Source organism: Anomaloglossus baeobatrachus, chromosome 9 (genome assembly GCF_048569485.1).
Source record: "Anomaloglossus baeobatrachus isolate aAnoBae1 chromosome 9, aAnoBae1.hap1, whole genome shotgun sequence".
NCBI classification, from domain to species: Eukaryota; Metazoa; Chordata; class Amphibia; order Anura; family Aromobatidae; genus Anomaloglossus; species Anomaloglossus baeobatrachus.
The window spans coordinates 19,130,763-19,202,851 of record NC_134361.1 but is presented as its reverse complement, the minus strand read 5'-3'; the positions used below and the strand labels follow the sequence as shown (position 1 = coordinate 19,202,851).

Genomic DNA, 72,089 nt, shown 5'->3' with positions numbered 1-72,089 from the left:
TACAAACTGCAGCTCCCGGCCACGATGAGGATACCCAACTCCTTCCACGTCTCTCTGCTCAAGCCGGTTGTCCTTGGTCCCTTCTCCGCTGCTGCCAGTCCGGCTCCTCCTCCTATTGCTGATGACGACATCTATGCGGTGAGGGATATCGTGGCCATGAAGACCGTACGGGGTCGACAGTTTTTTCTGGTGGACTGGGCAGGGTATGGTCCTGAGGATAGGTCCTGGGAGCCCAGAGAGAATGTGGGTACTCCTCTGATCCGTGCCTTCCTGTCCCGCTTGCGGGGAGGGGGGTGTGGGGGGGGGGGTACTGTCACGCTCCCCGGGTCCTCTGCTCCGCTTCCCGGCTCACCTGCCACGCTCCCCGCTCTCCAGCCTCCATCGCCCGCGCTTCCCAGGCCTCCTGGTCCCCGCTCCCGGCGCCCGTCGGCTTCCCAGCCCCAGCCCGGCTCTGCTGCGTCCTCCTCTCAGCTTCCTGCCCTGGCTTCTGGCACCCGGGCCGCGCGCATGCGCATTAGGGCGCGCGCGCGGTCACTGACCCTTTCTTAAAGGGCCAGTGACCACTGACAGGAAATGAAGCACACAGGTACGGGGTATAAAGGGGTGCAATGTCCAAGGGGGCGGGGCCTGATCTTCGTGTTTCCCAAGCTAGGAGTCAGGTCTCCTTGTGTTCCTGTGAGATACTTACCTCTCTCTCTTCTAGAGCCGATCCTGCATTGCCATCCGGTCCTGCCGTATCCCGAACCTCGAACGCTGCCTATCTGCCATCCTGACAGTCCGCACCATCTCTGTTCCCTGCGGTGACCCGTCATCTCGCTCCAACGGTTCTGGACCCCGCCTGACATCATCCCGGCTTCCGAACCTGAGCTCCGTCACCCGGACCACCATCAGTGACCCCGTGGTTCCAGGGACTTCTCCATTGTGCTCTTGTGCGCGGACTGTTCTGCTACCTATAGTGCTCCGGCTACCGGACTCCTTTCCCTCATCGGGGAGTTCGGCCCAGTGGATCCACCTCCCGGGTCTGCCCATCCACCTGGCCCTAACAGATATCTATGCAACATAGTTGAAAAACCTTTTTAGGTTCACCTTCCAAACAACAGTGAACCCTAAAGTCCCAAATGATTCCCTAATTTATTTTAGGTCTTAACTAAATGCCCTGTAGTCTAATTTCTCTAAGTTGAAGCGATTTCATCAGTGCACAAATGTCGCGCATTGAGACTGTTTTTAAGTAAATTTTATATATGAAAAAACCCCAAAAAACACAACACAATCCTCCCATTTCATGATATAAGCCAGCTGTACCGCCAATTTTATGAATGGCAAATGCCCATATCTCAATGGAGAAGATAAACAAAAAATGTCCTCTTAATCCTTATTCATCCCGCGAACATTCGGTAAAAACTATCATTGGACTAAAGCGGGCTTTACACGCTACGATATTTCTAGCAATTGCTAGCGATATCGTACGCAAAAGCACCCGCCCCCGTCGTGCATGCGATATTGTGTGATCGCTGCCGAAGCGAACATTATCGCTATGGCAGCGTCACACGCACTTACCTGGTCGGCATCGGCGCTCTGACTGTCGAACAATCCCTCCCTCAAGCGGGAGGTGCGTTCGGCGTCACGGCGACATCACTAAGCAGCCAGCCAATCAAAGCGGAGGCACGGAGATGAGCGGGACGAACATCCCGCCCACCTCCTTCCTTCTCCATTGCGGGCAGGACGCAGGTAAGGTGAGGTTCCTTGTTCCTGCCGCAGGAACGAGGAACAACATCTATAAACAACCATTAACAATTTTTGGTTTTAGGACGACCTCTCCATGGTGAACAATTTTCACCACTTTGGAGGACGTTTAAGGTCGCTGGTAAGTGTTACACGCTGCGATACCGTTAATGACGCCGGATGTGCGTCACTAACGACGTGACCGTGACGATAAAACATTAACGATATCGTAGCGTGTAAAGCCCCCTTAAGACTTCAGATTTCATCTTCAACCGTTATATGTAAATTTTCTATAGCCCAACTATAAAGCTAATTTTCCAGTACTATCATAATATTAATTGAGGATCCTGAAAACTGTTCTGTATACTCCAGATATTAAAAATTATCCTGAGTGTTGAACATTGTTAAAAATATTTTCCCCCTCTTTTGGAGTAAATAGTATGTTGGAGGGGGAAGTCAGCCTTGTTAATCTGTACCTTCGTAAGAAATTAAATAAGAAAGAAGCAACCAACAGTCAAACCCCAGGAGATGACAGAGAAGGTGAACTCTCTGCTGGATATGACTTCACACGATAGCTTCAGAAGAGGAGAATAGTCGCAAAAGTAATGGTCGATGTCATTAGCGAAGCAAAATGTGAGTGTGGAGATCTGCAGTTCAGGGCGGGAAGCAGTTATGAAGGCCACAACCCATGGTCCACAGTCCTGCCCTGTAGTCATCCTTCTAGGAATCAACGTAGATGACCATATACCGGTCATAGCCCATAACTACAGGAAAGTAGCTCTCAGCCGCCCCAAAGGCAAAGAAAAAATTAAACTGGACAAGACAAGCTGATGCAGAAATCGATTTGTTTCCGGACAAAAGGACATCGAGCATTTTTGGTACAGTAACCGTGGTATACAGGACTTCCACCAAGGAGAAATTGGCCAAGAGGAGATACATTGGATTGTGAAGATGTTCTTCCAGAAAGACAAGAGAGACAATAAGAAAATGAGACGCCAGCGATAACATGTACATGCTGAAGAAAACGGACAAGATAAAAAGCTCCATACTGCGCATGGTCAGGAAGCCTGCAATAGTAAAGATGGTGGTTATAGTCTGATTTACGTTGTCTGTCGATATCATAATTTCCTAAAACAAAGGAACAACAAGCGGATCACTCTAAAATCATCCAAAATATAAGTTTCACCTGTTCCTTATATGAGAACTTTCCATATTTACACTTAAACTGTACATTTAAATTAAAAAAAAACGGAAATCTTTTTAGATGGAAAAAGAAAAATAAAGAACTAAAATAATGTGTTTGAATAAATCTGCACACCCTTACACTAATATGTTGAAATCCCCTTTGAAACTATGACCACATTTAGTCTTATAGGGTCGGGGTCTATCACATCTAGAATTGGCGATCTCTGCCCCCTCTTCCTTGCAGTAGCTCCGCGTCTGTCAGATTGCGGGGGCATCTCCTGTATAGCGCACCCTCTTCAGGTTACCATAGATTCTCTTTTAGCTTGAAGTCTGGGTTCTGGCTGGCCCTTTGTGAATCATTCAACCTCTTTTGGAGAACTCATTCTTTTGCTAATTTGGAGGTCTTAGGACCGTTGTGAAAAAAAAGTAAAAGTCCGCTTAATCTTTAGCTTTTTAGCGCTAAACAGACCTTTCAATTATGGTAAAAAGGTTCCACTGTGGTCTCATCAGACCAGAACACATTCCCGTCACGCTTTTGGCAGATTGAATGAAAGTTTTGGCCAAACGTAGCCAGGATTTCTAAGAAAAAGCGTCTGCCTTGCCATCTTACCCCACAGGCCGGACATATGAAGACTACAAGAGATTGTTGTCACATGCAGTTCACATCCAGTACTGGCCAGAAACTCCTGCAGCTTTTATAATGGTGTTGTCTGCCTGTTGCCCGCTCTCCAGACCAATTTTCTTCTTGTGTTTATCAATTAATAAGGCACATCCAGTTTTTCGAAATTTATTTATACCCTTCACCTGATTGAAAACGTGCCACAATGAGATCCCTTTTCTGTGTTGTCAGCTGTTTATGGATAATAAATTGTGCTATAAAATGCAACAATGAAAATGTCATTATGGGCGACATTAAAGAAGGAAAAGTTCTGAATCGTTTTCTCTTGGTGTATATATATATATATATCTATATATATCAGGTCGTCACAAGGGTGCCGTGCACTCTGCCCTTCTGCATGGTACCTGATTCTCCTTGGTTACCGGTCCTGTCAATTTGGTGTTGCTACCAACAGGTGTACATAAATCCTGAGGAACACTCTGCACCACACCCACCAACCACCCATTGGGCAGCCTGAGGGGAATAGGGCCACCCAGATGGAGGGATGGAAGAGGGAGGGCAGAGATGTTAGAGTTGAGTAGAGTTGAGCAGTAAGACAGCGGTGACAGGACAGGTCACGCTGTGGAGCTGGGCTCCTGTACCCATCCCAGGTGCCAGACGTTGGCCTGGGCAGAAGGAGCTGGAACCCCGGTCGCAGGGGGTAGTGACAGAGGGTACGGTGCTGCTACAGAGAACAGGCCGGCTGCCTTGTGCTACAACCGGGCAGGGGCCAGGGCACGACAGGGTACGTGGACCCTAGGCTAGAAAGAAGCTTCACGCAGCCCAATAATTCACCTGATGGGAACGGAGTCTTCAGGAACCGTTCCCCAACCGCTCCAGAATCAGGGTACTAGCGCAACGAGGGGGATAGGACTTCCTACAACCGTCCAGAAAATCCCAAGCGTGAACCCTGAGAGCAGGCTCACCTTGCTAGCCACGCAGGTGAGCGGGACCCGAGTAGTCTTAGGCAAAAGGGATCCACCAAGTTACACACAGTGCCAAGGAACAAGGCTTCAGACCAACCAGTAACACCAAAGGGGCACGGACCCAGCATGCTCAGCCAAGAGAAACAGAGCATTCAAGAGTTTGGTTTACCTGGTGTCAGCATCAGTGACTTTGGACTGTATGAGTACCCGATATCCCTTCACCTCCGATGGGTTCCCCACTCCATACATCACCGGGCCCCGGGACACCAATCTCCCTACCCACAGAGGGGTTAAACATCTTGCTGCTTCAACACCGTCACCAGGCTCCCCAACAGCAGCGGTGGTCTCTCACATTACCACGCACCGTGGGTGGCGTCACGAACATTATCCCATTCACCACCCAAAACAATTTCCCCCTTTTTATTTCCGAGGTGGCCGCGCAATCCTGCCTCGGATCCGGAGACCCCTCAAGCCACTGTGGATCGGGTCTGAGCAGCTCGTCGGCTGTGGCACATATTATATTATATATACAGTTAGGTCCAGAAATATTTGGCCAGTGACACAATTTTGGCGAGTTGGGCTCTGCATGCCACCACATTGGATTTGAAATGAAACCTCTACAACAGAATTCAAAGTGCAGATTGTAACGTTTCATTTGAAGGTTTGAACAAAAATATCTGATAGAAATTGTAGGAATTGTACACATTTCTTTACAAACACTCCACATTTTAGGAGGTCAAAAGTAATTGGACAAATAAACCAAACCCAAACAAAATATTTTTATTTTCAATATTTTGTTGCGAATCCTTTGGAGGCAATCACTGCCTTAAGTCTGGAACCCATGGACATCACCAAACGCTGGGTTTCCTCCTCCTTAATGCTTTGCCAGGCCTTTACAGCCGCAGCCTTCAGGTCTTGCTTGTTTGTGTGTCTTTCCGTCTTAAGTCTGGATTTGAGCAAGTGAAATGCATGCTCAATTGGGTTAAGATCTGGTGATTGACTTGGCCATTGCAGAATGTTCCACTTTTTTGCACTCATGAACTCCTGGGTAGCTTTGGCTGTATGTTTGGGGTCATTGTCCATCTGTACTATGAAGCGCCGTCCGATCAACTTTGCGGCATTTGGCTGAATCTGGGCTGAAAGTATATCCCGGTACACTTCAGAATTCATCCGGCTACTCTTGTCTGCTGTTATGTCATCAATAAACACAAGTGACCCAGTGCCATTGAAAGCCATGCATGCCCATGCCATCACGTTGCCTCCACCATGTTTTACAGAGGATGTGGTGTGCCTTGGATCATGTGCCGTTCCCTTTCTTCTCCAAACTTTTTTCTTCCCATCATTCTGGTACAGGTTGATCTTTGTCTCATCTGTCCATAGAATACTTTTCCAGAACTGAGCTGGCTTCATGAGGTGTTTTTCAGCAAATTTAACTCTGGCCTGTCTATTTTTGAAATTGATGAATGGTTTGCATCTAGATGTGAACCCTTTGTATTTACTTTCATGGAGTCTTCTCTTTACTGTTGACTTAGAGACAGATACACCTACTTCACTGAGAGTATTCTGGACTTCAGTTGATGTTGTGAACGGGTTCTTCTTCACCAAAGAAAGTATGCGGCGATCATCCACCACTGTTGTCATCCGTGGACGCCCAGGCCTTTTTGAGTTCCCAAGCTCACCAGTCAATTCCTTTTTTCTCAGAATGTACCCGACTGTTGATTTTGCTACTCCAAGCATGTCTGCTATCTCTCTGATGGATTTTTTCTTTTTTTTCAGCCTCAGGATGTTCTGCTTCACCTCAATTGAGAGTTCCTTAGACCGCATGTTGTCTGGTCACAGCAACAGCTTCCAAATGCAAAACCACACACCTGTAACCAACCCCAGACCTTTTAACTACTTCATTGATTACAGGTTAACGAGGGAGACGCCTTCAGAGTTAATTGCAGCCCTTAGAGTCCCTTGTCCAATTACTGTTGGTCCCTTGAAAAAGAGGAGGCTATGCATTACAGAGCTATGATTCCTAAACCCTTTCTCCGATTTGGATGTGAAAACTCATATTGCAGCTGGGAGTGTGCACTTTCAGCCCATATTATATATATAATTGTATTTCTGAACATGTTTTTGTAAACAGCTAAAATAACAAAACTTGTGTCACTGTCCAAATATTTCTGGACCCAACTGTATATTATATATATATATATATATATATATATATATATATATATATAAAAATAACATATATATAAATAACATATAGCCAGCTCACCATAAAGGAGTTCCTCTTGATGCAGTGGTCGGTGTTCACCTTATATTCTGCAGGGATCCAGGAAGGGAGTGTGCCCAAACAAATAGAAGTGTAGGAGAATTAGGATCCAGCAAAAGGATGAAATTTCACCGAGATTTTAAAAACTTCTTCTTTATTATTCCTCAGTCATATAAAAGTATGAGGAACTCCAATCAATTAATAGCACTCCAGCAAGGGACTACATGTTTCAGCACTATGTGCCTTCTTCACGGTCCTACTTGAACTGAGCTCCAACACTGACAATATATCCTCCTTTGTGGAACATATTCAAATAACCCTTAATTAAAAGCAGTGGAACAGGACAATTAAAAACATCTGAGTAGATGGTTGAGACTCAGTTCAAGAATATTGCTAGAAAAATACATAAATGTAGTATATATATATATATATATATATATATATATATATATATATATATATATATATATATATACACACACACACTGCAGAGTCCACGCTGGAGCGGTGCTGGACGCTGGTGAAGCTGCGGGAGGGAGCCTTTGATCTCCTGCTCCCGCTCATATAATATGCACTGCCACTGTCCATCACCGTGGTGCTGAAACCGCACCGCGGCGATGGGCTGGGGGAGCGGCGCATATTATATCTGCCTGCGCCCTCCTTTGATGACACATGCACCCCTGTGTTAGCTATGGCCCCCCATGCTGCTGCACATAGTAAAATAAAACACTCTTTACTCACCTCCTTCAGCGCTGATCTCCCGGTGTCTCTGCTGCTGCTGTCTGTGATCAGGCACGCAGAGATGATATCACTCTGCTGTGCTGATCACATGACTGGCGCCGAGAACCAGGAAGTGGAGGAAGCCAGAGCTCACAAGCACGGAGGGAGACACGATGAGGGACAGCGCTGAGAAGGTAAGGAAAGAGTGTTTTATTTTACTAAAAGCAGCAGCCTGGGGGCGATATCTAACACAGGGTGATGTGTGCCAGCCACAGGGGGCCGTGTGCAGCAATAGTGGGCCGTGTGCCAGCCACAGGGGGCCGTGTGCAGCAATAGTGGGCCGTGTGCAGCAATAGTGGGCCGTGTGCCAGCCACAGGGGGCCGTGTGTAGCAATAGTGGGCCGTGTGCCAGCCACAGGGGGCCGTGTGCCAGCCACAGGGGGCCGTGTGCAGCAATAGTGGGCCATGTGCCAGCCACAGGGGGCCGTGTGCCAGCCACAGGGGGCCGTGTGCCAGCCACAGGGGGCCGTGTGCCAGCCATAGGGGACATGTGGCATCACTGGGGGACGTGTGCCAGCACAAGGGGGCTATATTCAATATAAGGTGGCCATATCCAGATTAAGGGGGGTAATTTTAGGACGGGGGTGCTATGATGGACATATACCCTATATGATTTGTTAGGCGGACACTGGCATTATAAGACGGACCCCATTTATTAAAAAATTCTCTATTCCTTCACCAAATTTGGGGGTGCGTCTTATAATCAGGTGCGTCTTATAAAGCAAAAAATACGGTATATATATATATATATATATATATATATATATATATATATATATACATACACACACACAAACACACACACATATATAAAAACACATATATACATGTACAGTATACACAAAAGTGGATACACCGCTCATATTTTTGTAACCATTTTATTCTATCTTTTCATGGGACAACACTGCGGACAACACTGCAGATCTGACCCTGTGATAAAATGTACAGTGTCAGTGCGCAGCTTGTATAACTGTGTAAATGTGATGTCCTCTAAATAACTCAATACACAACCATTAAAGTCTAAACCGCTGGTAACAAAAGTCAGCACTGATCACCATATCAGTAATGTCAATTCGATGACCAGGAATTATATAAAATGCAGTAAAATAATAAAACACAAGAGTTAAACAAAATTGGGATCCAAACGTCTGGTATCTGATAAAGAGTCAATGCATTAAATTTTCATCTCTCTCGGGGGCGTTAATCACTATAGAGTAACCTGTCTGTCCCCTGCCGAAACAATTACTACAATAACATCTATTCCCCGGAGATACTAAAGAGACCGAAGACATGAATTTATAGTCAGATGTTTAACCTATGAGCGTTGGCTTATTTCTATAATCTTGTCAGACATTTTTCAAGCCAGTATTGGGAAGTGTCCGACCTGACCAAAAACAAGTGAAGTAGACAAAGTCTCAAGGATTTCTCACCAGTTATAAATGTATAGACGTGGTGACTGATGCTTTAGATCCATGTTTGTTGGCCTTGATACAAAAATGTCAGACTTTTCTATATGCCACCCAGATCAAGTGTAACTTTAGGCCAAATCTACTCATACCTACAACATATTAAAGGGGTTATCAAGGAATTAGATAAAATGGCGTCCTTGATAGTCGTGTCCCCGACCGACATGCTTCATTAAACAGGGGTTGTGTGTACGTTAGAGATGGTGGGGTGCATGTGTACCGCCCCGCGGGCTCGGCTGGGACCGCCGAGCCGCTCGGATCCGTGCTCGTACTGCGGGTGGTGGCTCGAGCCTCTCACGGACCCGGGGGTCACGTCGCTCTGCAAGGGAGTTGGCGCTACACGCGGGGACTTGGGTGAGGAGTTCCACGGCCAGGGCTGCAGTGGTTTGGGTTTGGATTGTAAGTTCGTGACGCCACCCATGGGTTGTGGTGATTGTAGACACCACCGCTGCGGTGAAGGTATGGGGGCTCCCGGGAGTGGTGTAATGGCGCAGCCAGGTGTTGACCCCTCCGTGAGTAGGGGATGTTGGTCCCGGGGCCCGGTTGGCAAGGGCCGGGGTGCAGGGTGAAGTGTTGCGGTGCGGTGCCTGATGGCACTGGTGTACTCACTCTGACACAAGACACTGGAGTCTCTGGTAAACCAAACGGAGTGATGAACGAGGCCCGCAGCCGGCTGCAGCTTCTCCCAGAATAGGTTGGTGGTTTCCGCCTTTCTCCTGCACCTCTGTGTGTAAATGTTTGACTCCTATGCCTAGACACCGGTAGTCCGCTCCCCAACTTGTATATGCCGTAGGAGCCCATTTGCCCGCAGACGCTGGCCCTTTGGGTCTCTGTGCCTTGGCGGTGGCTTTATCCTGTATGGTTGGGCAGTTGTCTGCTAACGGGGCTTGTGTGGGATAGGTCCTTAAGTCCAGTCCGCAATCAGCTGATTTGACTCGGCCCTGTCGGTTCGGGGCTTCGTACAGGGTCTGAGTACCCCTCCTGGTGCTCCGGTTTCCAATTGGTTCCCCGGTTCGGTACCGGTGGGCCACCGCCCGACCCCGGTCCCTACGGTTCCACCGGCTGTAATCCCAGCTCCTGCAGGCGGCCACCACCGTCTGCCTCCTTGCCAATGGTGACTGGGCTCCAATCCAGCCACCCGGTCTCTTGGCAGACCTGGACACAGGACTGCCCGTGAACTAGACTGCTCTCCTCCAGAACCTGAACTTGACTCCCTGTGTTTTCCCGGCTTTAGGCCTGTGAACTCCTCGGTGGGCGGAGCCAACCGTCTGGCTCCGCCCCCTGGTGTGGACATCAAACCTGGAGGGTATTGACAAGGCTTTTAGTTTGACTGATGTCACCTAATCAGGAGGGTGTGTGGTGTTGTGTGTGACTACCTGGGACGACCTGACTAGTCCAGGGCGTCACACATGCTCTTAGGGGCTTTGGCTCCTTTACCTTTGTGGTAGGCACTCGTCCCAATAAATCAGAGTCAGACGCTGGGTTCTCATCCAACATGTCAACTTTACTATATATATATATATATATATAATCATTTCATATGAACCTTTTTCTCCATAGGAGAGGCACCACTTCTTCACAGGACAGGACACACATTTCCATATCACTTCTCCCAACACTGCTGTCACAGAGTCCCACCGGCTTCCTGGAGCAGCGGCATTTCCAGCTACGGGTTTGGACATTCTGGCTTTACCGAGACCCACACTTCAGAAGTTCCAGCAACTGCAGTCACAGTGGCTGTCCCTAAGACTAGGCCCCACGCTTGTCATGCCGGCCCACTTGACCACAGGGACACACTATTCTTGTCCCTCTGTTTTTCCGCCTCCTTCTTCCACTTCTCTCTCCCTACTCCTCCTTTTTCCTATATCCCTCCTTTTTCTCCAACTGTTGTCTGGGCTATCTGACTTGCCATAGCAGCCCTTCAACTATACCTTTCTATATCAAACCCCTGGCCAAACTTGGGGATCTCAGCACCATCTAGAGGTAGCTGGTGGGACTGTGACATAACCCACACTATTCATTAGGGTACGGTTCCACTTGCGTATAACTCGTGCAGATCTCGCATCGGTATCACCTGGCACGGCCGCACACTCTCCGACAGGAGCGGGTCGGCTGCATGTATTTCTATGCAACGGAGATGCTCCTATCCGAAGAGTGTGCGGCTATGCCGGGTGATACCGATGCGAGAGTCGCACGAGTCATACGCAAATGGAACCGTACCATTAAATTGCTCTACAACCGGCAACATGATACATATTCAATTATACAGCCACAATACAAGAACACAGATCTTCTGGGAGGTTTGTAGGGCTCAGGTCACCCCCCTACAACGTAACATATTTAATACAAGATACCTTCTTCATCCAGATTAATTCCCCGAACATAGCTTGAAACTTAGAGAAATTTCATAGGGAGCCAAACCAGAAAAACAGCGAGAGGTCTTCTGCATATAAAACAATTATTTTTTCCACTGTTCTATAGATAAAAACTTTTATTTCTCTTCTGGTTCTGAGTTTAATGACTAGTGGTGCTGTGGCTAAAGCAAATAAGGTAGACAGAAGGCACCCCTCTCTTGTCCCCCAACAGGCAGGTGGTTGCTAACTGCCTGACTTTTCTACCTGGCGCCAGCTCAGAGCAGTCACTAACCGCTCCTGCCGGCGATTCTGCTGCTTGACTTCACCAGAGCAGCTCTTAAGGGTACTTTATACGTTGTGAAATCGGTACAGATATTGCTAGCAAGCGTAACCGCCTCCATGGTTGTGCAACACGGGCAAATCGCTGCCCATGGCGCACAACATCGCTAACACCCGTCACACGGACTTACCTTCCCTGCGACGTCGCTCTGGCCGGCGAACCAACTCCTTTCTAAGAGGGCGGTTCATGCGGCGTCACAGCGACGTCACACGTCAGCCGTCCAATAGCAGAGGAGGGGCGGAGATGAGCGGCCGGAACATGCCGCCCACCTCCTTCCTTCCTCGTTGCCGGTGGACGCAGGTAAGGAGATGTTCGTTGTTCCTGCAGTGTCACACAGCGATGTGTGCTGCCACAGAAACGATGAACAACATCGTACCTGCAGCAGCAACGATATTTGGAAAAGGAGCGACGTGTCAACGAGCAACGATTTTTCCCGTTTTTACGCTCTTTGATCGTCACTCATTGGTGTCACACGCTGCGATGTCGCTAACGGCGCTGGATGTGCGTCACTAACGACGTGACCCTGACGATATATTGTTAGCGATGTCGCAGCATGTAAAGCACCCTTTACTCTTCCACTCTGCCAATGGGGCGTGAATGCTGACATCATACTGACAGGCTGCCGGCTTCCCAGTTTGACACTTGATTCCCCGCTGCCTATCAGCGTGATGTCAGTAGTCAAATCACGTCAACAAAGCAGAGTGGAAGAGAAGCAGCGGCTCTGTCGAGGTGACATCAATGGAAGGTATTGAGTCACCGTCTGTGACCGCTCTGAGCTGTCAGAGACTGATGCCGGGCAGAATAGGCAGGTAGTTTGAAACGACCTGCTTGGAAGTTCTTCCACCCAAAGTAAAAATATAAAACTGACATGAACAAACCCTTTAAATGGAACATATACTAAATAAAAAGCTTATATATGGTCCATTGAGTGGCCCTATTTGCTGGAGGTACTGCGAGCATTTGGTTTCGGTAATAATTTCATTCGATGGGTTGAAATTATATACAAAGCGCCGACGGCCAACATTCAGGTGGGTGGCGGTGTGTTTGAGACCTTTTCCCTGAGGAGGGGAACCAGGCAGGGGTGCCCCCTGTCTCCCCTCTTATTTGCCTTAGCCATGGAGCCATTGGCGGTGCGAATTAGGGCGGACCCAGTGTACAAAGGTGCGAGGTATAGAAGGGGAGAGGAACGTCTGTCACTGTATGCGGGCGATCTGCTGCTTTTTGCTCCCAATCCGGACTCCTCCATTCCAAGAGCTGTGGAACTCATTGATCAATTCGGGAAATTCTCGGGCCTAGTGATAAATTGGTCAAAATCATATCTTCTTTTCTTATCTCTAAGTAGAGATGACTCGGTGGACACATACTTATGTGGAATACCGGTAGTCGACCAGTTTAAGTACCTGGGGATTATATTAATGAAAAGTCCAGCAGAGATGATTGCTAAAAATGTTGCTCCTCTCCTAACATACTTCGGGGAAAAATTTAATAGGTGGAGTCAGCTTTCTCTCTCAGTAGCGGCAAGGATTAACCTCCTCAAAATGATAGTTCAACCGAAGTGTCCTTATATTACCCAGCATATCTTTGTACAGATTTCCCGGTCCTTTTTTCGTTCCATGGACTCCTTAATGCTTTCTTTTGTCCGGGGTTCTTCTAGATCTAAAATCCAACTAGCTAAACTGCAAAGACCTAAGGATCTTGGGGGTATGGCCCTCCCTGACCTATACATATATTTAGCTGGACAGTTGAAATATCTGGGGTACTGTACATTGCCTGGCGTGGGTAGCTCCCCGGAGGGATTCTTAGTAGATTTCATGGGGGTGGAACTTCTATGGCCCCTATTATCAGATCACAAGCGAGCCCCTGAGGGCCGTATCCTACCAATTCACAAATTGGGGGCCAAGATTTGGAAGGAAGCAAAGTCCACCTTTGGATTTCATGATGTTCCCAGTGAGACCCCTTTATGGGGCAATTTGGACATCCCGCATTTCTGTGGATTGCCGCGCTTTGCGGAATGGAGGAGTCGCGGAATAGTCTCCCAGAATTCAATAGTCCATGATAATGAGCTCCGTCCCTTTGCGCAGCTGCAGGCTGAGTATGATTTGCTGGATTCTCATGGGTTCAAGTACCTCCAGGTCAGACATGCTTTCCGGGCTCAATTCTCGGATCGGGGGGTTAGATTTTCCTCATTCCCGATAATCGGAATCATTAGATCACAGGGCCCTGGGGGTCTAATTTCCAAATTATACTCATCCCTTATCCGGGCCAAGGCCATGAACAATCCTCTCTCCTCTCTCCGTTTTGGGGAAGTGGAAGGCCAAAATTCCTGAGTTAGACGATATAGCTTGGGACGACATTGTCGAATCCCACACCTTGGTTTCTCCTGCAATCAACAATAGACTCATTCAGCTATATATTATCCATCAGAGCTACATCACTCCAGTAAGACTAAATAAAATGAATAGCACGGTTGCGGACATGTGCCCGAGGGTGTGGGAGAGGCGGGGCAGATTTTTGGCATATGATATGGGAATGTCGTTTTGTCTACTCCTATTGGAGAGAAGTTACATTAGCGCTCTTCTCGGTGTTGGAGAAAGTGGTCCCTATGAACCCGATCCTGTGTTTGTTTGGAGTACTGAACACTAACTCCTGGTCCCAATCTGAGAGTCTGCTACTAAAGAAGGTCCTTTTCCTGACCCGAAAGAGCATAATACTAAACTGGATGAATCCTAGACCCCCATCTAGAGCTTCTTGGATTGCCTTTGTGAATGCCATAATTCCTCTACAGTAATTTGTGTTCAAGAACAGGGGCACTTTAAATAAATTTGAAAACATTTGGGGCGGGTGGTTGAGATCGCCCTTGACGGGGGGTTCGCCCAGTTCCCTGGCTAGAAATTTACAAGACCTTCTGGTTTAAAACCTTATTTCTGGTATAATATTCACTTGGACGGTGGATCCCTATAGAATGTATTGGCTTCCATACTGACGGTGTGACACTGTTCCCAGCACTCGATAATATTACTCTGTGTCTATATGGTATTACATTTCTTCGACATAAACTTTAGATTATATAAAGGTATACAATTATTATTATTATTATTATTTATTATTATAGCGCCATTTATTCCATGGCGCTTTACAAGTGAAAGAGGGTATACGTACAACAATCATTAACAGTACAAGACAGACTGGTATAGGAGGAGAGAGGACCCTGCCCGCGAGGGCTCACAGTCTACAGGGAATGGGTGATGGTACAATAGGTGAGGACAGAGCTGGTTGCGCAGTGGTGTACTGGACTGAGGGTTATTGTAGGTTGTAGGCTTGTTGGAAGAGGTGGGTCTTGAGGTTCCTCTTGAAGCTTTCCACGGTAGTGGAGAGTCTGATGTGCTGAGGTAGAGCGTTCCAGAGTATGGGGGATGCACGGGAGAAATCTTGTACACGATTGTGGGAAGAGGAGATAAGAGAGGAGCAGAGAAGGAGATCTTGTGAGGATCTAAGGTTGCGTGCAGGTAGGTACCGGGAGACTAGGTCACAGATGTAGGGAGGAGACAGGTTGTGCATGGCTTTGTATGTCATGGTTAATGTTTTGAACTGGAGTCGTTGGGCGATGGGAAGCCAGTGAAGGGATTGGCAGAGTGGCGAGGCTGGGGAGTAGCGAGGGGAGAGGTGGATTAAGCGGGCCGCAGAGTTTAGGATAGATTGGAGGGGTGCAAGAGTGTTGGAAGGGAGGCCAGAGAGCAGGAGGTTGCAGTAGTCGAGGCGGGAGATGATGAGGGCATGCACTAATGTTTCAATCACAGGTTAACTCTTATCCTCCATGTACAAATTACTGTATTGATTTCTGATGCTATGTAATACTTAACCGTCAATAAAACGAGTTTAAAAAAAAAAAGCTTAGATATGGAGTTCACGAGCAACTGCAAGAATGTAGCATTTGTGGATAGACGTTTTGAGAACCCAACACAAATTTTGATTTTCACGTAGTTTGCTGCTTTAGTGTTTTTGGCTCTTGTAGTCGGCTGTTTCTATGGTTACTAAAGTACTGTACAATTATAAAAATTTCATCAGTCTTTACACTTTTGACAAATACAGGAGTTTCTGTAAAGATTCAATATTTACAGGGCTGCCCCTTAAGGCGGCGTCACACGGGACGATATATCGTGCGATCGCACCCGCCCCCGTCGTTTGTGCGTCACGGCCAATTTGTTGCCCATGGCGCACAAAGTCGTTTACCCCCGTCACACGTACTTACCTCCCGATCAACCTCGCTGTGGGCGGCGAACATCCTCTTCCTGAAGGTGGAGGGACGTGCGGCGTCACAGCGGCGTCACACAGCGGCCGCCCAACAGAAGCAGAGGGTTGGAGATGAGTGGGATGTAACATCCCGCCCACCTCCTTCCTTCCGCATTGCCGGTGGGACGCAGGTAAGCTGTGTACGTCGTTCCCGGGGTGTCACACGGAGCAATGTGTGCTGCGTCTGGAACGACAAACAACCGTCGCACAGAAGGAGGAACAACATTATGGAAATTAACGACGTCTCAACAAGCAACGATAAGGTGAGTATTTTTGCTCGTTCACAGTCGCTCGTAGCGGTCACACGCTACGATATCTCTAACGATGCCGGATGTGCGTCACAGAATCCGTGACGCCGACGACATATTGCCCGATATATCGTAGCTTGTGACGCCGCCCTTAGTTTTGCACACTTCTGCCCTTCTCCCCGGCAGCTGGTTATCGACTTCTGGGCCAGATCCTGACTGATTATTCATTCCCGTTTCATCAGTGCTCGGGGTTTAATTTCTGGGTTTTGTTTGTCGCTTTTTGATGACTGACCAGTGACCATGTTTTCAATGGGATTCAGAGTCAGGGATTTTCTGGCCGTGGACCCAAAATGTCATGTTTTGTTTATCGAGCCACTTAGTTATGACTTTTACCTTGACACTGTCTCCATCATAATGGAAAATGCATAATCCACACATTAACCTAGATGATGAGAGAAGTTGCTCTTGGAGGAGGTTTCGATCTCATTCTTTATTCATGGTCATGTTGTTACTTAAAATTGTGAGTGAGGCCCCTCCATGCATGAGAAGCCCTAGTTGTCTCAGGAGGCAGATACAGGACTCATGGTTGCGCTCATCTTCTCTTCTCTGAATAATCATTCTTCCAGATATTCCAAACAGTGTGAAGTCAGATGAAGTAACTGTACCTCCATCCTCTGCAGTCAAATTCCTGTACTTTCTGCAGAACCTCAGCCTGTCCTTGATGTTTTTCTTGCCTTCTTCTTTGCGCAGACACCTGCCTGCTGCCATCCCGGAGCCAGCTCTGCACTGGTGTTGAGTCGTACCCGTAGCTTCACATAATAAGACATACAATAAGGGTTTGGAGCAGGGGGATTTTGTCTTCCTGTAAGTAAAATCTACTTTCTCACTTGTCTTTCCTCCTATTACTACCTATTAATTTCTCATTGTTCACCCCTTTATTGTAAAGAGACACAATACCCTCCTGGACACCCTTCTGCAAACAACCAAGTCCTTTAGGCTTTGTTTCCCCCTGGATGAAGTCTTATTTGTACCAGGGTGGCTACATCGACCACCTTGTATTGTCTATCAGTCATACTAGCCCGCTCAATTTGCCTAAGCTTTATAGTCATACGAAAAAACTGTAAAGCTAGCTGCAGATCTTCCAAATGGAGTTTCTAAAAAACTACAGCAGTGTAATACAGTACTAGAACAAAGATGGGATTTTACCAAAGCTCCTCTACACGTGGAAGTTGATACCCAGTGCAGATTATAAGATCTACATCAGTCTTATAATGGATTCAATTGGGCAAGAATAAATGTATTCACAAATAATGGCTGAAGTAAATCATGTCGGTTAATAAAATGATCAAAGTAACTGCATACAAGACAATAAACATACAACATGGAAAACTGTCCAACAATTTTTTTAATTAAACCAAATTGCAAAAATAGATTTTTACCCCAAATACACGAATTTAAATTAAATAAAAAATGTTCCCTGAAAATGATCTTTCTTTCAAATGCACCTTCATGCCAATTCTTTTTAAATTGCAGATGTCACCTAAATCATTTCACAGCATAAAGTAATGTATAAGGTGTGGATTTTGCACATGATTCACATACTGTATTTTTTTTATTTATAACACGCACCCCAAATTAAAAAAAAAGTGAAAAATAAGGGGTCCGTTTTATAATCCAGTGGTGTCTTATCAGAGGGGGTGGCAGTGGTGTTACAGTAGGCAGGGGCGGTGGTGGAGCAAGGCGATTCTGCCAGCAGTGCAGCGGGTGTCCCAGATGCTGTCCCAGAAACGGTCGGTAGTGCGTGCTTCATAGAAATGGCGCCCGAAGTCAGTGCGTGCACATATTGAGCTATCGGCTCAATGACAAGCAGAGATCTCATCTGCGCACGCACCAGCTCTGGGCACCATTTTCCTTAAGCCCGCTGCTGGGAAATCAATGGGCCGGAGGCGGCGCATGCGCAGATGAAAGCATGAGCCGAGATCTCCATCTGTGCATGCGCCAACTGCAAGTGCCATTATTTTAAGCCCTCACCGCATGCAACACAGCAGCCCACAGCCCCAGCAGCACAGTGACCGCAACCCCAGCAGCACAGTACCTGCAGCCCCAGCAGCACAGTGACCGCAGCCCCAGCAGCACAGTGACCGCAGCCCCAGCAGCACAGTGACCGCAGCCCCAGCAGCACAGTGACCGCAGCCCCAGCAGCACAATGACCGCAGCCCCAGCAGCACAGTACCTGCAGCCCCAGCAGCACAATGACCACAGCCCCAGCAGCACAATGACCACAGCCCCAGCAGCACAGTACCTGCAGCAGCACAGTGCCCACAGCATTGCCCCCTGCCTCCTGATACTCCTCTCCACCACACCCGGGTAAACTACATTCGGATTATAAAACGCTCCCCTCATCTTCCTCCCAAATTTTTGGGAAGAAAAGTGTGTCTTATAAGCCGAAAAATACGGTAAATATCTAGTGCGGAACTTGAGGTGGAAAGTCTGTCCGGCGTGCACCCAGCCTAAATGGAAAAAAAATAGGAAAAAAACCAACTAAGCAGAACTGATTATTACCACGATATTTCACAACTTGAATAAGAAGGAAAAATTGTATTTGAGAAAATGAAGGAATTGTTATGACCATGACAAGATCACCTCTAGGATGTAATCTGCGGCCAAAGAGAAGTGACCATGGAGGCCTGGACTGAGGAATACTCAGTGGGCAGCGTCATGTCGAAGCCTCGCTCTATACTTTCCTCGGTTTAGGTGCGGAGATTGTTCTTCATTTCTTTGCAGTGGGTTATTATAGATATTAGTATTACCAGTACATTGCTGATCTATCAGTATAAGCTCCATGTGCTGAGCTCAGAGACCCAAGGACAACCCGATGAAAGTGAAAACATATGTAAGATGCATCAATGATCATATGGGGCAAATATAGTTTATTGCATGAGAAATTATATGGAATAATGTCTCATGTTGTGTCTATTAACCCCTTTATCCCGGGAAATGTTCTTCTTTTTTTGCCGCTTCTTCCAAGAGCCATCACTTTTCTATTTTCCGTCATCATAGCCGTATAAGACAAAAAAAAATAAACAACTGACGGCACTTCCAACATGCAGTCTGAACAGGTGCAAAACTGACCATGACATATAATAACAAGAAAAAATAAGACAGTTGCACTATGAAATGTTAAACACGCAAACCACGAATGTAAGAATATAGACATGCATTACTACTAAAGGAAATTTTGGAAAAATTGAGATACTTAGTATACAAAAATGGCAATTTCTATATTTGCCTAGTGGCCGCGTCAAGGCATATCTCATATACTGGGTATCTACTCTAACGCCTCTCTCTGGGTTAAAAACCTCCATGTGTATGGGCAAGTAGGAACCTGCTACTAGAGAATAAAATCACCTGTGACTAATGGGGGAGGGGTGCACAGTCAGAGGGCATTATGCAATAATCTAGACAAAAAAAAAAAAAAGACAGCACTCCCAACATGCAGTCTGAACAGGTGCAAAACTGAACATGACATACACATGGAGGTTTTTCACCCAGAGAGGGGCGTTAAATTAAATCAGCCATCATGTGTGAGGAAAGAGGCGTGCAGGCCTGCATCAAAGGCAGGGACACGACTTTTGACATACAAATACATAAAAAAATCGTAAAGGGGTTAAGGAGCGGAGAAAACACATTCCTTCAACTCTAGTAGATCTTCAGTCATTCACTAGAATGAAAATATTTTTGCTACAAAATAAAAATAAGTTCTGCCAGAATACTCTTTTCATTGTTAATTTGCTTTCTAAATGCAATAATAAGCCACTTTTTAAACAGTTTAGATGAAAAACATTCTACCATTTTGCTGCTGCAGATAGTCAGTAATTACTTTTTCTAGCTGAGTGCTTTGTATAAATGTTACACGTGTCAGAGCTCCTGAGGTCTCGCTCTGCTCTCACACCCCCTTCTCTCAGTGTTAGAGATCGTAAAGCAGGAGGGAGAGCCAGCCTACAGACCGCTCGCCCGGCCTACACGCCGCTCGCCCGGCCTACACGCCGCTCGCCCGGCCTACACGCCGCTCGCCCGGCCTACACACCGCTCGCCCGGCCTACACACCGCTCGCCCGGCCTACACACCGCTCGCCCAGTCTATACAATTCTGTACAAGAAAATCTGAAGCGTATCAGGCTCTAAACTACATAGGGTGTGAAAGTGAATGAAGGAATTAAAAATGCAGATTGGAAAGAGCAATTCTATGAATCAATGGTAACCTCTGACACGTACAAATTTGTTCCCCATAGCAAAAGTATCTGTAGCTTTTAAAATAATAATAAGCCATTTAAACAAAAAAAAAAATGATGTGATGAAAACTGTTCGTGTCTAATAGAACTCGGTGACTTTAAGACAAATCCTAGTGATTACCGTAATAATTAATAATACTGTATACTGAATATCCATACCATGCAGGGAAGATGTACTTACTATATGTTACACACATACCGGCTTAGGGGCAATGATACGCATGACCGATATAAATATAAACATCCTTGCATCACTGACAGAGACTGAAAATTAATTAGATTTCATAGCCATGTTATGTTGGCCATACTAAGCTCCACAGCCCTGTGATACCTTGTATACAGCTTTTTTAACGTCATTATTCCTCAGACAGTATATGACTGGATTCATGAGTGGAGTCACCACACTGTAGAAGATGGACACCACCTTGTCAAGAGTAAACCGGATGGTGGAGGTGGGACGTATGTACATGAAGATAGCGGTCCCATTAAATATGAACACTACTGTGAGGTGGGAAGCACAAGTATTGAAGGCCTTCTTCTGTCCTTCAACTGAAGGTATTTTTAGGACAGAATATATAATGAAGGCATAAGACACTAAAGTTAGAGAAAAACAACCCCAAATAATAGTCCACGATATGATCATAAATGCAAATTCACCTTTGGAGGTGTCCTCACAGGAGAGCTTTAGGAGAGGAGCATAGTCACAGAAGAAGTGGTCGATTTGATTGGGATAACAGAAATTTAAGGAAGCAACCCAGAGAGTAGGAGTCATGGCTGCCATTAACCCACTCGTCCAAACACCAATTGTCAAGATCAAAGTTGTCCTTTTAGCCATCAGGATAGTATAGCGTAGCGGCTGGCAGATGGCTACGTAGCGGTCATATCCCATCACAACAAGGAAACAGTTTTCAGTGGATCCGAATGCAAAGAAGCAATAAAACTGAACAATGCAAGCAGAATATGAAATCTCTTTGTCCCCTGTCAGTAGACCATCAAGCATCTTCGGCACAGTCGCTGTGACGTAACCAATCTCTACCACTGAGAAGTTGGCCAAAAACAAGTACATTGGCTTTTGAAGACACTTATCTATAGATACAAGTCCTATAATGAGTAAATGAGCTACGACAGTGATAAGATACATAACGAGGAATAAGGAGAACAGAAAGAGCTCGATCTCTCGAAATGTCTCAAACCCCACAATGATGAAGGTGGAGGCTAAACTCCGGTTTCCAATGTAAAACATAATTCCTAAAACAGGAAAAACTTTACAACCCAACAGCCAAAAATATTAGACCGCTACTTTCCTCTCCCCAACGTCTTGATAAACACAGGTGCACAACAGATGGATAAAAAAAATAAAAAAAATAATAGGCTGTTTTGGTTGAGACTTATCCTTCACAGAAGAAAAAAATCTGGCAAATGGAGTCCAACTCTGCCAATCTCTTTCTCAAGCATTGGCCGGCAGGAACATTTGGGAGGCTGATCCCACGGAAATTATCAAGTTAGGACAAGTTTTACTTAATGCTGACCAACCTTCATTTTAGTTATTGATGAAACCCAGATTTACAAATATTTTCCTAAGAGTTCAAAAGTTAAAAGGTGCAGTTTCGTTTTGGTAAGCCTTTACGATGGTAAGTTTTACAAACCAAAGAGGTTATATAGAAGAATATTTACGGGTTCTACACACAGAAAAGGCGTAATGAAGGGTGTTAAGCTCCCAAACAAATTAGATAAAAGTCCTCCAAACCAAAATCAGCCGATCATCTAATGTGAATAGGGGCCTCCCAAGTCGCCCTGAATAGATGATGTCAAGGGAAGTTTGAATTAAAATTGCCTGTTCCATAAAGAACACATGGACGCTAAAGCACGTGTGCAAATCTATGGGGTAGTTGGAACAGAAACCTATTGGACAAACTAGTGTTCTGCCAAAAGTTATCTAAGGTGTATGGGCAGCTTTATTCACAGGCCCGGAAGTCAGAACTGAACACTAGAAGAAAGCAACCGGAGATAGCAAAAAAAAAAAAAGGCATAAAAATATGACATAATAGAAAATATAATGAAACCTTGGAAAAGAAAACGAGAGCTGTAGAGAGATTTAGCCAAAACATTGAGCTTCAAGGTCAAACATTTAAAATCACCATGTTGACTAAAGCACGGGGAGGAGATAAGACTCAGGTCCAGTCCATCATTATTTTTAAATTTTGTTGTGGTAATTTACACTTTTCTTGGAAACAGAAAAACCTGAGTCGTGCGTGAGGATCCAGCCGGTATGGGCACACAGCAACAAGACTGAGGTTTTATAAGCAAACTACACTCTAGAGGGTCAAACTCTGGAGATCTAAAAATGGCACTGAACTGGCATAACAAATACTAATAACATTATTGTAATAACGTAATTAAAATTGTATGTCCTAAATAAAAGATGTGATGGTGGAATATGGGGGGTTGTGTATAATTTTGTGTAGGTTCGTATTTTAGGCGTGGTGCTCCTTCCATTCTGTGCACATTATCTTGTAAGTTAGGGAAAAAAAGCTGGCAGGGGGTGATTAACCTAAGTCTGGGGGAAGGGGCCTGGGATCCACCTAAACTCTCTGCTTACCTGGGGGATTATTCCGTCTGTCCGAGAACTTCAAGAGACAAGGAAGAAGATTGATCCTCTGAGGGAGAAACTGCAGCTACAGGCAGCACCCCAGAGAGCCGTTCAGAAACCCCGATTTCCCTGGAAAAGGACTGCTGGAGGATTGTGACTCATTCCAGGACATTTATCCCATTACTGGACTATTTTACCTTCTGTGTGGTGGATTATTTGATGGACATTCTGGGGCTGAATGGAATAATAGTCTTTGGATTGTTCAATCATCTCTCTTTCTGTTGATTGTGTGATATCGGAGAAGGACCCCGTGACAAAAGAGTTCATTTTGACCCAAGTATTGCAAAACTGCTGAATTTGGGAGAATATTTCATACACTATATGCAGCTGAGCACAAGTCTTGCAGATGGACAGCGCTCAATGACCACAATTATTTGGTAATTTTTGAAAAAGTGACTAAGTAGTTTCATCAGAATCTCAGTCATTGGATCTTGTTAGGTTGGGTTATTTTATGAGAAACTGGCACAAAACCAAAATAAGTTCCTCTTAAGTCCAGCATGATAAAAAAAATACCCCACTAATTCATTTAGAGTATGGGACCCTAGAGCAGCTTCATGTTTTGACTCACAGTGGGGAGATCCGAACCAGGGAACCCCTCTGACGTCAATCTGCCACGGGGTGGAGATTTTGAAAGTGCGCCCCAATAGTAGGTCCTTCAAGATCGTTCATCACACATACGAGTTAAACCTTTTAGCTTCTGATGGACTAAGTCAGACTACTTACACATAAATTGAGAAGCTGTCCCATCTACTATTTGCAAACAACAAACATCATTTACTAATTTCCAGGATCTTCCCAGCTGTCTGCTTTTTTTTGGCATTCCCTCTGTCAGTCTCAGATTTGATCCAGATATCTGTGTAGCAAAGTAATGTTTGGAAATTTTGCTAATAAGTCGCAATGAGCGAGTACCACCATGCTCGGGTGCTCGGTACTCGCAACTAGTGATGAGCGGGCACTTCCATGCTCGGGTGCTCTGTACTCGTAACTAGTGATGAGCGGGCACTACCATGCTCGGGTGCTCGGTACTCGTAACTTGTGTTGAGCGGGCACTACCATGCTCGGGTGCTCAGTACTGGTAACTAGTGATGAGTGGGCACTACCATGCTCGGGTGCTCAGTACTGGTAACTAGTGATGAGCAGGCAGTACCAAGCTCAGGTTCTCGGTACTGGTAACTAGTGATGAGCGGGCACTACCATTCTCGGGTGCTCTGTACTCGTAACTAGTGATGAGCGGGCACTACCATGCTCGGGTGCTCGGTACTCGTAACTAGTGTTGAGCAGGCACTACCATGCTCAGATGCTCAGTACTCGTAACTAGTGATGAGCGGGCACTACCATGATCGGATGCTCAGTACTCGTAACTAGTGATGAGCGGGCACTACCATGCTCAGGTGCTCTGTACTCGTAGCTAGTGATGAGCGGGCACTACCATGCTCGGGTGCTCAGTACTCGTAACTAGTGATGAGCGGGCACTACCATGCTCAGGTGCTCTGTACTCGTAGCTAGTGATGAGCGGGCACTACCATGCTCAGGTGCTCTGTACTCGTAACTAGTGATGAATGAGCACTTCCATGCTCGGATGCTCGGTACTCGCAACGAGCGGTTGGACGCTCAGACGGGATCAACTAGTGTACCAAGTGTAATGGAAGTCAATGGAGAACTTGAGTATTTTTCTGGAAGAGCTTCTGGAAAAATGTTCTACTTGGTACACGACTCAAATTCAAAGTGGTAGTGCTCACTCATCACTACTAATTATCCAAATTTGAAATAAGGGTGAATAGGTGAATAGAAGGAACCTATCATTTCAATCAAGATTATTCACCCCTACCCTACTGCAAATTTGGTTTATTAGCAACATTTCATAACTTTTCCCATTAGCAATAAACCAAATAAAACAAGAAGAATGTAATCATGTCAACACAACGAAGAAAACAAGTACGGTAATTTCTCAAAATTAAGCACGAAACGACAGTTTTCCAGATTACGTCAGTCTTAGAATTATTCACTTCTTCATGACAAGCATCTATAGTACATAATATTACTGACTTTTATAACCTGCAACTATATAGTCAGATAGGAGCTTCTGGCAGCGCTCCTGACTTACAGGTGCATCTCAATAAATTAGAATATCATCAAAAAGTTATTTTATTTCAGTAATTCAACACAAAAAGGGAAATACATATATTATATAGAGTCATTATACACAGAGTGATACATTTCAAGTGTTTATTTCTGTGAACAGCCAGCTTCTTTAGCAATGACCTTTTGTATCTTACCCTCCCTGTGGAGTGCATCGATGACTGCCTTCTGGACATCCATCAAGTCAGCAATCTTCCCCATGATTGTGTAGCCTACTGAACCAGACTAAGGAACCATTTTAAACAGTTAGGTAGCCTTTTTGCAGGTGTTTTGTGGTAATTATTCTAGTTTTTGAGATAATGACTTTTAGGTGTAAGCCATAATCATCATCATTAACAGAAATAAACACTTGGAATAGATCCCTCTGTGTGTAATCACTCTATATAATATATAGGAATAGATCCCTCTGTGTGTAATGACTCTATATAATATATACATTTCCCTTTTTGTGTTGAATTACTGAAAAAAAAATAATTTTTTGATGATATTCTAATTTATTGAGATGCACTTGCATCTACTCTGTCTACAGTGTAGCATGGCGGGGCCTCAGAGTTGTCCAAAGTGAAGAGTGGCAGGAACTCAGTGATGTCTACAAGGAAGCATGGTGGGGCACAGTCATGTTTACAGTGAAGCACAGCGGGGGCTTGGTGATGTCTACAGTTACGCAAGACTGGAGGGTACTTTGCACGTTGCGACATCGCACCTGTGATATCGTCGGGGTCAAATCGAAAGTGACGCACATCCGGCGCCAGTAACTATGTCGCAACGTGTAAAGCCTAGATAAGCTGATTTACGATCGCAAAAGCGTCATAAATCGGCAATCGGTGTAGCGTCGGTCATTTCCATAATTTTGGGACGACCGATGTTATGATGTTGTTCCTCGTTCTTGCGGCAGCACACATTGCTGTGTGTGAAGCCGCAGGAGCGAGGAACATCTCCTACCTGCGTCCCGCTGGCTATGCGTAAGGAAGGAGGTGGGCGGGATGTTTACGTCCCACTCATCTCCGCCCCTCCACTTCTATTGGCCGCCTGCTGTGTGACGTCGCTATGATGCCGCACGACCCGCCCCCTTAGGAAGGAGGCGGGTCGCCGGCCAGAGCGACGTCGCAGGGCAGGTGAGTGCATGTGAAGCTTCCGTAGCGATAATGTTCGCTACGGTAGCTATCACCAGATATCGGATGTGCGATGGGGGCGGGTGCTATCATGCTCGACATCGCTAGCATCGGCTAGCGATGTCGCTGCGTGCAAAGTACCCTTGGGGCTCGGGGATGTTTACAGTGGAGCATGGCATGGGCTTGATGATACCTACTGCATAGCATGGCGTGGGCTTGGTGAAGCCTACAGTGAAGCACAGCAGGGGCTTGGTACTGCCTACAATAATATATGATGGGAATCAGTGATGACTACAGTTAAGCATGGTGGTGGGTTGGCAATGCTCTGTGGCTGCTTTGCTTCTTCTGGTGCTGGAGATTTACAACAAGGTACAGTGGAACCTTGGTTAACGAGAACAATCTGTTCTGGGACTGTCCTTGTTAACCAAGTTACTTGTCTAGCAAAGCAAGATTTCCCATAAGAAATCATTGCAATGCAGACAATTCGTTCCACAACTTGTTAAATATGTCCGATCCTGGTCCCCTATTGTGCCATTCCACACACGTACAAACACGCACAAATTATGCTCACCTAACCTTCTGTTCCATCGCCAGTTTCCTGGATCTTGTAGTCCGCAGGTACAGGATGTGTATCGGGTAACCATCGCGACGAGGTAGGAACTTCCGCTGCCAGAGCGCTGACGTCAAAGGCAGGAGCCGCTTGCCTCTGATTGGTCAGCGCACTGCCTGTGAGTAGCGGCTGACAGCGGAAGTTCCTGCATTGTCGCGATGGTTGCTGATAAACATCCTGTACCGGCGAACTACAAGAACCATGAGGCCGGCGATGGAACGGAAGGTAAGGTGAGCATAATATGTGTATGTGCGTGCGTGTTTGTGCGTACGTGTTTGTGTGGACTGCAAGAGCGGGTTAGAGCGCGGTGGATGTACAGAACCGGAAGTATGTGCGGTGAGTATTTTGCTCCAACGGCAAAGCTTTCTCGTAAACTGAGTTACAAATGTATAGAAAGCTTTGCTCGTTAAGCAGAATACTCACTAACTGGGTAACTCGGTAAGCGAGGTTCCACTGTAGATTCAATCAAGTACCAGGAAATTACTGAACTAAGTACTGAAGACGCTGGTCATGAAGCGGTGAATAATGCGGAGACGACAGTAGACTCTGTATTTCTGTTGAATTGGAAGAAACCTTGTTATATTAGTTGTGTTGAGCGGATTACATTCTTGTTTGGTTAATTGCAAACTCCAGAACGTTTGTGACTTGGCTAATAAAAATAATTTGCACTGAGGGTGAATAATTTTGAATGCCAATGTAGATGACGGCAATCTAACCTTCATGTGACACAGTTTGTCACCGAATGATTTGTATATGAAATATTCAGGATTTGTCTTGTATGGATCTAGGATACTATGCCGATAGCGAGGAAATGGTCCATGCTGTGCCATATGGTACTTCGCGTTTCGGGGGTATCCTCACCTACGTTATACCCGAAAGGCGCTTTACAGAGCGCTGATGGGTCACTAATATCCATAGAGACTACTCGTATCGATGTAACTCCACCATACACAAAACTATCAAGACAATTAATATTTTCAGTATCTGTCAGGGTGATAATGATTTCCCCCAGGAAAACCTCCTTCTGGCCTCAGAATCCCCACATAATTAACTTCCACTTCCAATTTCATTTAGGATTGTGATTTCACAGCAATAATCGCTTCTCAATTAACAAGTCCCACAGAGGGGCAATTAACGAAATGTTTACAGATCGTGATGTTGATTTTTCTTATTTCACCTATTTAGTGAAAAGTTGGTAATTATCACAACAAGGAACAATCTCAGAGGCTCCTGGATCGTGATCGCCCCGGGCCCAACGCGTTTCTGTCTTTTTGTCTAGTTTTTATATTGTCTCCAAATTTTCACAATTTGTGCCTTTTTTAAGTTATTTTTCATGCTTGTTTATATATACATACACATACATATGTGTCAGAGTGATTCTTCTTTTTCAGATATTTGTGGCCCAATCAATAATTGCAATTTAAAGAGAAAAAAAAAATCACTGAAACAAAATTATTTATGTATTTTTTCACTAATTTTCTGACAACATTTTAGCAGAACATTTACCTTTTTCGCATTTATTTAGAACAAAAAGTTACAAGACAAAACTAAACAGCTTTTTTTATTTTGTGCAGAATTCTTAAACTACTGTATAAGGTGTGGATTTTGCACATGATTCATATACCGTATTTTTGGTTTATGTGACGCTCCGAAGCCGCACCGTGTGGGGGTGGGGGTGGAACGGGTGTCCCAGATGCTGTCCCAAAGACTGTCAGTGGCGGTTCAATGAAATGGCGCCAGAAGTCGTGCATAGATTGAACTATTGGCTCAATGATAAGCAGAGATCTCATCTGCGCACGCGTCACCTCGGGGCGCCGTTTTCCTTAAGCTCGTTACTGGGAGATCAATGGGCCAGCGTGTGCGCAGATGAGATCTTGAGCTGAGACAACCATCTGCGCATGCGCAGACTTTGGGTGCCATTATTTTCAGCCCTTACTGCAGGCAGCACAGCAGCCCGCAGCCTCAACACAGCCCCAGCAGCACAACGCCCACAGCCCCAACACAGCCCCAGCAACACAACGCCCACAGCCCCAACACAGCCCCAGCAACACAACGCCCACAGCCCCAACACAGCCCCAGCAACACAACGCCCACAGCCCCAACACAGCCCCAGCAGCACAACGCCCAGAGCCCCAACACAGCCCCAGCAGCACAACGCCCAGAGCCCCAACACAGCCCCAGCAGCACAGCATCCACAGCCCCAACACAGCCCCAGCAGCACAGCGCCCACAGCCCCAACACAGCCCCAGCAGCACAGCGCCCACAGCCCCAACACAGCCCCAGCAGCACAGCGCCCACAGCCCCAACACAGCCCCAGCAGCACAGCGCCCACAGCCCCAACACAGCCCCAGCAGCACAACGCCCACAGCCCCAACACAGCCCCAGCAGCACAACGCCCACAGCCCCAACACAGCCCCAGCAGCACAACGCCCACAGCCCCAACACAGCCCCAGCAGCACAACGCCCACAGCCCCAACACAGCCCCAGCAGCACAACGCCCACAGCCCCAACACAGCCCCAGCAGCACAACGCCCACCGCCCCAACTCAGCCCCAGCACAGCCCCAGCCGCACAGCCCCAACACAGCCCCAGCAGCACAGCGCCCACAGCCCCAACACAGCCCCAACACAGCCCCAACACAGCCCCAACACAGCCCCAACACAGCCCCAACACAGCCCCAACACAGCCCCAACACAGCCCCAACACAGCCCCAACACAGCCCCAACACAGCCCCAGCAGCACAGTGCCCACAGCCCCAACACAGCCCCAGCAGCACAATGCCCACAGCCCCAACAGCACAGCGCCCACAGCCCCAACACAGCCCCAACACAGCCCCAGCAGCACAGTGCCCACAGCCCCAACACAGCCCCAGCAGCACAGTGCCCACAGCCCCAACACAGCCCCAGCAGCACAACGCCCACAGCCCCAACACAGCCCCAGCAGCACAACGCCCACAGCCCCAACACAGCCCCAGCAGCACAACGCCCACAGCCCCAACACAGCCCCAGCAGCACAACGCCCACAGCCCCAACACAGCCCCAGCAGCACAACGCCCACAGCCCCAACACAGCCCCAGCAGCACAGCGCCCACAGCCCCAACACAGCCCCAGCAGCACAACGCCCACAGCCCCAACACAGCCCCAGCAGCACAACGCCCAGAGCCCCAACACAGCCCCAGCAGCACAGTGTCCACAGCCCCAACACAGCCCCAGCAGCACAACGCCCACAGCCCCAACACAGCCCCAGCAGCACAGCGCCCACAGCCCCAACACAGCCCCAGCAGCACAGCGCCCACAGCCCCAACACAGCCCCAGCAGCACAGCGCCCACAGCCCCAACACAGCCCCAGCAGCACAGTGCCCACAGCCCCAACACAGCCCCAGCAGCACAGTGCCCACTGCCCCAACACAGCCCCAGCATCACAGCGCCCGCAGCCCCAGCATCACAGCGCCCGCAGCATTACTCCCTGCCTCCTGCTACCCCGCTCCGCCATCTCCCGGTAAGCTACTTTCGGATTATAAGACACACCCCTCATTTTCCTCCCACATTTTTGGGAAGAAAAGTGTCTTTTATAATCTGAAAAATACGGGAAATATCTACTGCGGAACTTAAGGTGGAAAGTCTGTCCGGTGTGCACGCAGCCTAAGAGGGAAAAAAATAGTAAAAAAACAAAGCAGGGCAGATTATTACAAAGATATTTGTCAACTTGAAAACAAAGGAAAAATTGTATGTGAAAAAGTGAATGAATTGTTATGAACTCTAGGACGTAATCTGCGGTCAAGGAGAAGTCACCATGGAGGCCTGGACTGAGGAATACTCAGTAGTGGGGAGCGCCATGTCTATACTTCCTTCAGTTCAGGTGCAGGGATTGTTCTTCATCAGTTCTTTGCAGCCCCAACACATGCAGTCTGAACAGGTGCAAAGCTGAATATAACATATATAATAACAAAAAATAAGACAGTTGGGCTATGTGTCCACGCTGCGGATTTTGCCGCGGATTTACCGCGGATTTTCCGAAAATCTGCAGCAGCGGCACTTCCAAGCCATTTCAATGGCATTTTGGAAATGCTGTGTCCATGCTGCGGATTTTTCCGCGGCGGATTTGCCGCGGATTTTGATCCGGAAAAATCTGCAGCATGTCAATTATTGTTGCGGATTTTGGTGCGGATTTTGGGTATAGAATGGGGAAAAAAAAAAAAAATCCGCATCAAAATCCGCGGCAATTTCGCGGTAATCCACGGTAAATCCGCGGCAAAAATAAGGTGCGGATTTGCCGCGAAAGTCGCGGATTTTCATGCAGAAAAATCCGCAGGTACATTCTACCGTGGACACATAGCCTTGCACATGAAATGTTAAACAAGCAAACCACAAATGTAAGAATATAGACATGCATTACTGCTTATGGAAATTTCGGAAAAATTGAGATACTTAGGCTGCTTTCACACATCCAGCTTGAGCTCTGCGGCTCAATCCGGCTGTGCAAGCTATGCAATGGATGTGGTGAAAACACCACATCCTTTGCATAAGTTTTTCCCATGTGGCCCGTCTGGTTTTTGCCGCTTGCGGCACGCTACTCAGCATGCGCAGTGGCAAAAACCGCATGCGGCGGCCGGATGCGTTTTTTGCCGCATCGCACCGCATCCAGCTGCCATAGGCATGCATTGAAAAATGCGCCGCATCGGCCGAATGCGGCGCGATGCGTTTTTTTTTGCCGCACGAACAAATATGCCAGGCAACGTTCCATCCGTCCGCCACATCGGCTAAATCGGCCGCATGCGGCAAAAACCAGATGGAACGCAAGGCCATGCGGCACAATGCGGCACTAATTAAAGTCTATGCAGAAAAAATGCAACCGGCAGCAAAAAAAAATGATTGCGATTTTCCTGCAAAGTGCCGGATTGTGCCGCATTGCAGAAACCGGAGGTGTGAAAGCAGCCTTAGTATACAAAAATGGCCATTTCTATATCTGCCCAGTACCGCATCAAGGCATTTCTCATACACTGGGTACCTACTCTAACGCCTCTCTCTGGGTTAAAAACCTCCATGTGTATGGGCGAGTAGGAACCTGCTACTAGAGAATAAAATCACCTGTGGCTAATGGGGGCGGGGTGCTCAGTCAGAGGGCATGACTCCATAATCTAGACAAAAAAAAACGATCACACTCCCAACATGCAGTCTGAACAGGTGCAAAACTGAACATGACATACACATGGAGGTTTTTAACCCAGAGAGGGGCGTTAAATTAAAATCAGCCATCATGTGTGAGGAAAGATGCATGCGGCCTTACATCAAAGACAGGGACACGACTTTTGACATACAAGTACATGAAAAATTGTAAAGGGGTTAAGGAGCGGAGAAAACACATTCCTTCAACTCTAGGAGCAGAAGATCTTCAGTCATTCACTAGGAAATTGAAAACAAGTTCTGACAGAATCATCTTTTTATTGTTAATTTGCTTTCTAAATAGTTTAGATGAAAAACATTCTACCATTTTGCTGCTGCAGATAGTCAGTAATCACTTTCTCTAGCTGAGTGCTTTGTATAAATGTTACACGTGTCAGAGCTCCTGAGGTCTCGCTCTGCTCTCACACCCCTTCTCTCAGTGTTAGAGATCGCAAAGCAGGAGGGAGAGCCAGCCTACAGACTGCTCACCCAGACTACAGACTGCTCGCTCGCCCAGCCTACACACCGCTCGCCCAGCCTACACACCGCTCGCCCAGCCTACACACCGCTCGCCCAGCCTACACACCGCTCGCCCAGCCTACACACCGCTCGCCCAGCCTACACACCGCTCGCCCAGCCTACAGACTGCTCGCTCGCCCAGCCTACAGACCGCTCACCCAGACTACAGACTGCTCGCTCGCCCAGCCTACACACCGCTCGCCCAGCCTACAGACTGCTTGCTCGCCCAGCCTACAGACCGCTCGCCCAGCCTACAGACTGCTTGCTCGCCCAGCCTACAGACTGCTTGCTCGCCCAGCCTACACGCCGCTCGCCCAGCCTACACGCCGCTCGCCCAGCCTACAGACTGCTCGCTCGCCCAGCCTACAGACCGCTCGCCCAGCCTACAGACTGCTCGCTCGCCCAGCCTACAGACTGCTCACCCAGACTACAGACTGCTCGCTCGCCCAGCCTACACACCGCTCGCCCAGCCTACACACCGCTCGCCCAGCCTACACACCGCTCGCCCAGCCTACAGACTGCTTGCTCGCCCAGCCTACAGACCGCTCGCCCAGCCTACAGACTGCTTGCTCGCCCAGCCTACAGACTGCTTGCTCGCCCAGCCTACACGCCGCTCGCCCAGCCTACACGCCGCTCGCCCAGCCTACACGCCGCTCGCCCAGCCTACACGCCGCTCGCCCAGCCTACACGCCGCTCGCCCAGCCTACAGACTGCTCGCTCGCCCAGCCTACAGACCGCTCGCCCAGCCTACACACCGTTCGCCCAGCCTACAGACCGCTCGCCCAGACTACAGACTGCTCGCTCGCCCAGCCTACAGACCGCTCGCCCAGCCTACAGACCGCTCGCCCAGCCTACACACCGCTCGCCCAGCCTACACACCGCTCGCCCAGCCTACACACCGCTCGCCCAGCCTACACACCGCTCGCCCAGCCTACAGACCGCTCACCCAGACTACAGACTGCTCGCTCGCCCAGCCTACAGACCGCTCGCCCAGCCTACACACCGCTCGCCCAGCCTACACACCGCTCGCCCAGCCTACACACCGCTCGCCCAGCCTACACACCGCTCGCCCAGCCTACACACCACTCGCCCAGCCTACACACCGCTCACCCAGCCTACAGACCGCTCGCCCAGCCTACAGACCGCTCGCTCGCCCAGCCTACACACCGCTCGCCCAGCCTACACACCGCTCGCCCAGCCTACACACCGCTCGCCCAGCCTACACACCGCTCGCCCAGCCTACACACCGCTCGCCCAGCCTACACACCGCTCGCCCAGCCTACACACCGCTCGCCCAGCCTACACACCGCTCGCCCAGCCTACACACCGTTTGCCCAGCCTACACACCGCTCGCCCAGCCTACAGACCGCTCGCCCAGCCTACAGACCGCTCGCCCAGCCTACAGACCGCTCGCCCAGCCTACAGACCGCTCGCCCAGCCTACAGACCGCTCGCCCAGTCTATACACTTCCATAAGAGAAAATCTAACAGTTATCAGGCTGTGCACTGCATATCAGGGGGTTTGAAAATGAATGAAGGAATTAAAATTGCAGATTGGAAAGAGAAATTCTATGAATCAATGGTAACCATTGACACGTAGAAAGTCATTTAAAAAAATAAAATTGATGTGGTGATGACTGTTGGCGTCTAATAAACATCAGTGAATATGAGACAAATCCTAGTGATTACTGTAATAAATAGTAAAACCCACAATGGTCAGAGAAATAACTTGAATCAGACAAACGTAATAAATAAAAAAATCTATGAAAATAAACAAATGAAAGTCAGACATTGCTGCTTTTCACAGAATTTAAAAAAAAATAAAACTATGAAATAGACCTAGACAAAAATGATGGCACCCCTGAAGATAAGGTGACAAAAGAGACATGTTAAAGCAAGGCGTGTCCACTAATTAGCATCACAGGTGTCTACAATCTTGCAATCAGTCAGTGGGCCTGTATATAGGGCTACAGATACTCACTGTGCTGTTTGGTGACATGGTGTGTACCACACTAAACATGGACCAGAGGAAGCGAAAAAAAGAGTTGTCTCAGGAGATTAGAAAGAAAATTATAAACAAGCATGTTAAAGGTAAAAGTTATAAGACCATCTTTAAGCAGCTTGATATTCCTGTGACTACAGTTGCACATATTATTCAGAAATTTAAGATCCATGGGACTGTAGCCACCTCCCTGAACGTGACCGCAGGAGTAAAATTGATGACAAATCAAAGAGAAGGATAATACGAATGGTAACTTCTAAAGAGAATAAAGATGAACTTCAACCTCAAGGAACATCAGTGTCAGATCGCACCATTTTTTCGTTGTTTGAGCTAAAGTGGACTTCATGGGAGACGATCAAGGAGGACACCAGTGTTGACAACCCCCCCACCCCCCCAAAAAAAAAGCCATACTGGAATTTGCCAAACTACATGTTGACGAGCCACAAAGCTTCTGGGAAAATGTCCTATGGACAGATGAGACAAAAATGGAGCTTTTTGGCAATACACATCAGCTCTATGTTCACAGATGGAAAAATTAAGCATATCATGAAAAGAACACTGTCCCTACTGTGAAACATGGAGGAGGCTCAGTAATGTTCTGGGGCTCTGGGGCTACTTTGCTGCATCTGGCACAGGGTGTCATGAATCTGTGCAGGGTACAATGAAATCTCAAGACAATCAAGGGATTCTAGAGAGAAATGTGCTGCCCAGTGTCCAAAAGATTGGTCTCAGTTGCAGGTCATAGGTCTTGCAACAGGATAATGACCCAAAACACAGCTAAAAACACCCAAGAATGGCTGAGAGGAAAACATTGGACTATTCTGAAGTGGCTTCTATGAGTCCTGACCTAAATCCTATTGAGCATCTTTGGAAAGCGCTGAAACATCTGGAAAAGGCAACCTTCAAACACCAGACACAAGGAGCAGTTTGCTCTTGAGGAGTCACCAAAATACCTGTCGAGAGGTGCAGAAGTTTCATTAACAGTTATAGGAATCGTGTGATTGCCTCAAAAGGTTGTGCAACCAAATATTAGTTAAGGAGGAAACCATCATTTCTGTCGAGGCCGATTTCATGAGTTTTTGGTTTTTTTTTAATTCTGTGGAAGCAGAAAAGAAGCAATGTCTGACTTTTATTTGTTCATTTTCATAGATTTTTAATTTATTATTACATTTGTCAGATTCAGGTTAATTCTGTGACCACTGTGGGTTTTTCTTTCATTAAAAGAGGGGCGCCAACAATTTTGACCACGTGTGTATATACATCCCCCATCCGTGACAGAGACTGAAAATTAGATTTCATAGCCATGTTTGTTGGCCATACTAAGCTCCACAGCCCTGTGATACCTTGTATACGGCTTTTTTAACATCCTTATTCCTCAGACAGTATATGACTGGATTCATGAGTGGAGTCACCACACTGTAGAAGATGGACACCACCTTGTCAAGAGTAAACCGGATGGTGGAGTTGGGACGTATGTATATGAAGATTCCGGTCCCATTAAATATGGAAACTACTGTGAGGTGGGAAGCACAAGTATTGAAGGCCTTCTTCTGTCCTTCAACTGAAGGTATTTTTAGAACAGAATATATAATGAAGGCATAAGACACTAAAGTTAGAGAAAAACAACCCCAAATCATAGACCACGATATGACCATAAATGTAAATTCACCTTTGGAGGTGTCCTCACAGGAGAGCTTTAGGAGAGGAGCATAGTCACAGAAGAAGTGGTCGATTTGATTGGGATAACAGAAAGATAAGGAAGCAACCCAGAGAGTAGGAGTCATGGCAGCCATTAACCCACTTGTCCAAGCACCAATTGTCAAGATCAAAGTTGTCCTTTTAGCCATCAGGATAGTATAGCGTAGCGGCTGACAGATGGCTACGTAGCGGTCATATCCCATCACAACAAGGAAACAGTTTTCAGTGGCTGCAAATGCAAAGAAGCAATAAAACTGAAGAAGACAAGCAGAACATGAAATCTCTTTGTCCCCTGTCAGTAGACCATCAAGCATCTTCGGCACAGTTGCTGTGACGTAACCAATCTCTACCACTGAGAAGTTGGCCAAAAACAAGTACATTGGCTTGTGAAGACACTTATCTATAGATACAAGTCCTATAATGAGTAAATGAGCTATGATAGTGATGAGATACATAACGAGGAATAAGGAGAACAGAAAGAGCTCGATCTCTCGAAAGGTCTCAAAACCCACAATGATGAAGGAGGAGGCTAAACTCCGGTTTCCAATGTAAAACATAATTCCTAAAACAGGAAAAAACTTTAAAACAGCCAGCTAAAAATCTTAGACCGCTACTTTCCTTTCCCCAACGTCTTGATAAACACAGGTGCACAACAGATGGATAGAAAAAATATAAGCTGCTTTGGTTGAGACTTATCCCTCAGAGAAGAAAAAAATCTGGCAAGCGGAGTCCAACTTTGCCAATCTCTTTCCCCCCGCATTGGCCGACAGGAACATTTAGGAAACTGATCCCATGGAAATCATCAAGTTAGGACAAATTTTATTTAAGATTCATGGCCAACTTATACGCTGACCACCCTTCATTATAGGTTTTTGATGGGACCCAGTTGAGGGTTTACAAATTTTATTTCCTTCAAAATAAATCATTTTGGTAAGCATTACAAAGCAAGTAGAGGTTGCATTTGAAGAAAAGGTCTATTTGGGGCATTATGGACCCTACAGAAAGAAAAGGAATAGTGAAGTGAAGGTTGTTAAGCTCTCATACAAATTAAATAAAGTCATCCAAACCAAAATCAGCCGATCATCTAGTGTGAATGGGGGCCTCCCAAGTTGCCCCGCATTAATTATGTCGAGAGGTTTGAATTAAAATTGCCTGGTCCATAAAGAACACATGGACGCTCAGCTAAAGCAAGTGTTCATCTCTATGAGGAAGTTAGGACAGAAACGTATCAGCCAAACTAATGTTCTGCTTACAGCTATCTAAGGTATATGGGCAGCTTTACTCACAGGACCGGCAATAGAACAATATATGAAAGCAACCGGAGATAGCAAAAAGCATATAAATATGACAGTGAGGGCAGTCAGAGTGGAACAGGCTACCACGGGAGGCACTGAGGGCAGTCAAGGAGTGGAACAGGTGACCAAGGGAGGCAGTAAGGGCAGTCAGAGAGGGGAACAGATGGCCACAGGAGGTAGTGAGGGCAGTCTGAGAGGGGAACAGGCTACCACGAGAAGTAGTGAGCTGTCCATCAATGGAAATCCTCAAGCGAAAGCTAGATAAACCTATAGCTGGGATGATTTAGGAAAACCTGCACTCGCAGGGGGTTGAACCCGATGGACCTTAAGGACCCTTCTAACTTTATCATTTTATGATTCTATCACAAACAGAAATGTATTAAATCAACGGAAAAGGAGCGATGTAGAGAGATTTACCCGAAACGTTGAGCTTGAAGGTCAAACCTTTAAAATCACCAGGTTGATTAAAGCACATTGAGGAGATAAAACTCAGGTCAAATCCATCATTATTTTTAATTTTGTTTCGGTAAATACCCTTTACTTGGAAACAGAACAACCTTAGTCATGTGTGAGGATCCAGCCGGTATGGGCACACAACAAGATCAGGTTTTTATAAGCAAACTGGACTCTTGAGAGTCAATCCCTGGAGATCTAAAAATGGCACTGAATTGGCATAACGAATACTAATATCATTATTGTAATAGCGTAATTAAAATTTTATGTCCTAAATAAAGGAGTTCTAAAAATTAGTTTAAATTTAATTTATTTTAAGTACATGCAGATGGACAGCGCTCAATTACTACAATCATTTGGTAAATTTTGAAAAACTGACCAAGTCGTTTCATCAGCATCTCAGTCATTGGAACCAGGGTTATTGGTCATCGGAGATTGAAATTGAGTTATTTTATGACAATCTGGCACAAAATAAAAATATGTTCCACTTGGGTCCAGCATTATATAATCAGTTGATTGCTTTGGGTCTAGTTTTACAAAACCCACTGTAATTCATTTAAGGTCTGGGACCCAAGAGCAGCTTCATGTTTTGGCGGACAGTGCGGAGATAAGAACTAGGGAACTCCTCAGACATCAATCTGCCATGGGCTGAAGATTTTGAGCGCGCCCCACAATAGATCCTTCAAGATTGTTCATCACACATGAGATAAACCTTTCATATTCTGATGAACAAAGTTAAACTGTTGCTACATACGTGTTGAGCTATCCCATCTACTATTTGCAAACAACAAACATCAAATACTAATTTACAGGATCTTCTCTGCTGTTTGATTTTTTGGGGATTTCCTCTATCAGTCTCATTTGATCCAGATAGCAAAGTGTGAGGAAAGAGTTAACTAAACTTGAGTAGATAGTCAAGCACGCAATTTCCAAGAAGTACAAACCGACCCTTCTACGCTCTTGATGCTGGACAAGAGCCAAGGGCAAATGAATTATTGAAACCATGAACTATGCTTCGCCGAGAAACGAAACTTATGCTTTGCTGAAAATTTAAACTTACGCTTATGCACACGACACAGCTACGCCCCTATTAGCTTGATAAGCACCTGTATGTGTAATAAACTTCAGTTCAGAGCGCATACTCTTGCCTTATGTGCAGATACCAGTCTGTCTGTATCTCATTAAGGTTGAGAGAAGCGGAGGGGGTGACCGGGACCCTCTGCACATTCTGTCATCGCTGGCAACAGTTGTGACCTATTCAGGGGTCAACCTAACATTTCTGGCACCAGAACAGGGACCCGCGCATACTCCAGGATCCAGTGGACCGTCTTGCCATCCTGAGGACGGGGGAACCAGAAATACCTGGCCAGGTAAGAGTTGAAATCTTTTCTGCTCTTTTGCTCCCCATCTCTGTCCTCCTCTTTCCTCACCACTGCAAGAGGGACACTGAGTAAAAACTGGGTAATTGGCGGGTCACTACTGAACTCTGAAAGAAAGAACTCTTGCCAGTAGATGCTTTTCTGTGCTTTTCTCCTTGTTGGCTGTCATAGATCAGAGAAGTCGTAACAACTGGTTCCTCCAGGCTAAAACTGTATCCCAGGGCCAAGCCGGACACCTTTAGGTTCCGGAGCGAGCGCAGTGCCAGTGCTAAAACCACCTCGGGACAAACCAGATAACCAACTTCATAGGCCCTCACGTGAGAGTTGCTAAGAGAATAGTGTGTCTATTCTGTCTTTTGGAGTGATGTTCACCATCCTGGTGTTAGGTGGGATAGCCTTGTTTGCCATTTTTAATCGGATATAGAATATATCTCCACCATAAGAAGGGTACCCCAGGAACATTCTCCATACTCAGCCCCCTCTAAACAAAGTTAAGACCCCACCTTACGTAGGAATACAGAAAAAGGAGTCAGCCTCCGGGTACTTCCAAGATAGGTGATTTTAGTCCAAGGGACGTTTAAGGGTCTAAAAGCTGAAGAAAATAGACGGATAATGGGTCAAGGAACATCAAAGGACAGAGTTGGATGCACCCTGCCGCATCTCATTACGTGCTACCATGGGAAAAGCATAGCTAGTCAGTCCAGGGAGGTTTTTAAAACATTTGTATTGAAAGGGAAGGACCAACTGGACCCCAACAAGTGGGACAAGATAAGAATTACCAGAGCAGGAGTAATAGCAGATAAATCATGGACCGAAGTGGTCAGAATTCTTTCGGACATGGCAAAAACAGCCCACAATCAAAGTTGGATATACCATGAAGAATCAAAAACATGGGAAGAAACTGAAAAGAAAAAAAAAAGCTAATAAGGATCTTGAGCCTCCCCCGTGCCCGTCGACTACTCATATAACGACCACACAAACAGCAGAACCCCAGGGATGGACCTGCACCAATTATGGCCAACAAAAGCCAAATGCTCCCAGAGATCCAATTCCCCGTGCGTATGATGTATATGTACGCTGGAATCCTGCCGAACAGATGGCTTTCCTGCAAAATACCCCTGACCCGACTCGAAACCCCGTCAGTTTTTCACGTTACTTGGACCAAATACAGGTCTCTTACCGGAGCACTTGGTTGGACATGGAGGGTTTATGTAGAGTCAAACTGTCCCCTGAAATGTATGCCAAACTTACTGCCCATCTGGCAGGGAATGTTCCGGACGATACCCGGACTGTGGCATCCGGCCAAGATTTCATGACAAGACTCAATCTTTTCTGCGCCCTGGAGCAAAGGAATAAGGGCACAATGGGACCAGTGCACCAAGGTCCTGTGGAAAATGTCAGTTCATTTTACTATAGATTGATGCAGTCATTCACAGATGAAGGACTGGACTTACAAGCGGGTGCAATACGTCGCCTTATGGTAAGATCCTTCATGGATGGAATACATGCACCTCTGGCAGATAGGTTGAAAGCATGCTGTCCCGAATGGAGAAACATGGAGGACATAGATCTTCTAGTCAATAAAGCAAGTGGTTTAGAAACTGACGCAAAGGATAAAAGGACCAAGAAAGTTGTCGTAGCGGCAGTAGACGGTCAGCCAGAAGTCACAAGAAGAAAGGGACCAACCTGCTACTATTGTGGGATAAAAGGACACGTGATCAGAGACTGTAGAAAGAAAAAGAGGGATATTCAAAACCAACCCGAGAGTCAGGAAGAAAAGACTGCCTGACTTGGGGCAGCACGGGATAGGGATGCCAGAGGTCCGTTTATACACGTCCCCCTTCAAATTGGTAACAAGGAAATAAGGGCTCTGGTGGACTCGGGAGCCTCACGCTCTGTACTCCCCAGGGACCCGATATCTGAAGACTACATCTCGCCCGAGACTACTATAGTCTCCGGTTTTGATGGACAAGCCCAGTTAATCTCAATAACACATCCATTAAGGTGAAACTGGGACCACACATAGTAGTGTCTACATTTTTAGTGTCCCCACGACAGACTACAGCCCTAATGGGAGCAGATGTACTATCAAGATTACAAGCTCAGATTGTCTATAATGAAGATGGTCCCGCTGTCCTGCGAATTCCGGAAGATATTCCAGAAGAAGTCCTGTGCACCATTCAGACGATCGAAGATCAACTAGAAATTGATGCCACACAGGAAGCAAACACGGACCCAGTACTTCTCCAAGTTCCCGCAAAGCTCTGGTCCACATCAAAAACTGACCTCGGCACACTACCCATGCCCCCCGTAAAAGTATCAGTCAAACCTGGAATTACACCACCACAGTTAAGACAATATCCTCTTAACGCTCAACAGGAAGCCGCCCTGCATCACCAAATAAAAGAACTAGTGAAGTTAGGAGCTCTCAGAACTACTAAGTCTCTATACAATACTCCGCTATTTCCTGTCAAGAAGAAACAGGTGAAGAAAGGTGATTCAGTTACGTACCGCATGGTACACGATTTAAGGGCAGTAAACTCAATACTGGAGCCCCTCACTCCAGTTGTTCCCAACCCACATACTCTACTCATACAGGTACCAGGTACTTCTACCCATTACATGGTCATAGATCTTGCCAACGCTTTTTTTCTCGGTACCATTGGATACAGCATGTCAAGACCTCTTTGCATTCACGCATAAACAAAACCAATACACGTGGACAAGGCTGCCACAAGGGATGCAGCATTCCCCTACTCTATATACTCAGGCTATGAGTAGTGTCCTTCAAGGCTGGCAGCCCCCTGACCACTGTGTCCTTCTCCAGTACGTGGATGACCTACTACTTTGCTGTCCAAGCGAAGAAGAATGTAAAAAGGCTTCAATAAGTCTTCTAATCTTCCTAGCAGAATCAGGATGCAAAGCAAGTAAGGACAAGTTACAATTCTGCAAGACAAAGGTCACTTTTCTGGGTCATTGTCTCTCTGCAGGACAAAAACATCTCAGCCCGGACAGACAAGAAGTAATCAGGAAAGCAAGCGTCCCTGGCAACCTCAAACAACTCAGAGGATTTTTAGGACTAATATCATTCGGCACACAATGGATTCCCAATGCGTCATTACTCATGCAACCATTATACGATTGCACCAAGAATGTTCCATTCTTCCTTACAGAAGAAGCTCAACAAAGCTTCCAACAGCTCAAGGAACTAGTGATTGATGCTCCTGCTTTGGCACTACCAAATTACGATCTCAACTTTTACCTGTTCGTAGCAGAGCTTCAAGGATTTGCCGTAGGAGTACTCACCCAGAAGACAGAAAAACATCATACAATCGGGAACTACTCCTCTCAACTCGACACCGTCACCAGAGCAGCACCAACCTGTGTCCGTGCAATCACAGCAGTTTCAAACATAATACAGAAAGCATCCGAAATCTCACTCGATTTCCCGACCACCATCCTTACCAGCCATGATATCTATGCTGTCCTCAACCAAGTGCAGCTGAAACACCTCTCCATGGCAAGAGAAGTCAGACTTCAATGTGCACTGTTACTACCCCCAAACATCTCATTTGCTCGAGTTACCAGTCTAAACCTTGCTGATCTTCTGATCTTTACCAGTTTAGAAGGGGGGACTGAGGAAGAGAGTGACAAACGTAACAACGCACCATTTGACCATGATTGTCAAGAACTCATCCAACATGAGGCGAAGCCCCTGCACAATATTCAAACACCCCCACTTGCAAATCCAGACTTCAAACTTTTTGTCGATGGTATGCCGACGAAACAGGCAAATTTCACACCGGATTTGCTTTAGTAACTCTACATGAAGTCATAACCAGGCAACCACTATCTCCGCACATATCTGCCCAAGAAGCAGAACTTCTCGCTCTTATCTGGGCAATTGAGTTTCTGAAAGAACGAACAGCGAACATCTACTTGGACTCAGCCTATGCACACGGCATTGTGCACGTTTTTGGCACTATCTGGCAAACTAGAGGATTCCTCACAGCGGCAGGAAATCCCATCAGGCATGGAGCCTCAGTAAAAAAAACTAATGGAAGTAGCCTTGAAACCAAAGCAGTTCGCAATCATAAAGGTTGCTGCCCACACCAAGGCCCAAACACCCGAGGCTAGGGGAAATCACTTGGCCGACCAAACAGCAAAACAAGCAGCCTTACTTCCTTTGAAGGAGACGGAAACAATGTCAACGACGGAGGAAAAAACGCAGAACCTCTCTGAGACAAAGGAAAACGCCTCTGAGGAAGAAAAGGCCAGATGGCGGGCCAAGGGGGCACAAAAAGTGGAAGGGATTTGGCGCATAAACGGACTTTCTGTCCTGCCACGCAGTTGGTTCCCTGCCATTTTCCAAATACTCCACTACCCTACGCACGGTAGCACAAATTCAATCATGAACCAGATGCAACCTCATTGGGTAGCCCCCGAGTTCAGACAATACGCCTCCCAGAGAAAATGAAAGCTTGTCACATCTGTCAACAGCATAATCCAGGCCAACTAACAAAAACCCCGCAAAGACACATGCCAAAGACGTTTGCCCCATTCCAAAGAGTACAAATAGACTATATCCAGCTGCCAAAACATGCCATCTACGAATTTGTACTTGTCTGTGTAGACCTCTTCTCAGGATGGCCAGAGGCCTACCCTGTCAGCTCAGCCACGGCCAAAATCACAGCAAAGAAATTGGCCTGTGAGATGGTACCCTGGTTTGGACTCCCCAAAGTCATAGAGTCAGACAGAGGTACCCATTTTACTGGACAAATTTTCCAGAATACCTGTTCCCTGTTAGGCAGTCAGCCTTACACACACCTTATCACCCACAGTCATCAGGGAAAGTGGAAAGGTTAAATGGAACTCTAAAGCTCAAACTAGCCAAGGCAGTGGAGGAGACTGGTAGACCTTGGACAGAATGTCTCCCCATAGCTCTTTACTCTATATTGGACCACCCCGCAGGGAAAGCAAAGGCTCTCACCATTCAAAATACTTTTTGTAGGTGCACCCAGATTAGGATGCTACTTCCCGCAGGAATTACAACTGCGATGTGATCACCTAACATCTTATGTTATCTCCCTGCAGCAAAAACTAACTGAAACCCACCAAAGGGTCTATTCTTCTCTACCCGATCCTGATACCGTTCCAGGAACCCACTCTCTAAAACCTGGTGACCAGGTCTACCTGAAGAAGCACGTGAGAAAGACCCTCGAGCCACGATTCAAAGGACTTTTGACTGTCCAGCTGACCCCACCGACCTCCGTTAAATTAGAGGGAAGATCGACATGGGTCCACGCCAGTCACTGCAAGAAGGCCTAATACTGCTGATAAGTATTTCTATTTGTACCTCCTTTCTAGGGCCTAATGTTCAACCCCGCAAACTGGTTTAAGGGAATAGGAGGTGTTCCAATGGGGATACTGCAATCAGTATTCCAAGTGCTACTCTGTCTATTAGTGGCCTATGTAGTGTTTAAATTGTTAATGGCTCTGTTCTCCTGCTGCGTGAACAATGCAAAGATAGTAATTATTCAGCGCCAATATGAAATTTCTAACATATACTTTTTTCTACTCTTTCCCATAGAATCACCTTGGCGTATTATGATGTGACTCTTATCGGAAGGTATGCAGGCTCAGTACCCGGAGGACGGATGTGGATTTGAAGACTTCACACCCCCAGGCAACCTGCGGCTTGGACAGCATCCGGTGACCAGCCTGCTATTCCAGCTTCTCGATAGGATCCAGTTCCATCACGCACGCCAAACGGGGGATTGTGAGGAAAGAGTTAACTAAACTTGAGTAGATCGTCAAGCATGCAATTTCCAAGAAGTACAAACCGACCCTTCTACGCTCTCGATGCTGGACAAGAGCCATGAACAAATTAATTATTGAAACCATGAACTATGCTTCACCGAGAAACGAAACTTACGCTTTGCTGAGAATTGAAACTTACGCTTATGCACACGACACTGCTACGCCTCTATTAGCTTGATAAAAACCTGTATGTGTAATAAACTTCAGTTCAGAGCGCACACTCTTGCCTTATGTGCAGATACCAGTCTGTCTGTATCTCATTAAGGTTGAGAGGAGCGGAGGGGGTGACCGGGACCCTCTCCACATTCGGTCATTGCTGGCAACAGTTGTGACCTATTCAGGGTTCAACCTAACAAAAGTCATGTTTGGAAATTTTGCTAATAAATTGCAATAAGCAAGCACTACCATGCTCGAGTGCTCGGTACTCGTAACTAGTGTAGAGTGGGCACTACCATGCTTAGTATTCGTAACAAGGGAGAAGCGAGCACTACCATACTCGGTACTCGTAACTAGTGATGAGCGTGCACTGCCATGCCTGGGTGCTCAGTACTTGTAACTACACTGTGTGCAGAATTATTAGGCAAGTTGTATTTTAGAGGATTTTTTTTATTATTGATCAACAACTGTTCTCAATCAACCCAAAAGACTCAAATATCAAAGCTTAATATTTTTGGAAGTTGGAGTGTTGTTTTTTTTTTAGATTTGGCTATCTTAGGAGGATATCTGTTTGTGCAGGTATCTATTACTGTGCAGAATTATTAGGCAACTTAATGAAAACCAAATATATTCCCATCTCACTTGTTTATTTTCACCAGGGAAACCAATATAACTGCACAAAATTTAGAAACAAACATTTCTGACATGCAAAAACAAAACCCAAAAAAAATAGTTACCAATATAGCCACCTTTCTTTATGATGACACTCAGCAGCCGACCATCCATAGATTCTGTCAGTTTCTTGATCTGTGTACGATCAACATTGCGTGCAGCAGCCACCACAGCCTCCAGACACTGCTCCCAGAGGTGCACTGTTTTCCCTCCCTGTAGATCTCACATTTTATGAGGGACCACAGGTTCTCTATGGGGTTCAGATCAGGTGAACAAGGGGGCCATGTCATTATTTTTCATCTTTTAGACCTTTACTGGCCAGCCACGCTGTGGAGTAGTTGGATGCATGTGATGGAGCATTGTCCTGCATGAAAATCATGTTTTTCTTGAACGATACCGACTTCTTCCTGCACCACTGCTTGAAGAACTTGTCTTCCAGAAACTGGCACTAGGTCTGGGAGTTGAGCTTCACTCCATCCTCAACCAAAAAGGTCCCACAAGTTAATATTTGATGATCCCAGCTAATACCAGTACCCACATTCACCTTGCTGGTGTCTGAGTCGGAGTGGAGCTCTCTGCCCTTTACTGATCCAGCCTCTGGCCCATCCATCTGGCCCATCAAGAGTCACGCTCATTTCATCAGTCCATAAAACCTTTGAAAAATCAGTCTTAAGATATTTCTTGGCCCAGTCTTGACGTTTTATGTTATGTTTCTCGTTCAAAGATGATCGTTTTTCAGCCTTCCTTACCTTGGCCATGTCCCCGAGTATGGCACACCTTGTGCTTTTTGATACTCCAGTAATGTTGCAGCTCTGAAATATGGCTAAACTGGTGTCAAATGGCATCTTGGCACCCTCACGCTTGATTTCACTCACTTCTTGGGCAGTTATTTTGCGCCTTTTTTGCCCAACTCGCTTCTTATGACCCTGTTGGCTATTTGCCATGAAACGCTTGATTGTTTGGTGATCACGCTTCAAAAGTTTGGCAATTTCAAGACTGCTGCGTCCGTCTGCAAGGGACAATTTTGGACTTTTCAGAGCCCGTCAAATCTCTCTTCTGACCCATTTTGCCAAAGGAAAGGAAGTAGTTGCCTAATAATTAAGCACCCTTTATATAGGGTGTTCATGTCATTACACCGCACCCCTCCTCATTACAGAGATGCACATCACCGGATTTACTTAATTGGTAGTTGGCTCTCAGCCTATACAGCCTGGAGTAGGAAAACATGTATAAAAAGTATCATGTGATCAAAATACTCATTTGCCTAATAATTCTGTACACAGTGTAGTGATGAGCGGGCACTACCATGCTTGTTACTCATAACTAGTGATGAGCGAGCACTACCATGCTCAGTACTCTAAACTAGTGATGGGCGGGCTCATTTCTTCGTAATTAATGATGAGCGGGCACTGCCATGCTTGGGTGCTCGGTATTTCTAACTAGTGATGAGCTGAGTGTATCAATGACTCCCTTCTGGACATCTGTCAAGTCAGCAGTCTTCCCCATGATTGTGTAGCCTACTGAACCAGACTAAGGAACCATTTTAAACACTTAAGAAGCCTTTGCAGCTGTTTTGTGGCAATTATTCCAATTTTCTGAGATAATGTCTTTTTAGTTTTCATTGGCTGTAAGCCAAAATCATCAACATTAACTAAAATAAACACGTCAAATAGATCCCTCTGTGAGTTTGACTCAAAATAATATATAATAAACACGTGAAATAGATCATTCTGTGTGTAATGACGCTATATAATATATACGTTTCACTTTTTGCATTGAATTCCTGAAATATTTAACTTTTTCCTGATATTCTAATTTATTAAGATGCACTTGCATCTACCCTGTCTATAGTGAAGTATGGCGGGGCTCAGAGCTGTCTACAGTGAAGCATGGCGGGGGCTCAGAGCTGTCTACTGTGAAGCATGGCGGGGGCTCAGAGCTGTCTACAGTGAAGCATGGTGGGGGCTCAGAGATGTCTACAGTGATACATGGCAGGGGCGCAGAGATGTCTACAGTGAAGCATGGCGGGGGCTCAGAGCTGTCTACAGTGAAGCATGGCGGGGGCTCAGAGCTGTCTACAGTGAAGCATGGCGGGGGCTCAGAGATGTCTACAATGAAGCATGGCAGGGCACAGTCATGTTTACAGTGAAGCACGGTAGGGCTTGGTGATGTCTACAGTGAAGCAAGACTGGGGCTAAGTGATATCTACAGTGAAGCATGACAGGGGCTTGGTGTTTACAGTGGAGCACAGTGATGTCTTCAGTGGAACAAAGTGGGGGCTCAGTGATATTTACTGTGGAGCATGGCATGGGCTTGATGATACCTACTGCAAAGCACAGCATGGGCTCAGTGATGCCTACAGTTAAGCACGACAGGGGCTTGGTACTACCTACAGTGAAGCATGGCGGAAGCTTAGTACTGCCTACAGTGAAACATGACAGGGGTCGGTGAGGTCTACACTGAAGCATGGTGGTGGGTTGGCAATGCTCTGTAGCTGTTTTGCTTTTTCAGGTTCTGGAGATTTACAGCAAGATAGATTGAATTAAGTACCAGGAAATTCTAGGAGTACTCGACTAAGAACTGAAGACGCTGCTCATGAAGCGGTGAATAATTCGGAGACGACAGTAGACTCTGAATTTCTGTTGAATTTGAAGAAACCTTGTTATATTAGTTGTGTTGAGCGGATTACATTCTTGTCTGGTTAATTGCAAACGTCAGAAGGTTTGTGACTTGGCTAATAAAAATAATTTGCACTGAGGGTGAATAATTTTGAATGCCAATGTAGATGACGGCAATCTAACCTTTATATGACACAGTTTGTATATGAAATATTCAGGATTTGTCTTGTAGGGATCTGTGATACTATGCTCCTGGCTTGGAATAGGGGTATCCTCACCTATGTTACACCCTAAAGGTGCTTTACAGAGGGCTGATGGGTCACTAATATCCATATGGACTACATATATCAATGTATCCACCATACTGAAAATATTGATTGTCTTGATAGTTTTGTGTATCTGGTAGGGTGATAAATGATTTCCCCCAGGAAAACCTCCTTCTGGCCTCCGAATCCCCACATAATTAACTTCCACTTCCAATTTCATTTAGGATTGTGATTTCACAGCAATAATCGCTTCTCAATTAACAAGTCCCACAGAGGGGCAATTAACGAAATGTTTACAGATCGTGATGTTGATTTTTCTTATTTCACCTATTTAGTGAAATGTTGGTAATTATCACAACAAAGAACAATCTCCGAGGCTCCTGGATCGTGATCGCCCCGGGCCCAACGCGTTTGTGTCTTTTTTGGCTAGATTTTTAAAAATTTTTATTGTCTACTAATTGTTTTTATAATATGTGCCTTTCATACACATTACACACACAGATATATATTTTATCAGCATGGTTCTTTTTTCTTTTACTACATTTTCGAGAAAAAGCAGGAGGGACACGCTCTCAAGAGTAGAGGGGGAAGATACTGAAGAGTCTAAGCACGCAAAACCACTAAAACCGAGACACGAAACTACGAAGGTAATGGGCACACGGTGGGGGCCTCGCGGTACGACCCATCTCAAAACAGTCTACAGTGGGGAGGAAAGGAAGGCCTACCAATGGAGCCATTTAGTGGCAACAGAAGACTGTTCCTGGGGGACTGGGCAACTAAAATCTCCATATGATGAGACAAGGAAATCTCTGTGGTGGCTCATCTTTTTGAGATATTTGTGGCCTAATCAATAATTGTAGTGATTTTTTTTAAGAAAAAAAATTGCATTTTTGTGCCGTTTATCTCTAGTTCCGCCATCCTAGAGAGAAATTATTTATGTATTTTTTCGCTAATTTTCTGATATTTTTGCGGAACATTTACCTTTTTTTGCATCTGTTTAAAGCAAACAAGTTACAAGACAAAACTAAAACAGATTTTAATTTATTTTGTGCAAAATTCTTAAACCACTGTAAAAAGTTAAATAAGAAAAAAGGGACTTAAAAAAAAATAAATGCAAAGGATGACTTGTGCCTTTTATTCTGTAAATTAGACGCCACAGACCTCGATGTAAAGTGAAAGACAAAATAAAACATGATCGGAAGGGAAGGCGGCAGATAGGCCTCCGTGTAATGTTCGTGTCAGGTTTTCTTCTATATTCCTGTGGGTTGGATATTTTGGCGTCAGAAACAATCATCAGGAGGCACAAAAAATATTGTCAAACCGATCTAACCCTGCTCCACGGCGGCTCGTCTGTCAGTCACTGGAGGTGGCCGTGGTGCCGGCACATATGCAGACAGTTCATGATTGATGTGCACAGACAATTACCGGTAAATGCTATGGGCAGGTGAGTGCTGTCAATCAAACTACTTGGGGGGAGGCAATAGTGCATTAATAGTTTGTGCACTGAGGAGCTTTGATTTATATATTAAATAAAAAAAAATTCTGGACAGTGAAATGTATAGGACAGGCATGGATTATATAGGGGATAAGTCCCTCTAGCAGTTTTGGGTAACCTTCTGCAGCAGATACAACAGGAGGGATTATTTTAGGGTATAATTAGTTTCTGCATTATCCGTCTACCCCTGTTATTATCCACAACGTCTGAGCCAAACCACAGCTCTCTTCATGCCATTTATTTATTGTCGTTACATGGGCCTGGCCCCTTCCATAGACAGTAGGCTCCTGACATTTATAGGGCGGCCCCGGTACAATGGCCGGTGCGCAGCTTCCCGAGAGGAGCTTTATATGGTGCAGGGATGACAGAAGTGCTGGGATCAGGAGCGGCTTTGTAACACTGTGACATTGTGTGAAGGGATCTCAAGAGGCGAGAACACGAGACGCTGTACATAGTAACTGTATCCTGAGAGACGCACACACAGACACCGGCAGAGACAACTAATGTGACTGCACAGATCGGCTTGAAAGACCAAGCACAGCCAGAAGGTAAGAAGACGTGAAATATTATATTGTGAAAGATCCACTTATCCTAAATACATTCAGGTCATAGCTATCTCTTCTATATGGATCGATCTATTGTTTTTTCCTTATTCCGCACCCATAAATCCACTCCTTTGTGTAATGCAGGGTCTATTATGTGATACTAAACCCATTCTCCATGGTGGTAAACACAATATTCCCTTCCAGCAAGTGAAGTTCTGATATTCGGGACGGGACACAGTTGATAACACTTGGATCTTCTTATCTTCAGCACCGCAGCAAATTTACAAGGGCAATTTGATCCAGGGTGGTCCTCTGCTTCTGTCCCCGGTTCTGCTCTACCAGTCCTGCACAGGCTGCCTATCTTTGTGTCTGGATTACGGTGTCATTGTGCCATTGTGTCCCTGGCCCGGTCCCAGTCTGGCTACCTCCGTGTAACAATGTACACAGTATATCAAGTGGGAGCAACGCTCGGAGTCTAGACGATATTTCACAAGAGTCTGAGGATCAAGAGAAGCCGTGTACTTAGAGATGTCAAGTGTTACTGATCCTCACTCGTCTGCAAAGTGCAAACTAAACCTGCTGGGAGTTGTAGTTTCCCAATAGTCTGTTTTCTCCTAAGTTCTAAAACAATAACCCTTTTGCCTATAGAGAAGAAAACTACTATTGAGATTTTTAGTCAGAGAAAATCCTGCTCACTGCTAAAGAAGTTTTCCCACAAAGTTAATTTTCACCCATTCGCAACGCAGCCAAATTTGACCTAAACCCCCTGCCTTCACCCCTGAGCCTGTTTTCACCTTCATGATCAGGCCATTTTTATCATTTCTGACCAGTGTCACTTTATGAGGTTATAACTCTGGAGCTTCAACGGATCCTGGCGATTCTCAGATTATTTTTTCATTATATTTTGTACTTCATGTTAGTGTAAAGGGTACTTTCTTTAGACGCTGCGATGTCGCTAGCGAGCGTACCCGCCCGCATCAGTTGTGCGTCACAGGCACATCGCTGCCCGTGGCGCACAACATCGCTAGGAACAGTCACACTTCTTACCTGATTAGTGACGTCGCTGTGACTGGCGAACTACCTTCTTTATAAGGGGGCGGTTCGTTCAGCGTCATAGCGACGTCACTAAGCGGCCGCCCAATAGAAGCGGAGGGGCGTAGATGAGCGGGACGAATATCCCGCCCACCTTCCTTCCTCATTGACGGCGGCCACAGGTAAGGAAATGTTCCTCGTTCCTGCGGTGTCACACATAGCGATGTGTGCTGTCGCAGGAACGAGGAATAACCTCGTTGCTACACATACGATATTTGGTGTTTGGACGACCTCTCCAAAACCAAAGATTTTTGCCACTTTTGCGATCGTTGAACGTCGCTCGTACGTGTCACATGCTACGATGTCGCTAAAGGCGCCGGATGTGCGTCACAAACACTGTAACCCCGACGATAAATCGTTAGCGATGTCGCAGCGTGTAAAGAACCCTTAACTCTAGGATGCCATTTTTTGTGCAGATTTGTGAAAACCCCTCAGAAATTTGGCAAAAATTTTGCAATTTTTAAACATTGAATTTTTATGCCCTTAAAAACCAAAGAGTTATGTCACATAAAACAGTTAATAAATAACATTTCCCACATGTTACTTTACATTAGCACAATTTTACAAATCTCATTTTTTGGTTAGGAAGTTAGAAGGGTTAAAAGCTAATCAGCAATTTCTCATTTTTACAACAAAATTTACAAATCCATTTTTTTTTTTAGGGATCACATCTGAAGTGACTTTGAGAGGCTGAGGTGACAGAAAATACCCAAAAGTGACCCCATTCTAAAAACTGCAGCCCTCACACTGCTCAAAACCACATCGAAGAAGGTTTTTTTTAACCCTTTAGAGGCTTCACACAAATTATTGCAAAATAAAATGAAAAAAAAATAAAAATTATATTCTACATAAAAATGTTGCTTTAGCCCCAATTAATTCACTTACAGCACGACAAAAAGGGTCTCAAAATTTGTTACTCAGCTTCTTCTAAGCGCGCGGATACCCCACATGTAGTTGGAACCCTGTTTGGTCAGACGGCCGAGCTCAAAATGGAAGGAGCAATATTTGAATTTTTGAACCATTTGGGAATTTTGGAACCAAGCATTTGCAGGGTCCATTAGGTTTCTAAACAGCAGAACCGCCCACATGTGAATATGGGAATGGACGGATATGGGATTTTTGGGAAATAAAATGATGGGTATATATACATTAGTTTGGTGTGCAATAGTTCATGGCTTACAAAGATTTTGAAGAAACCTAAGAGGGAAAAATTAGTGTCATTAGTTTGATGCCAGGAGCTGCTACAAAATGCGGAATTTGTGGGGAAAAGAACTTGTCGGGAAACCACAGTGGTGGGGGAACTGTAGGACTTGGCCCGGCCACTGACGTTTCAGCAGTGACGATTGACTCCGTTACCATCGGGCTGTGGGATGCCGTGGAAGAAGCCGAGTCGTCACTGTCTGAAAACAGCTGTGCTTCAGACGCAGATTCTGTATCCCGTCCAGGACGGCCGGAGGCAAGAAGCGAGGAAGCATAGACGTCTGCTCCGCACTAAACATTCTGCATGCCATTATATTTTATATCCCTGCCTAACCCCCCCAAAAAAATCTAAACCTAATTAATTAGTAATGGGCGGCACGGTGGCTCAGTGGTTAGCACTGCAGTCTTGCAGCGCTGGGGTCCTGGGTTCAAATCCCACCAAGGACACCATCTGCAAGGAGTTTGTATGTTCTCCCCGTGTTTGCGTGGGTTTCCTCCGGGTACTCCGGTTTCCTCCCACACTCCAAAGACATACAGATAGGGACTCTAGATTGTGAGCCCCAATGGGGACAGTGTTGCAAATGTATGTAAAGCGCTGTGGAATTAATAGCGCTATATAAATGAATAAAATTATTAATTATTATTAGTAATGACCAACAATGTAGACCAGCTCACTCCTGTGAATCACCTGGAACCTCAGCTGACCTGGTTAACTCCGTTGTGCCCGGATCAGGACGTAGGAGTCCATCCATACAAATGTGAATAATGCAATAATGCTGTTCTGAATTGCTTGGACCATTATATTTTAATGAATATTTATTATTATATGAATTTATGAATAAAAAGAAAGAAATTTTTTTTTAACAGCATCCTGGATTGCTCACGTTATTGCTGGACTCTGCCTTGTTGTTGTTCATATATATATATATATATATATATATATATATATATATATATATTATATAATATATAATATATATATATATTTTTATTTATTTATATTTATATTTTGTATCCCTAACCCTAGCTAAGAAAGAAAAATAAAATAAAAAATTAATCTGAGTAGAGGGGTGATAAAGGAAGGATTTATCGTAATTGATCATTAAATTTTATATTTATTCTTTACTGAAGCCCTTGGAGTGTGTGTCTCTCTTCTCTTCCAGACACCTACAAGGGGAGAGAGGCGAGAAACGACGCCAAATGCTCCTAATATTTACTAAATATTGGGGTATTTAACACTGATTGCCTCTATCATTGTGTTCAAATGTCAGGAACCAATGTCGTTGCTGAAGGCAGATCTTGGCGGGCAGACAGCGCTTGCGCCCACCATTTTGAACTTGGAAAAAGGAAGAGAGGCTGAGGGATTAATACTACGGTACAAAGGTATCAGGTGGGACCCGGGTACACCTTTTACCTCTCTGACGTTAGATCATGTCAGATGAGGGGAATGACTTTTACAGGTGATGCCACTTTTTTAACGTGATCCCAATTACTCTTATAATAACAGCGATCACCTGGCCGGGGCCAGAAAAAAAAACGTCCCGGATCATGTTCTCCAGGTCTTGGCTACCACCGGTAGCGGAAACCCGGAGATTTTCTGACTCTAGGGAGCATTTTACATTTATTCCTTACCAGTGTTTTAAGGATAGGCCATCAATATTAATGTCGTGGACAACTTCTTTAAATATAGAGCAGCATCACAGCATTATAGTGTAGGGAGGGTCTCTCCCTGGAAATCCTGTGTCAGAGGAGGCGGTGAGAAACTTGAGAATACAGCAGGGTCCTAAAGAGTTTCTCCTGCCGTCCTATATAAGGGAAGCTGCAAGAGACAAGAATGCAGAGCAGAGAAGAGCAGGAGGTCCCAGCATCTACCTCAACTTGCTGGGGACAGAGACTGATTTCTGAACATCTGCCCCTGCAGTTATCTACTGCTACCACTAGGGGAGGCTCACTACTAGACCTCCCATGGAGTTCAATACAAGCTATATGGACGCAAGTGAGTGAAAAAATTCCACACCCCGGTTCTAAACATCTGCCGGCCGCACTTGTCTCATCAGCGCTTTCCGTACAAGGTGGCCGTCTCCCTGTTTGCTGCTCTGCAGGTTTGAACACGTTACCTCAGTTCCTTTGGGATTGCGGTGCAAGAAACAATGATTCGTTTTTGTGGTCTGAGGTGTGTCTGGTGCTAATATTTAGAGAAGACTTTGTGCACAGTGTTGATAAAGTGTTTTGTCACAAAGAAGTGTGTATGAATGGATGGAGAAGTTCAAAGTAGGCGGTAGAGGTGTCAGCAATGAAGGAGCCGGACCACCGACCACCACTCGTGATAGTGTTGAGATGAATGCATGCATATTCTGTGGGACAGACACGGATTAGTTATTGGCTCTGTGCAATAATTCACGACTTGGGGTTTGAAACTTTCTCGTAAGATGTGACCAAAACAAGTCATAGAAAAGTCCAAACAGAAGCGTTTAGACATCGGCAAACAAAGACTGATACTCTAAAGGAAGGGGAAACCCAATAATGATTCATAAAATTGACATATAGAAGTTCCTGTACTAGATTTTCACTTCTGTGACAAGTGCATTTTCTTTTTGTGATTCAGGAACCTTCTGCTCACTCCATGGAGGAAACTACTGTGGGATCGGCCACCTGGCGAGAAGCCTCCTACAAGACCATCCGCCTGGCGCAGGATCTTCGCTTACGTCCCATCTCTTGCCCCCCACGCTCCCGAACCTCACAAGAGAAGATGAGACCAGAGGATGAGAACTCCAAGATGAAGATTAGAGGATATCTCACCACACCTCCACCCTTCAACCGAGACCTCATTATCGACACTTGTAATACTTATGCCCGCGGATACATGAGAGAAACCCGAAGTGCAATGTCCGTTCTGAGACAAGCCTTGTGGGAGACGGAGCGTCACATCCAGAAATTGCAGAAACAGAGGAGCATTCTAGAGAGAGCTCACGCGAATACAAGAAGAGAAATCCTGACAAATAACGAGACCGCCCAGCTACGCAGTACGAGACCCCCGAGCGAGAGGGTGAGAGATCACTGCTGTGATAAATGCCACCTACTGGCCTAAGGTGGTGTTACATAACGGTAGATCTTGGTGGCTACGCTCGTAGATAAAGGCTGGAGTTACTTTATTAATATCAGGTGTACCAAGTAGTCAGGGATAAGACATCTTACGGCTATCCACTGGATATTGACAAAAGCTCCTAAAGAGGATTAGCCATTTATTTCACACCCATTGCTAACTAGAGTTATTCTGGTAAAGAAATCTTGTGTCTCATGGTTTTTTTAGGGTTTAAGGGGGTATGCCCAATAAGAAATTATTCAATATACGTGGGGGTCCGACCTCAAACCCCCACAGTGTAATTATTATTACTTATACTATGGATGGGCCCACATGATAGGCGATTACTACATTATGAATTATACTGACAGACAGCCTATTAGCTTCTGCCTGTGGCAGGGTCTAATAGACACCAGAGCAATGACAGACCTATGTGCCTTATTGATGTCTCAGCTGTCATCGCAACCCATCGGCCCCTTGCGTTAGTATTATAGGGCTGTAGGAGGCGGCACTGATGTCCTGGCACAAGAAGACAGCCATATTAGTCTATCGCCTTAGATGCTGGTCATAGTGATAGGGCATCCGATAGCGATATTTATTGATGATATTGTGCACAATAGTGTTTTGTCGCGAATACCTATGAATAGATGGAGAAGTTCAAGTGTCAGCAATGAAGAAGGAGCCGGACAACCGTCAATGACCGATGACAGCCTTGAGCCGCCCATCAATTTCCACACAAATTATCCACAACTCGTAGATGACAAATTTGATATCTCATTCAATTCCCTGCTGTGAATTTTCAGTTCCCAAATCCGATGGCAAATCTGCAATGTGTGAACAAGCCACTAAGCTGCTCAGAAATGAACTGGACCACGGACAGTGCCAGCAGTTACACTCGGCATCGTAACTGGATCCTGTTAATGCTTTCACAAATCAAAAGATCTTGGCGAACACCTCAAATGTAAAGGCAATGGGCAATTCATGTAGGCTTCATTCACACACGTCAGAGAAGATTCTACTTCTGCCCCATTCATGGGGATGGAAGTTGCAGAAAACCCTTTGCAGCCCCCAGAGTCCAATCAGAACAGATTTTCTGCACCAAAACTGAAAATCCACAATTTTGTCAAAGTACGACGTACAGAAATACATGGGAGACCATACACTTACTAAGCAATTTCTCTCATACACAATAGTATACGGCTTCAATGCTGGAGTATATAATATATATAATTTCCTAGTTGGCCCTAACCATAGACTAAACAGACAGGTTTTGGTGTGAGCAGGAATAGCTCTCTATCAGCCAATCAGATCACTGCAGAAGAGGAGGGAGCTGACTCCGCGGGGGCAGTGACTGATCTGGTCATGTGACTGGGTAGAGCCAAGTGGGAGGAGACAGATTTGACACTCAGTGTTTAGAGTAGGGCGACCAGCAGCACAGAGTATTTTTACTGGTATCCAAAATATATCAATGTAACATTAGGGATGTGCGATGTCATCTGAACTAGATGAGCAGATAGTCACATCATATGCTCAGTATACGGCGGTGATTTTGCTCTTTTCTGTCACTTTCTGATGTGTCTTTGCTTTCAGCATCCGGATAAAGTTGATCTTCTCTTACAAGAGGAGAAGAAAGGACTCCACGACCTGAAGCTACACTCGGAGCGACAGCTGCAGGAAGTCTCCCGTCAGCTCCAGGTCACTAGATATGATATACTGTATATATAAATCTACTAGATATGTCCCATCATATTATTCACTGACTTTTGCTGCCCCTGATCGGTCGGGAAGCTTAGTCAGTCTAGAGGCCAGGACTCCAGTCCCCCTGTTGTCACACATCCTCTTACTCTACAGTCTCGATCTCTCCATATTCTTTTGGTCCTGCAGGTTCTCTATTGTCACCGTCAGAAGCTCTTGGAGTTTAGTAAAGAGAAGGGACGGGTTCTGGACATTATCAGCGAGAATGGCCGACCACGGCACCAAGCTGGTCCCAGTAAGCTGCTAGGTCCTGAAAATACAGGTACCGGGGGCAGACTGGTGAGAAAACCAATTGTTTCACCTTTTTCAAGATCTTCAAAATATAATGCCCCTTTTCATCCTGTTCTTGTACAGATTGTCAGGCGGCCATCGGTAGGGCTCTCTTCACAAGTGAGAAATTCAGAAACACGCAACCTCCCGACTGGGATAAGCCAGGGGACCACCGAGAACTGAAAGAGAGCGTGACCCAGGCCCTGAGCAAGAAGGCGGCGGAGAGCGCCCACATCTGGGTACGTACAGGGAAAGTATCCTGACCAGAGGGCAACGAGTTCCCAACGACAGTCCTCCTGACCGGGCGCCATCATAGCACTAATCAATATCATACAAACCCAAGCGGAAAACACACAATGAGCATAGACCCTACAGCAGGTAAATAGTATTCCATATAAATAATATAGGGTATGTGGTTAACACTATTTGATCAATAAGCGTGAAAGCCATCCCACCGTGATGAGGTGTGCCCACCCGGGACTGTCCTAGCCTGCGTAGTATTACAATCTTACCTTGTGTCAGTGACATGGAGGAGGTCACCAGGGAGAGGGAAATATATCAGAAGCTTCCCTGGTGGTCAAGAGGGGAGTTTAAACTTAGTTTAGGTGGTTTTCCCATTGAAATGAAGGAGCAGGTTATTACGAGTTGATTGGATGCATAATTTTGGGCAGCGGACTTTGTATGAACTCTCTTTAAAGCGCACCAATCACCAGGATTTTCCAATTAACCTAAAGCCAGGGGGCACGATCAGGCTGATTCTATACAGACCTTCAGTGGTGAGATCGGATGTATAGCTTTTGAAACACAAGTAAGTAAAGTTTGTAAAATCAGCAGCTGTTTGAGTGGCAGCAGCTGCCGATCAGCTGAAAGTAGGGGGTATTCATAGTGATTCCCGCCCCCTGCCTGTTGTTCCTCCCCCTGTTATTTATGTGAATTCTATTATGGTTGAGCCTAGAATGTACGGACTGCAGTCACCTAGGTCATGAGTGTGACCGGCTTGGTTGATGGGCGTGACCATTTGGGTTGGGGGCGTAGCAATGTTTTTTTCTGTCCACTATAATCATGCAAAGGGGGGCTTCACACCCCCTCCCCCATATGGGGGTCTTACCCCCAGACCCCCGCTTCTTTTATAATCAACTCTATGTCCACATGGACTTAGAGTAAACATTGTTTTTCTGTCTGGAAAGGACCGGCTGTAAACATCAGGCTGCATTTTGAACACGCCCCATCACATGACCAGTGACGTCATACCCGTCAGCAGTCCGTACACTCTAGCATTTACCATTCTATTATAGAACAGATTTACTAAGCGACTAAAAGAATTTGTGCTGATGTCAAACCCATGTGACCAGAAGGGGTGGGACCTCAGCCAACAGACAAATAATGTTTCCTGGTATCAGCTATGTTGACTGAGGCCCCGCCCCTTCTGGTCACATGGGTATGACATCAGCGCAGGTCCTTTTAGTCACTTAGTAAAACGATTCTATAATAGAATTAGCATAAATAAAAGGGGAGGAGATAACTATGAATAACCACCCCAGCTGTCAGCTGATCGGCAGCTGCTGCCACTCAAACAGCTGCTCATTTTACAAACTTTACTTGCTTGTGTTTCAAACCTATACATCCGAGCTGACAGCTAAAGGTATGTATAGAATCAGCCTGATAGTGCCAGTATAGCACTGTATGTATAGAATCAGCCTGATAGCGCCAGTATACCACTGTATGTATAGAATCAGCCTGATAGCGCCAGTATAGCACTGTATGTTTAGAATCAGCCTGATAGTGCCAGTATAGCACTGTATGTATAGAATCAGCCTGATAGTGCCAGTATAGCACTGTATGTATAGAATCAGCCTGATAGTGCCAGTATAGCACTGTATGTATAGACTCAGCCTGATAGTGCCAGTATAGCACTGTATGTATAGACTCAGCCTGATAGTGCCAGTATAGCATTGTATGTATAGAATCAGCCTGATAGTGCCAGTACAGCACTGTATGTATAGAATCAGCCTGATAGTGCCAGTACAGCACTGTATGTATAGAGTCAGCCTGATAGTGCCAGTATAGCACTGTATGTATAGACTCAGCCTGATAGTGCCAGTATAGTGCTGTATGTATAGAATCAGCCTGATAGTGCCAGTATAGCACTGTATGTATAGAATCAGCCTGATAGTGCCAGTATAGCACTGTATGTATAGAATCAGCCTGATAGTGCCAGTATAGCACTGTATGTATAGAATCAGCCTGATAGTGCCAGTATAGCACTGTATGTATAGAATCAGCCTGATAGTGCCAGTATAGCACTGTATGTATAGAATCAGCCTGATAGTGCCAGTATAGTGCTGTATGTATAGAATCAGCCTGATAGTGCCAGTATAGCACTGTATGTATAGAACCAGCCTGATAGTGCCAGTATAGCACTGTATGTATAGAATCAGCCTGATAGTGCCAGTATAGCACTGTATGTATAGACTCAGCCTGATAGTGCCAGTATAGCACTGTATGTATAGACTCAGCCTGATAGTGCCAGTATAGCATTGTATGTATAGAATCAGCCTGATAGTGCCAGTACAGCACTGTATGTATAGAATCAGCCTGATAGTGCCAGTACAGCACTGTATGTATAGAGTCAGCCTGATAGTGCCAGTATAGCGCTGTATGTATAGAATCAGCCTGATAGTGCCAGTATAGCGCTGTATGTATAGAATCAGCCTGATAGTGCCAGTATAGCGCTGTATATATAGAATCAGCCTGATAGTGCCAGTATAGCACTGTATGTATAGACTCAGCCTGATAGTGCCAGTATAGCACTGTATGTATAGAATCAGCCTGATAGTGCCAGTATAGCACTGTATGTATAGACTCAACCTGATAGTGCCAGTATAGCACTGTATGTATAGAATCAGCCTGATAGTGCCAGTATAGCACTGTATGTATAGACTCAGCCTGATAGTGCCAGTATAGCACTGTATGTATAGAATCAGCCTGATAGTGCCAGTATAGCACTGTATGTATAGAATCAGCCTGATAGTGCCAGTATAGCACTGTATGTATAGAATCAGCCTGATAGTGCCAGTATAGCGCTGTATGTATAGAATCAGCCTGATAGCGCCAGTATAGCACTGTATGTATAGAATCAGCCTGATAGCGCCAGTATATCACTGTATGTATAGACTCAGCCTGATAGTGCCAGTATAGCACTGTATGTATAGAGTCAGCCTGATAGTGCCAGTATAGCACTGTATGTATAGACTCAGCCTGATAGTGCCAGTATAGCACTGTATGTATAGACTCAGCCTGATAGCGCCAGTATAGCACTGTATGTATAGAATCAGCCTGATAGTGCCAGTATAGCACTGTATGTATAGACTCAGCCTGATAGCGCCAGTATAGCACTGTATGTATAGAATCAGCCTGATAGTGCCAGTATATCACTGTATGTATAGACTCAGCCTGATAGTGCCAGTATAGCACTGTATGTATAGACTCAGCCTGATAGTACCAGTATAGCACTGTATGTATAGACTCAGCCTGATAGCGCCAGTATAGCACTGTATGTATAGAATCAGCCCGATAGTGCCAGTATAGCACTGTATGTATAGAATCAGCCTGATAGTGCCAGTATATCACTGTATGTATAGACTCAGCCTGATAGTGCCAGTATAGCACTGTATATATAGAATAAGCCTGATAGTGCCAGTACATCAGCTTGATAGTGCTATACTGGCACTATGTATAGACTCAGCCTGATAGTGCCAGTATAGCACTATGTATAGGATCAGCCTGATAGTGGCAGTACAGCACTATGTATAGACTCAGCCTGATAGTGCCAGTATAGCACTGTATGTATAGAATCAGCTTGATAGTGCCAGTATAGCACTGGCTTTAGGTTATACAGTATAAGGAAAATTCAGGTGATTGGTGCGCTTTAAAGGTGGTTTAGATGTTTTTAGATATGAACCCTTAACTACCCTAGACCAGCAGGGTCAATAGATGATGATTGCTTCACCACCACAGACCAGACACACTGGCTATGTAACTGGTGATCCCAGTAATAATGAAAATGGGGCTCAGCAGTTTTAATGGAACGGTATTCGCACACGTGCAGTATCTAGACAGTCAGTCTACGGGACTGATGGGGATAGCGACTACAACGCCTAGACACCTGGGGGTGGTCATCTGTAGACACTGATTTACTCACTCTGGACCACCAGGGAAAGGATTACTGACCATTAAAGAGATTGCCCCATCCCGGACATTTATTGTATATTCACAGGATATGCCATAAATGTCTGACAGCAATTTCCAGAACTCCCATACCAGTGCATAGAGAGGGCACGTGCAGCCACATTGCCATTGAGGACCCCTTTAAGTGTTTGTTGTCCCCTGCAAAAAAAAAAAAAAGCTCCATTATAGATGCAATTTATGTAAATCCCGGGTCGTCAGTAATTCTCCGGCTCTGGACTTTGCATTACAGGAGGATTTAACTCTGACTTCAGGAGACGTGAAGAACACGAGCCAAAGGCAGCAGAGGCTTCACGACGAGCTGGAGGCCGCTCAGCAACTACAGCTGGTCAGTATGGCTGCCGGACCGCCCGTCATCAGCGCAGGCCGGGCACCGCTCATGCTGGTGGATGAGTGTCAGCACCGATTGTCTTTATGACACTAAACCTTCCCTAAATCTGGAAATCACAGGGTGACTTTTTTTTCAGGAGACTAAATATATGAGAAAATGGAAGAATAACCAAATAGTAGAATCAAATAAAAGAAAACCAATTGTAGAATCAAATATAAGAACCTTTGTAATATCTTAAGGGTACTTTACACGCAGCGATATCGCTAGCGTGCGTACCCGCCCCCGTCGGTTGTGTGTCACGGGCAAATCGCTGCCCGTGGCGCACAACATCGCTAGGAACAGTTACACTACTTACCTGCCTAGCGATGTCGCTGTGGCCGGCGAACCGCCTCCTTTCTAAGGGGGCAGTTTGTTCGGCGTCATAGCGATGTCACTAAGCGGCCACCCAATAGAAACGGAGGGGCGGAGATGAGCGGGACGTAACATCCCACCCACCTCCTTCCTTCCGCATTGCCGGCGGCCGCAGGTAAGGAGATGTTCCTCGTTCCTGCGGTGTCACACGTAGCGATGTGTGCTGCCGCAGGAACGACGAACTACATCGTTACTGCACATACGATATTTGGTGTTTGAACGACCTCTCGATTTTTACCACTTTTGCGATCGTTGAAGGTCACTCCTTGGTGTCACATGCTGCGATGTCGCTAACGACGCTGGATGTGCGTCACAAACACCGTTACCCCTATGATAAATCGTTAGCGATGTCGCAGCATGTAAAGGACCCTATAGACCATGCTACTGCTTTATAGTCAGTGTGTTATCTCACCTCACAGCTGGATTCCCATTCACACTGCTCAGTACTGTTATGTAATGTCCTCCATGCTGCTGCTTTATAGTCAGTGCTGGATTCCAGTCTACACTGCTCAGTACTGCTGTGTAATGTCCTCCATGCTGCAGCTTTATATTCGGTGATTTGTCTCACCTCAGTTCCGGAGTTCCTTGTACACTGCTAAGTACTATTGTGCAATGTCCTCCATGCTGCAGCTTTATAGTCAGTGCTGGATTCCAGTCTACACTGCTCAGTACTGCTATGCAATGTCCTCCATGCTGCTGCTTTATAGTCAGTGTTTTGTCTCACCTCAGTGCTGGATTCCCCTGAACACTGCTCAGTACTGCTGTGTAGTGTCCTCCATGCTGCAGCTTATAGTCAGTACTGGATTCCAGTCTACACAGCTTAGTGCTGCTGTGTAATGTCCTCCATGCTGCTGCTTTATAGTCAGTGTTTTGTCTCACCTCAGTGCTGGATTCCCCTGAACACTGCTCAGTACTGCTGTGTAGTGTCCTCCATGCTGCAGCTTATAGTCAGTACTGGATTCCAGTCTACACAGCTTAGTGCTGCTGTGTAATGTCCTCCATGCTGCTGCTTTATAGTCAGTGTTTTGTCTTGCCTCTGTGCTGGATTCCCCTGAACACTGCTCAGTACTGCTGTGCAATGTCCTCCATGCTGCTGCTTTATAGTCAGTGTTTTGTCTCACCTCTGTGCTGGATTCCCCTGTACTCTGCTCAGTACTGCTGTGCAATGTCCTCCATGCTGCTGCTTCTGAACTTAGAACAGAGGACTCCTGCTCTCTTGCCTGTGTGTGTTGTGTATGGGAGACATGATAGCTCCTCGTCTCTACCCATGATCTCAGAGGGAACTAAAAATTATGGATAGAGCCGGCAGAGGAGAAAACTAGTGAAGATGCCAGACAAGTCATATAATGGCCAGATATCTTATTCCTCGTGTGCACACGCGGCAGCTTGTCCTGAAGTGACTGGTACACTGACTGTGGCTTTTTGTCCCTGCACACAGGGTCCGGTCTCCAGCCTGGATCTCACAGTACGAGAACGTTTAGATCGGCCATTAGTAAGAATCCTCCAGAGGCACCCGGGCACCCAGCTCCCGGAGAGCACCCTCATCTCACAGGTACAGTATGGCGGAGCACACACAATGACGACAACTTACAGCAAATTCTCACAAAAAAAAACAACAAAAAAACCCAATGAATTTGGAATTTTTTTGGGGGTGTAAATGCAGATTAACGGCTCAGATTAGTCAGCGGTGAGAATCCAACAGTAACGGGGACCGATTCTTCCATTGTTTTCTGGGTGCTAAAAACGTCTTCATCTTTCTAGTGCTGCTCTTCTTCAGCTCACACCTCTGCTTGCTGTTGGTGAATGAAAACTTTTTGTTCCTGCCACCAAAAACATAAAACTCAGCCAGATCCCATCTGACCGACAGCTGCAGGGCCGCGGACCTATATACACTGCGACCAGCCGTATACCTGCGTCAGTAGGACGGGTCCAGGGGGGGCATTTCTTGTATCCGAAAGGTACAAATAGGAAAGTGTGAAAAATCCATCACAGTGAAAACAGACTGCAAAAAAAGGTGAAAAACTATTACACAAAGGATCAGAAAATGTAATTGCACCAGTGGAGAAGGAAATATGGTTAAGTAGCCAATTACACCAGGCTACGAGCCACCTGTCATTTATTGGTTGGTCAGGCAAACAACTTCGAGGCATCAAAAAAAAAAAAAAAATAGTACAAGTATCTCTGAGCACGGCCGTCCTGGGGCGACCGGTCCTGTGTCATAAAGCCACGGTGTCCTCTCTGCGCAGGCTCCCCCTGGTGGTGAGGACAGGGAGCGACACTCATCGTAAAGGAGCTCAGGCAGGAGGATCTGCGCATGCTCCACCTGTGAGAACATTGGAGGTCGTGTAAACCCAGACCAGGGATGGGGAGACGTCAGGAAGGGGTTTTTTTAAACAGTAATTTGCAAAAATTATAAAACCAAACCACAGGCGGGGTATTGATTGGGATTGTCTCTGTCACAAGGAGATGTTTGCAGGCATCACAAACTGTCATGGTGGTGTCAGGATCTGTGGAAGCTACAGATTGTGGCACCCTGCCGGCTAACTCCTCTGATGTCTGGGATCAGCGCAGGGAGAACAGGTGTCGACCCCCAGACTTAGGCAGGGTAGAAAGAGTTAATTTCTACTGAGCTGCTTGTTAGTCTTTTTGATCACATGATGTGGGGAGCCATTGATGTTTGCTCCCCTCCTATATATGCTGGCTTGACATTAATGCCAGCTATAGCTTCTCTATACTGGGCTGGTGAAGTGATGTGATCCAGACGTACTGGTGGTGGTTCTACATTATTGCTGTGAGCGGTTGTGGTGTTAACTCTTTGCTGCTGCCTTCCTGCTCTTACTTTTCTCCTTGGTCTCTTACTGTTTATTCCTGTGAGTTAGCAGTGTGTCTGAGTTTTGGCTTTCCCCTGTCTTAATCTTTGTTAATCCTGTCAATTCTTTCCCTGGGGGGTGACAGATTAGATCTGGTCAGGAGAATAGTAAGGCATGGAAATCAGGCGTGTCCATCTTCAGGGCTAATCCGGAGGTCAGGGTTAGCATAGGGTTCCCTAATGTGAGACAATATAGGAGCCCCATGTCCCTCACTATCTTGCGATCACATCGTGACAGTCTCAAAATCAAAAAACTCACAGTAGGAGAACATTTTCTGATTGCAGTGCTTAGATTTCAAGTACGGGAGTCCCCGAGCACCTGGGTGAAAAGAGCACATGTTGTGTGTTCACACTGCTGCTCCATTCATTGTCTATGGAACTAATGGATAGAGCCCAGAGCTGCCCTCAGCCATCAGGACCATAGACAATGAATGGAGCAGCGGTGCCCATACATGACAGGGGGCTCCATTCTGGGAGGCGCAGCACTTGTGGGTCATGAACTCAACATTGATTATGTGGATAGAGAATAAAAGTGTTAATATTCGGGAGTTGTCTCCCCAAGATGAGCTCTTTAATGAGATGAGCTGAGGGCCTAACTCTGGGGGTCATAAGAAAGTCAGCCAAAATAACAGGGTTTGGGCAGCATCATGTGAATGTCGCCTTACGGATATCTTTGATATATCCCAATAGAGTATGTGGCAAATGAATAAGTCCTCCCTGGGGACGTGGACATCGCCTCTACGTCCTGATCACACACGGGATCACTAATCTGTCACTTACCCGTCCTCTCTTCTCAGGGATCTGCGTCCTTGCAGGAGTCGCTCTGTAAGACCCGTGAAAGACTCGACCTCCTGCATCACACACAGGCCAAAGTAAAGGCCGATCAGGAGAACAAGCTGCGGGGGGAAAGCGTCGACCGGGCGGCTGCGAGACTGCGGACGAGGAGCGCCAAGGGCCGGAGGGAGAGGCTGTGAGACTGCGGACGAGGAGCGCCAAGGGCCGGAGGGAGAGGCTGTGAGACTGCGGACGAGGAGCGCCAAGGGCCGGAGGGAGAGGCTGTGCCTGTAGAGGACCAACAGAGAAAAAGTATATAAGAGGATCATATAAGAGGACGCGGTTCATACACAGCGTAACGGGAGAGAAACGGCAGGAAGACAACAAAGAACAATCCATATGTACCAAATCATTCAAGGAAAACTTCTCTCCAAAGACACATTAAATAGATGTAATGATCGCTCACATGTATAGCTTATTTTTTACCCGGCCACCCCGTTCTATTAAACGAGCCGCTCCGACATCCCAGACTCACGGCAATCAGAAGTGATCGCCACGGGAAGCAGCGGCCACTGCAGGAATTAGGTACTGCGCGGCGCACGTTCAAAAGAAAAACGAGGTCGAGACGGCGGCACAGAGGAGCGGATCTGCAGGAATCTCCCGTGTACATGACGATGAATGACATTAATGAGGGTCTGTGGACTGCGAGGAGTCACCCAAGGCAGATTTGCCTTCTGCCAGTCTCACGGGACATGGTGGAATTAGGAGGGGATCTGCCGGTGGGGGGGATAGTATGATACGAGGAGACACATGGGACGGACCGCAGAGCGGCTCAATCACAAGCTCAGATCAGCAGCACAATGACGCCAGATTTTTCTTGTACGTCAAAATCCACCCGACTTCCACACGTGCACATGGTGGATCCTCAGCGTCTTGTAGCGCCCAGGAAAAAAGCAGTCGAGGATGCAACACCGATGGGGATCCATGTGCTGAAAATTAGGGGTTTTTTTGCAGATCCAGTCACTTGAAAGGGTGAATTTGGTGGGTAAATTGGGCCAAACTTAGTTAGAAAAAAAATATGGAGGTCTGTCGATCTGCAGCAGCAAAAGCCTCGATGAATGAAAATGCCCACAGACTAAACAGACCTCAGACCATCAGCCAGTGACGTGTGACCCCTGACAGGAGCCGGGAACCTCCTCACCGGACGACTCTTCACTGGTGCGGCATTGCGTGTGCATCACTCCCCAATGATGGTGTTCTGCCAGCTCTGCCTATCCAGAAGAAGAGCTGGGAGGTAGGAAGATTCGCTGCCTCCTGTCCAGCGGTCACATCACTGTCCTGGCCAATGTCCGATTGTCCCATCTCTACATATAATGTACATACACCAGACGGGGCCTCTACAGCGCACGGACCAGCTGCCATCTAACCAGGCCTGGTAGTCACCATCCACCACATCTCAGAGGAGACTGGAGAGCACCGTGCATGACTTCCACTCACTACATCTCAGTGGAGACGGGGCGTGGCCTGGACCTCATGTAGAGAGGAAGCAGCGTGGGTGAGCTCCTGCCTGGATCCTGAATTATCCTGCACACCGGCCTTGCTGACAGGCACTACCGACCCTGGAGGGCTGCAACACTACTTATAACACCCAGGGAAGCGAGCACAGCCAGGATATGCCGACCCGCAGCAGCAATAAAAGGGACAGAGACGCGCAGGAGCGTGCCTCTGAAGAATCCAATATGGCGCCGCCGGCATCCACACCATCCCGAGCTGGAGCAGTGGGAGTAGCAAGCAGGTTGGAGCGGTTTGCCAGAGTGGCCCCTGGCACAGAGCCTACCTGCAACGAGACACCCGATGGCAGCGCTGAACGGGCCCTGGAGCAGGGAGAAAACATACATCTCAGTGGAGACTGGAGGGCACCGTGCATGACTTCCACTCACTACATCTCAGAGGAGACTGGAGGGCACCGTGCATGACTTCCACTCACTACATCTCAGAGGAGACTGGAGGGCACCGTGCATGACTTCCACTCACTACATCTCAGAGGAGACTGGAGGGCACCGTGCATGACTTCCACTCACTACATCTCAGAGGAGACTGGAGGGCACCGTGCATGACTTCCACTCACTACATCTCAGAGGAGACTGGAGGGCACCGTGCATGACTTCCACTCACTACATCTCAGTGGAGACTGGAGGGCACCGTGCATGACTTCCACTCACTACATCTCAGAGGAGACTGGAGGGCACCGTGCATGACTTCCACTCACTACATCTCAGAGGAGACTGGAGGGCACCGTGCATGACTTCCACTCACTACATCTCAGAGGAGACTGGAGAGCACCGTGCATGACTTCCACTCACTACATCTCAGAGGAGACTGGAGAGCACCGTGCATGACTTCCACTCACTACATCTCAGAGGAGACTGGAGAGCACCGTGCATGACTTCCACTCACTACATCTCAGAGGAGACTGGAGGGCACCGTGCATGACTTCCACTCACTACATCTCAGAGGAGACTGGAGGGCACCGTGCATGACTTCCACTCACTACATCTCAGAGGAGACTGGAGGGCACCGTGCATGACTTCCACTCACTACATCTCAGAGGAGACTGGAGGGCACCGTGCATGACTTCCACTCACTACATCTCAGAGGAGACTGGAGGGCACCGTGCATGACTTCCACTCACTACATCTCAGTGGAGACTGGAGGGCACCGTGCATGACTTCCACTCACTACATCTCAGAGGAGACTGGAGGGCACCGTGCATGACTTCCACTCACTACATCTCAGAGGAGACTGGAGGGCACCGTGCATGACTTCCACTCACTACATCTCAGAGGAGACTGGAGAGCACCGTGCATGACTTCCACTCACTACATCTCAGAGGAGACTGGAGAGCACCGTGCATGACTTCCACTCACTACATCTCAGAGGAGACTGGAGAGCACCGTGCATGACTTCCACTCACTACATCTCAGAGGAGACTGGAGGGCACCGTGCATGACTTCCACTCACTACATCTCAGAGGAGACTGGAGGGCACCGTGCATGACTTCCACTCACTACATCTCAGAGGAGACTGGAGGGCACCGTGCATGACTTCCACTCACTACATCTCAGAGGAGACTGGAGGGCACCGTGCATGACTTCCACTCACTACATCTCAGAGGAGACTGGAGGGCACTGCGCACGACCACCACTCACTACATCTCAGTGGAGACTGGAGGGCACCGCACACGACCACCGCTCACCACATCTCAGTGGAGACTGGAGGGCACCGCACACGACCACCGCTCACCACATCTCAGTGGAGACTGGAGGGCACTGCGCACAACCACCGCTCACCACATCTCAATGGACACTAGAGGGCACTGCGCACGACCACCGCTCACCACATCTCGGTGGAGACTGGAGGGCACCACACACGACCACCGCTCACCACATCTCAGTGGAGACTGGAGGGCACTGCGCACGGCCACTGCTCACATCTCAGTGGAGACTGGAGGGCACTGCGCACGGCCACTGCTCACATCTCAGTGGAGACTGGAGGGCACTGCGCACGGCCACTGCTCACATCTCAGTGGAGACTGGAGGGCACCATCCACGACCAATGCTCACTACAGTTTGGTGGAGACTGGAGGGCACTGCGCACGACCACCGCTCACCACATCTCGGTGGAGACTGGAGGGCACCGCGCACAATCACCACATCTCGGTGGAGACTGGAGGGCACTGCGCACAACCACCGCTCACCACATCTCGGTGGAGACTGGAGGGCACTGCACACGACCACCGCTCACCACATCTCGGTGGAGACTGGAGGGCACTGCACACAACCACCGCTCACCACATCTCGGTGGAGACTGGAGGGCACTGCGCACAACCACCGCTCACCACATCTCGGTGGAGACTGGAGGGCACTGCGCACAACCACCGCTCACCACATCTCGGTGGAGACTGGAGGGCACTGCGCACTACCACCGCTCACCACATCTCAGTGGAGACTGGAGGGCACTGCACACGACCACCGCTCACTACATCTCAGTGGAGACTGGAGGGCACTGCGCACTACCACCGCTCACCACATCTCAGTGGAGACTGGAGGGCACCGCGCACAATCACCGCTCACCACATCTCGGTGGAGACTGGAGGGCACCGCACACGACCACCGCTCACCACATCTCGGTGGAGACTGGAGGGCATCGTGCATGACTTCCACTCACTACATCTCGGTGGAGACTGGAGGGCACTGCGCACAACCACCGCTCACCACATCTCGGTGGAGACTGGAGGGCACCGCGCACGACCACCGCTCACCACATCTCGGTGGAGACTGGAGGGCACCGCGCACGACCACCGCTCACCACATCTCGGTGGAGACTGGAGGGCACCGCGCACGACCACCACTCACCACATCTCGGTGGAGACTGGAGGGCACCGCGCACGACCACCGCTCCGGTCACTCTGACATATGGAGGTCGGCGACCACAAGTCACATTTTGGCACACCCCCACAATCAGGCGCAGGCCTCAGCGCATCCTTCACGTCACCAAATCTACACTGACGAGGAGTTTCAGGTGCACTTTTTTTTTTTTTAGGTTAACAGATATATAAATAAAATAAACTGAGTGTATAGAATTGATGTTTAGGAGCGCAGAGGACAGGCCGCTATCACACAGGTATTCACACTGCAGGCCCCGTCTCCACAGACCTCCTCTGCGCCTTCTGCCGCTCAACTCAAAACTTGCGCCTCACACGCGTGGAGTAGTGATGGGTAGTTCGTGAGTGAGTAGTTCAAAATGAACTAATCTTCAGAGTGAACTAGTTCATGTAGTTCACCATCCTGACAGAGATTAGTTCATTATGAACTAAACAGCGAGTGGGAGGAGACAGAGAGTGATCCTCTACAGCTCCAGGAGGCTCCTGCTCTCACACTTGAAGGTA

At 46.7% G+C, this 72,089-nt stretch overlaps 3 protein-coding genes, 1 long non-coding RNA gene and 1 pseudogene across 4 annotated transcripts; 2 read left to right on the top strand and 3 right to left on the bottom strand.

Annotated features, from left to right (window-relative positions):
* Positions 1-2,210: 2,210 nt before the first annotated feature.
* LOC142250294 (olfactory receptor 11G2-like) lies at positions 2,211-2,844 on the bottom strand (annotated as a pseudogene).
* A 17,986-nt stretch (positions 2,845-20,830) lies between these two features.
* Positions 20,831-21,766, bottom strand: LOC142251721 (olfactory receptor 10C1-like). The gene has a single exon (XM_075324778.1). It carries the CDS (start codon positions 21,764-21,766, stop codon positions 20,831-20,833), a length of 936 nt encoding a protein of 311 aa, XP_075180893.1.
* Positions 21,767-36,034: 14,268 nt separating this feature from the next.
* LOC142251720 (olfactory receptor 10C1-like) lies at positions 36,035-36,970 on the bottom strand. The gene has a single exon (XM_075324777.1). It carries the CDS (start codon positions 36,968-36,970, stop codon positions 36,035-36,037), a length of 936 nt encoding a protein of 311 aa, XP_075180892.1.
* Positions 36,971-39,288: 2,318 nt separating this feature from the next.
* Positions 39,289-45,552, top strand: LOC142250293 (uncharacterized). Its single transcript, XR_012725168.1, has 3 exons — positions 39,289-39,531; positions 39,712-39,857; positions 44,635-45,552. It is a non-coding gene; the product is annotated as an uncharacterized LOC142250293 (long non-coding RNA).
* A 5,277-nt stretch (positions 45,553-50,829) lies between these two features.
* Positions 50,830-67,595, top strand: TEKTL1 (tektin like 1). Its single transcript, XM_075322432.1, has 8 exons — positions 50,830-51,115; positions 56,010-56,450; positions 58,077-58,181; positions 58,371-58,503; positions 58,596-58,750; positions 62,989-63,084; positions 64,937-65,050; positions 67,165-67,595. The coding sequence occupies exons 2-8, from the start codon at positions 56,028-56,030 to the stop codon at positions 67,339-67,341; spliced, it is 1,203 nt and encodes a 400-aa protein (XP_075178547.1). The 5' UTR covers positions 50,830-51,115; positions 56,010-56,027; the 3' UTR covers positions 67,342-67,595.
* The last annotated feature ends 4,494 nt before the right edge of the window (positions 67,596-72,089 follow it).

Bases quoted from the DNA above. Each gene is read 5' to 3' on its own strand.
- LOC142251721 (XM_075324778.1), bottom strand. From the start codon at position 21,766: ATGTTTTACATTGGAAACCGGAGTTTAGCCTCCACCTTCATCATTGTG.
- TEKTL1 (XM_075322432.1), top strand. From the start codon at position 56,028: ATGGAGGAAACTACTGTGGGATCGGCCACCTGGCGAGAAGCCTCCTAC. The intron at 56,451-58,076 runs GTGAGAGATCAC...CTTTGCTTTCAG, and splicing joins CGAGACCCCCGAGCGAGAGG to CATCCGGATAAAGTTGATCT. The intron at 58,182-58,370 runs GTCACTAGATAT...TTGGTCCTGCAG, and splicing joins AAGTCTCCCGTCAGCTCCAG to GTTCTCTATTGTCACCGTCA.
- LOC142251720 (XM_075324777.1), bottom strand. From the start codon at position 36,970: ATGTTTTACATTGGAAACCGGAGTTTAGCCTCCTCCTTCATCATTGTG.